Raw genomic sequence first — 72,089 nt, forward strand, 5'->3', positions numbered from 1 at the left:
CTCGTATCCAAACCGGCGGTACCAGCGAAGATTGGCAATATTTCACCAGAAGATGGGATGGTTACAAGGCAGCGACCCAGATAATCGGCAATGATGTTCGCGTTCAACTCCTTGAATGTTGTGATGATAACCTACGACGTGACCTCCACCGCAGCAACCCACGCATTGAAATCAAGGACGAGGCAGCTATACTACAAGCCATTCGGTCCCTTGCTGTCCGAGAGGAGAACACTATGGTGTCCCGCGTAAACCTCCACAACATGCGACAGGACCGAGAAGAACCAATTCGTACCTACGCAGCCCGTCTGGCTGGTCAAGCTGAGATCTGCAAGTTTTCTGTTGTATGCTCATGCAATCCCCCTACTGATGTCAACTACACCAAGGACATGGTTCGCGATGTCCTATGTCGGGGACTCGCCGATCAAGATATACAACAGGACATTCTCGGTGATCAAAATCAGAACATGAGCTTGGAGGAAGTTCTCATTTTCGTTGAGGCCAAGGAAGCAGGGAAACGTTCCCAGAATGCCTTGCTCGATAGTGAAGGCGCTCATGGCGCAAGCCAATACAAAAACTGGAAGAACAAAAGAGCCCTGATCACTACCGACAAGCAGGTGGCCATTTGTAGTTATTGCGGCAAAACTGGTCATGGCAAACAGCCGAACATCGACCAAAGGCGTCAATTCTGCAATGCCTACGGGAAAACATGCAGTAAATGCGCCACTCGCGGCCATTTTGCACATGTCTGCCGGGGAGGCACGAAAAAGGCGGACAACAAACCTACGGACAAATCAATGGATGCTCATGATGTGGATGAAAGCAGCCAGGTCCACGATCTCCTCTGCTCTGTCACGGAACGAGAAACGGCCATTTGGAAGCCGCAAATTAAAAGGGCCATGGCCACCTTGTCAACTCCACTACACCTCGACCACCATATATTTGACCACCTCTCTGGCTGGACCAAGAAGAAGTCTCAACCACAGCCGTACATAAAACTCATAGCACGGATCGATAAGGAATCTTATGACCATTTCGGCCAGCCACTGTCATCCCGACCAAAATCGGCCAGGCTCCAGGCCATGGCCGACACTGGCTGTCAAAGCTGCCTCACAGGACTTAATATTTTCCACAAACTCGGGCTGCGTAATGAAGACCTGTTACCTGTCAACCTGAAGATGAATGCTGTTAACAGTGGAAGGGTCCGGATTATCGGCGCCATGCTCCTACACCTGTCTGGTCGCACAGCCAATGGCGACATTATTGAAACCCGACAAATCTGCTACATCTCACCTGACACACGGAACATGTATCTCAGTCGTGAAGCATGCGTCGATCTAGGCCTCGTGTCTAGTAGCTTCCCAACCATTGGCGAATCCAACACAGTTGGTGCTGCAGTGGCAGCAGTTATCGATGCAAATTGTAACTGCCCGGTAAGATCGCTTCCCCCTACACTGCCTACATCTATCCCATTTCCGGCCACTGACGAGAACCGAGAGAGGCTGGAGAAATGGCTACTGGAGTACTACAAAAGCAGCACATTCAATGTCTGCGAACACCAGCCACTACCCCACATGGAAGGTCCGCCTCTCACACTGATGGTTGACCCCGAGGCAACACCAAAAGCGGTGCACACCCCAGTGCCTGTCCCCTTACACTGGCAGGCAGAAGTCAAGGCTGGTATCGATCGCGACATCAGGTTAGGGGTTCTGGAACCGGTGCCAATTGGTGAACCAGTGACATGGTGCAGCAGAATGGTCGTCTGTCCAAAGAAGGATGGGACCCCACGGAGGACAGTTGATCTGCAACCACTGAATGCGCACTGCACACGTGAGACCCACCACACCCAGTCACCCTTCCATCAAGCAATGGCGGTGCCACATAACACCAAAAAGACGGTAACAGACGCCTGGAATGGCTATCACAGCGTTCAAATCAGAGAATGTGACCGCCATCTGACAACGTTCATCACACCATGGGGCCGATACCGTTACTGCACCACTCCCCAAGGTTACATCGCTTCAGGTGATGGATACTCCAGACGATTTGACGAAATCGTATCGGACTTCAAAAACAAGTCCAAATGTATTGATGATACCATCATGTGGAGCGACACATTGGAAGAGAGCTTTTTTCAGACATGCAACTGGCTCGACCTGTGCGGCCGTAATGGGATTACGCAAAATCCGACGAAATTCCATTTTGGTCAGGACACGGTCGAATTCGCTGGATTCGAGATCACCATGGACAGTGTACGACCATGCCAAAGGTATCTCCAAGCGATACAGGACTTCCCCACACCAAAAACAATTACTGACATTCGCTCCTGGTTTGGGCTAGTCAATCAGGTAACATACTGCTTCAGCATGACCGAGAGGATGCGACCTTTTCGGGACCTCCTAAAACCATGCACCCCCTTCTACTGGGATGCAACACTACAATCCCTATTCGAAGAATCAAAACGACTCATCATATCTGAAGTCGCAAATGGGGTCCGGATCTTTGACAAGGAACGGACAACATGTCTCGCAACTGACTGGTCGAAGGATGGGATTGGCTTCTGGCTCCTCCAAAAACACTGCAGATGCCCTGGTGAAACCCCACAGTGCTGCCCCGATGGCTGGAAAATCACCCTTGCTGGAGGCCGCTTCACCCATGCAGCGGAGTCGCGCTATGCTCCGATAGAGGGTGAAGCTCTAGCAGTGGCGGACAGCCTGGAAAAAGTAAAGTATTTTGTGTTGGGATGCAAGAACCTGATTATTGCCGTCGATCACAAGCCCTTAATCAAGCTTCTTGGTGACAGACGATTAGAGGACATCCATAACACGCGGCTTGCCAACTTGAAAGAAAGGACCCTAGCATATCGTTTCCGAATTATCCACATCCCGGGAAAACGACACTGTGTACCAGATGCGATTTCACGACATCCGTCGGGTGCCAGACCATCGGAACGACTGCCACTGGTGGATGACATTTCCTCCATTATGGATGTGGCCACATCGACTACACTAAGACAGCACACCTTGACTGGGCTGTGGACCACAGATGACGACTCTGGCATGGAAATGGCTATTTCTATGGCAGCCATCAAGACACTCGATTCTGTGCGGTCCGTCACTTGGGACGATGTTCGGGACGAAACAGCAAGTGACACTCAGATGCTGCAGTTACTCAATTCTATTGAGCAGGGTCTACCTGCCAGTCGGGACGATTTCCCTGTGTCCATTTTGGAATACTTTCCCTTCCGTGAACACCTCTACACTATTGATGGCATAGTGGTCTACAAGGGGAGGATTATCATCCCACCGAAGCTACGGAAGCTTGTCCTTGAGAATCTTCATGCTGCTCACCAAGGAGTCACGGCTATGACCACCCGGGCCAGCAGCTCGATCTTTTGGCCTGGAATCACTCCCCAGATTCATGAGATGCGCAATCGCTGCTCACACTGCAATCGGATGGCCCCATCGCACCCAAGTGCTCCACCTACAGCCTCAGCTGAACCTGCCTACCCTTTCCAGTACGTTTGTTCAGATTACTTTCATCACAAGGGTCGGAGTTATTTGGTCACCGTTGATCGTTACTCTAATTGGCCAATCATTCAGCTAACTACTGGCGGGGCACAAGGCCTAGTGAAATGTCTGCGGTCGAACTTCGCCACTTATGGTATCCCCGACGAATTGGCATCTGACTGTGGGCCAGAATTCACGGCACATGACACCCAAGACTTCTTGCGTCGGTGGGGCGTTAACCATCGGTTGTCATCCACTGCCTTCCCACACAGCAACTGTCGTGCCGAGATCGCAGTCAAAACATCGAAAAGAATGATCACCGATAACACTGGTTCCAATGGTGAACTAGACACTGATCGGTTCCAACGTGCAATACTCCAGTACCGGAATGCACCGGATCAGGACACTAGGTTGTCTCCAGCCATGATCATCTTCAAGAGGCCAGTCAAGGACTTCATACCCATCATCCCAGGCAGATACTTGCCATCGGACACCTGGCGGGAAACACGCAACAATCGTGAGGAAGCTTTGCGCATTCGGCATGCCAGGGAGATCGAAAGACTCTCTGAACACACGACAAAACTACCTCCACTGGCCGTCGGGGACCATGTCCGGATCCAGAACCAGACCGGCCTGGAACCACGAAAATGGGACCGGACCGGAACCGTGATTGAGGTAAAACAATTCGATCAATACGTTGTCAAGGTGGATGGCTCCGGAAGAATCACTCTCCGGAATCGTAAGTTCCTGCGACGTTTTACGCCTTTCAGCATGACAACTCCCACTACGACTGGCAAAAGTGGCATGCTGCCAACCGTTATGCCAAGTGTTATGCCAATCGTACCGAAATACTTAATGTCTGGTACCCAACCCATCGCCGCTCCAAGAGTCTGTCTCAATCCTGTTACCACTCCCCAGAAGGGTGAACCCCAACATGTCATTGCGCCGGGCTTACCATCACAGACACTCCGCTCCACCACCGCGATGACACCACCCGCGAGAGTCGCTAACCAACCACATGTGCAGACCACCGCCACACCTCCACGGTCACTGCCTATTTCTGCCCCCTTGACGGTTCGGGTGATGATGGACCAGCTGGAGGGGACTCCGGCGTCGGACAGGGCGATAGTGAACCACCCACCGGAGACTCCCACAATGGACCAGGAAATTACGAACTGCCCTCAGAGGACTCCGACGATTGATCGGGTGGTGACGGGCCGCCCGAAGCGAATTATCAAACCACCAGCCCGATTCAATTCAGAAGAATATCAATTATAAACTCATGTGATCCTTTTTCTCGGTCTCCAGTTTCGTTCTATTCTGTGTCACAATTGAACGTTTTTGGGAAAGGGAGATAGACAACTCTTGTATGGTGCTGTTCTCTATTGCGTTCTCATCTTGTGTAATACTGCGCATTGTTATTTGCATATTCTGTATCTATTATCTTATTCTAATATCTACCATCGCTTTCTTTGTCTTGCAGATTGATTGTTCATCGTTGTTGCTAATAAACCTGCATTCAATTGATACATTCTTGTTTACATATCATAATGCATGATCTTCAGGCAGACATCATTTGTCTTATCTGATTCAACTTAAATGCAACTGATTACTATGCTTCTTCACATTAAAGGCACTGTACTATGGATTGAAAATATTTTCAAGTTTTTCCCACAGCAACTTGGAGGTGCTTGCACTTAATACTAATAGCAACATAAAACAACATCTAAAAACAATCGCACCTTAAAATGGGATGCGAAAATATTACATTTAAATGATTAATAAATAAATAGAGGTTGGAAAAGGTAAAAGGGATATAAATAACTAAATAAATAATGGTGGTATGTTGGCAGTGGTGATGGGAAAGTGTATATAAATAAATAAATAACCCGAAGTTGTGTGCTGGCAGTGGTGATGGGAAAGTGTATATAAATAAATAAATAACCCGAAGTTGTGTGCTGGTAGTGGTGATGGGAAAGTGTATATAAATAAATAAATAACCCGAAGTTGTGTGCTGGTGGTGGTGATGGGAAAGTGTATATAAATAAATAAATAACCCGAAGTTGTGTGCTGGCAGTGGTGATGGGAAAGTGTATATAAATAAATAAATAACCCGAAGTTGTGTGCTGGTAGTGGTGATGGGAACGTGTATATAAATAAATAAATAACCCGAAGTTGTGTGCTGGTGGTGGTGATGGGAAAGTGTATATAAATAAATAAATAACCCGAAGTTGTGTGCTGGTAGTGGTGATGGGAACGTGTATATAAATAAATAAATAACCCGAAGTTGTGTGCTGGTAGTGGTGATGGGAAAGTGTATTTAAATAAATAAATAACCCGAAGTTGTGTGCTGGTGGTGGTGATGGGAAAGTGTATATAAATAAATAAATAACCCGAAGTTGTGTGCTGGCAGTGGTGATGGGAAAGTGTATATAAATAAATAAATAACCCGAAGTTGTGTGCTGGTAGTGGTGATGGGAAAGTGTATATAAATAAATAAATAACCCGAAGTTGTGTGCTGGTAGTGGTGATGGGAAAGTGTATATAAATAAATAAATAACCCGAAGTTGTGTGCTGGCAGTGGTGATGGGAAAGTGTATATAAATAAATAAATAACCCGAAGTTGTGTGCTGGTAGTGGTGATGGGAACGTGTATATAAATAAATAAATAACCCGAAGTTGTGTGCTGGTAGTGGTGATGGGAAAGTGTATATAAATAAATAAATAACCCGAAGTTGTGTGCTGGTAGTGGTGATGGGAACGTGTATATAAATAAATAAATAACCCGAAGTTGTGTGCTGGTAGTGGTGATGGGAAAGTGTATATAAATAAATAAATAACCCGAAGTTGTGTGCTGGTAGTGGTGATGGGAACGTGTATATAAATAAATAAATAACCCGAAGTTGTGTGCTGGTAGTGGTGATGGGAACGTGTATATAAATAAATAAATAACCCGAAGTTGTGTGCTGGTAGTGGTGATGGGAACGTGTATATAAATAAATAAATAACCCGAAGTTGTGTGCTGGTAGTGGTGATGGGAAAGTGTATTTAAATAAATAATGGTTCCCAAAAGCACAAATACAATCCTGTACTATTTTCCCAATAACATATTATATAATCAGTATTTTTTTTTTTTTACTGATTATCACTGTTGTTAACCGCCACAAAGCATCAATGATGCCAATAGAAACAATAGGTGATTCTCCTAGAACGCTAATTAGCAACGTTTGTTTCAGTGAGATGTATAAAACAACACATTTGTTTCCTGATTGTGGCTTTCATTCACCATCAACGACACTTTCATTTTGCAATTTATTATTTATTTTCCCTTCAACGTCTGATCTCTGGGAACAAAACAATAATTTCATGAGATTAATTTTTGCCAATAAGTGTGCGGATGACTAGAATTAATACTGGGTTGTTAGCAGTAAACATAAACTTCTGGGAGCACGCGCTTTGTTGCCTATACACTTCCCAAACAAAGAGAGGGTCTTCCGTGGAACTCCGTTCCACGGGTCCCTGCAAGTGTCATTTAAATGATGTTCTCATAATCACAAATGCTGCTTATTAAACTTTTCCGTCCAGGAAGTAGGTAATGCTGATTCATCTATTTGAGCCTCATATTTTGTTCATTTGGAGTTTTGTTGTGGCTCCCTCCCCATCTCCACACAATAATCCCATACTATATTCGTCCACTCCCAACCAACTCCCAACCACTCCCAGTATTCACCCCAACACCAAATCACCATTTTCACATCACTTCTTATAGTAAGAGCATTTTATGAGATATTTCACAAATCTGTTAACTAAATTGTTACCAAAAAATTTCTTCACCAATATGTTTGTAAAGGTGTGTAATAACATGTGTTAAAATGTTGAAGTTCAACTCCCGTGGGAAACCCAGAAAAAAAGCTGTTGAATTCGGGTACCGAAAAATTATTTTCGAGAATTTTTATTTTTTTTAATCGGCCCTTAAGTAACTTATGAGGGGTCAAATAAGGGTTTTTCATGATTCTGAGTTGATTGTTAACATTTATATTTTCACTTTTACATTTACACACAAAGTAGCTTTTATTTCACATACATATATAATACTCAAGAGTTATTTCTCATTCACAATGTCAGAAGTTTCAACAGTCATTGTCTATGTCTTCTTCAGACTCAACAACATCATGACTGCAGTTTCTGCATGTAATGCCATTACAGACTCCACAGGCCGAGATGCACGTGACCCCATTCTGCAGCTGCATCGCCGGTTGCTGCAATCTCCATGACAATTACAGCTCGTGAACTGCAATAGCTCCTCAGGAGCCGTGGGGTCCATTGTTGGAACTGGCTCATACCCATGCACACCTATTGTCCATCCATAGTCACTGGGGTTCAGAGACATGCTCTGTAGAAGGATCCAGTCCCGGGTCTGCAGGTAGGCACGGAGTGAATGTTGTGCAGCTGCACCCTCTGTTGGAGGTAGAGTCTCTGGTTTGATCACTCCTGCCGCTGCCTTCCTTGAGAACATGTTGTACCGAATTTCACCCTTCTTCAATTCCTTCAATCTCCTTCTCCTGGGAGGAACTCGATCTGTGTGCTCTGCTTTGCATCATTAGCATGGATTCTCTTCATCCAGCCATTCCAGTTGGAGTGTGGGAACTCAGGATCGTTGGCTTTGATCACCCACCCCGCTGCCCAGAGTGTGTCACCTGGAGTGAGGAGTGGCTGATCATGAGCCAGGGAGGAGGAAAGCTCAGCGAGGGGGAGAAACATGATCGCGTTCGTTCCTATATGTTTCCTGTTCGTAAATGGAATAATCTTTACTTCAGTTCCTCTCAGGATCCTAGCTTTGTCGAGTGCCTTCAACTTCACCCGGGGGAAAGCTGCTGTTGTCTGTGGATCTCGCAAAGGTGGTGCCGGAGAGGTGACTTCGATCCAACCCATGGAGTGAAAGGGAGTGTTTCCGTGAATAGAGACAATGTTATTGTTTTTTTTTTGTTTTTGTTTTTGTTTTTTTTTTGTTTATTTTTTGTATACAAGATCGAGGCTCGTGAAAGAGCGAACATTAATCACACAGAAAGACAAACCGACACATAAAACATATAACATCGGGAGCGGTAGACAAGATGGGGAGAGAGGGGGAAGGACACAAACACAACATTTGAGAGCAGGGACCGAGAGACATGGAGACATCGAGAGATCTGAGAGAGGGCGAGGGCTTTGGGGGGGGGGGGGGCATGGGAAGGGGGCGGTGGGAGAGGTATAAAACATATGGACACTGCCAGGACTTCCAGGAAAGAAGTTGGAATTTCAAACAAGGTGGATCTGGGGTGAATTAGCGGGGGTAGAAAAGATCAAGGTTTTGGATGGGGGAAGATAAGAGATGGTGATGAACAGCTGTTTTAAAGACCTGGAGGGAGGAGTGGGATTGAAGGGAGTGAGGGAGTTTGTTCCAGAGGCGGGAGAAAAGAGGAATGAAAGAGTGAAGGTGAGCAGAGAGCCGAGATTTCGGCAGTTTAACCATCAGAGGGTTGCTGGCAGATCTTGTGCGACCTGTAGGAATATTTGGGGGACAGAGCACAGAGAGAGCTGGGGGTGCAAGGCCGGAGAGGAGTCGGTAGAAGACAGAAAGACCACCTACCTGCCTGCGGTGAGTGAGTGAAAGGCCCTCAGAGATAGCTTCATCGCGGGAGATTCCAATAGTTCTGAAAGCTTTGGTTTCAACAGCGTGAAGCCGACCTAGGTGTGAGGCAGGAGCACCGGCCCATAGGGGAGAACAGTATTCCATTGAGCTGCGGATGAAAGCCTTGTATGTGGTGAGGAGCTCAGGTGTGCCGAGGAAGGACTTCGCACGACGGAGGATGCCCAGTCGGCGACTGGCTTTGGAGGCCAGCTTGGAAATGTGGTTTTCCCAAGAAAGATCATGGCAGATAGTGAGACCCAAAATCTTGAGCGACAGAACTTCTTGGAGAGGATTGTTGAGAAAGTAGATGGGAGGGTTGTCCAGTCGATCTTTTCGGAGAGACATAGTAAGAGTGTGAGATTTGTCAGGATTGAAAGACATGTTCCACTTGTGTGACCAGTCTGTGATTTTGTCCAGGTCTTCAGAGAGTGAGGAGGCAGCAGACTGCCGATCTGAGGGAAGAGGAATGGAGCGGCAGAGAGTGGAGTCATCAGCAAAGAGATAGAGAGGATTTTCGAGAGGGTCAGAGAGATCATTGATGAAGACCAGAAAAAGCACGGGGCCCAGAACACTGCCTTGGGGAACTCCAGCCTGAACAGGAAGAGGAGATGAGAGAAACCCATTCAGGGCCACACGTTGACGACGACTAGAGAGGAAGTCCGCCAGCCATGCGTGGAGATTTCCATGGATACCAAAGGAGGAGAGTTTGGTGAGCAGAGCGGGGTGCCAGACCGTGTCGAAGGCACGTGATATGTCGAGGGAGACAGCTCTAATTTCCTGTTTGGCATTGAGGACCTCCATCCATTGTTGAGACAGCAGAAGCAGCATGTCCAGAGTAGAGTGACCTGGTCTGAAACCAAATTGATGATCAGAGATCAAGCCATTGGAGAAGAGGAAAGATTTCATATCCGAAGCAATGATGGATTCCATGACTTTGCTGATAATTGGGAGAAGGCTGATTGGTCTGTAGTTGCTAGGATCTGTTTTTGCACCTTTTTTGTGCAAAGCGGTGATGTTGGCTGATTTCCAAGCAGATGGCAGTTGACCTTGAGCAAAAGAGAGGGTGAAGAGAACAGAGAGAGGGTGAGATAGAGCAGCAGAGCAGGATTTTAGGACCCGTGGGCTGATGCCGTCGGGTCCAGTTGCAGAATCAGAGTCGAGGGTTGACAGAAACTTTTCCACCTTGTCAGGAGGAAAGGACACGGAGTCCAGGAGCAGCAGGGTATGACTGGGTATGGTGGGTACAGAGAGGGATGGGTTTGGGACACAAGATTTAGAGGCAAACACAGAGTTGAGGAATTCAGCTTTTTCACGTGCGGAGTCAGCTGTGTAGCCGTTTGAGGTAAGGGAGGGGATGGAGGGGGAACAAACACCAGAAACGGATTTGACCAGATGCCACCAAGATTTGGAAGAGGGAGACAGATAAGAGAGTTCGGTCTTGAGAACGGAGAGATATTGTTTCCTGGCTCTCCTGAGGGTGGACACACACTTGTTTCGGGCTTTGTGAAAGGAAATGAGATTTCCTTCCGTTGGATTTGCTTTCCAGGAGACGAAGGCAAGTTGTTTCTGGGCAACAGCCTCACCACAAGATTCCGTGTACCATGGACGGGAGGAAGGGTATGACAACTGAAGACGAGATGGGATAAATCTGTGCATGAGAGAGAGCAATTTACTTTGGAAGAATTCCCAGGATGAGTTGATGTCAGAGGTGGTAGAGATGGGAGACCAGTCCAGATGATTGATGGCTGCTTGAAGACCGTGCCAGTTGGCCTGAGTGAAATGCCAGACTCGTCGACGCTGAGCAGGCTCCCTGAGGATGGTCAGAGAGATGTCCACTTTAACAAGGACATGATCAGATGATCCGATCGGAGCAGAAGAAGAGCAGCAGACAATTTCAGGGAAGTTAGTCATAACCAAGTCCAGAAGAGAAGATGTTCCGTTGACTGAGATCCGGGTCGGGAAATTGACAGATTGTGTCAGTCCCAGTGAGTCGCAGAAGTCCTTTGCTGAAGAGCCATGGCTGGTGAGAGAGTTACCCACACCCAGCCAACTGGCATGGTGACAATTGAAATCACCACATATGAGGAAGAGAGAGTTGGGATGAGTAGATAGAAGTTGGTCCATATCATCAGACAGCGAGATGTAGATGGAGTCATCACTGTTTGGTGGACGGTACAACACACATATGAACAAGAGGTGGGAGCGAAGGGGAAGCCGTAGCCAGAGGTATTCCTGGGGGTGAGGTGGAGAGAGTGCAGTGCAGGGCGAGTGAGGAAGAGAGTTTTTGATAAAGATAGCAACCCCGCCTCCAGGACGAGGCTCAGGTCTATCATACCGGAGGAGGGAGTAGCCCGGGAGAGATACTATGGAATCAGAGACATCATAAAGGAGGAAAGTTTCTGTTAAGCAGATCACGTCTGGTTTGACAGAAGCAACCTGTATGGAGAGATCAGTTAAGTTTGAACGAAGGCCCCGGATGTTTGAGGTCCATACCGTTAATGAAGAGGAAGGGGGAGCATCAGATACAGAACAGGGGGGAGGAGGGGTAGGGTAAAATGTGGAAGAGGTGGAAGAGATAGGGAGAGCTGTTGAAGGTGTGTCAGAGATTTCAGAATAGCTCGGAGAAAGGGAAGGATGGGGCGGACAAAAGGTTTGATGGTGATTGGGTGAGCCACAATGAGGTGTAATTTGAGGAGGGGGAAGAGCGAGGCAGAAGGTTGGGGGAGATGGAGGTGAGAGTTTGAAGGGGGAAGAAGCGGGGATTACGCTTTGAGGAGGGGGAGTGAGAGGGGGGAAATTGAGAAGCAATGAGGGTGGGGAGATTTGAAGGGGAGGGGTGAGGGGGGAGTTTGGGAGGGAAGGGACAAGGGGAGGGATTTGAAAGGGATGGGATATGGGGGAGATTTGGAGGGGAGGGGTGAGGCAGGAGTCTAGGAGGGGAGGGGCGAGGGGGCGTCTTGGCGGGGAGGGGTGAGGGGGTAGTTTAGGAGGGAGGGGGCAAGGGGGGAGATTTGAAAGGGATGGGTGATGGGGAAGATTTGGAGGGGAGGGGTGATGGGGAAGATTTGGAGGGGAGGGGTTATGGGGAAGATCTGGAGGGGAGGGGTGAGATTGGATTTTTGAAAGTGTACGATTTATGGGAAACGAACATTTATTGCAAAATGAGTTTCTTGTGACCTTCGAGTTAAAAATACGTTTAAGGACGCTGGATGGAGGATGGAGTGCAGGAGAGTTTAGGGAATGTAGAAAAAAGGCACTATAGGAGATGGATATTTTTTTTGGGATGAATTGATTTGGTGAGCAAGTCGAAAGCAGCCTTTTAAAGAAGAAGAAGAAAAAGGTGTTATAAAATATGACGGAATACATAACTTGAGGGGAAAGTGTAAACATTGAAGGTTAATGAGTGAAAACTATCTGGGGGAAATGGGGGAGAAACACGTGGTCGAAGAACGAACGAACGAATAAGAATGAATAAACGAATGAGAACAGAGAAGGAAATGTTTTTTTTTTTTTTTTTTTTTTTGAGTTGAGATTTACACAAGGAAGTAGGCTATGGGTGAAAAGCCTGGGAATACAGAGAACGAAAGTTATTGGATCACAAACGACGGACCGCTGAGAGAAAAACAAAGCCTCAAGGTTGTACAGTGCACACTGTACAAGGCCTCAAGACACGACACGGCAAACAGACGATCAATTTATGAAAGATAAACACCGAGAAACAACCAAAGTTGCACACAATAACTTCACACACCGAAAGATAAATACAGTTTCGACAAAATACAATTGTGAACAGACTTAACTTCGAAAAACGTGGAGACCGTGTGGAGCTTCGAAAATCCCTCCCACCGTCTCCGAGATCTCGCGAGATCTCCAAACGAGATCTCCAGACAAACAATGCAGTCACTCAGTCATACTGTGTGTGGTGGGGTATGACTTTGGACCTAAATCAATCAATATAGATGTTTAAATCTATATTGTCTCCAACAAACTGAGTGACTGCATTGTTTGTTTCCCCAACCTCCATAAAGACCACCTGATCATTACTTGACAATTCACTTTCACTGGCTGGCACTTTGGCTGTCATCACTGATTGATCCTCAAGCGCAGCATCAACCGCAACCTCATCATTGATCTGTTCATCGGTTTCCTCCACAATGGTGTCAAGAGTGCCAGAAGTATCTGGAACATCATCTCCACTCCTACTATTAAGGAAGCAGTATTTGTAGTTTTGTGTCTCCGTGTAAGACTCAGTGTATCCCAGCGGGTGGAACTTGTTGAGCATCCATTTTGACCCAAATCTATGATCAAGTTGTATGGCAAGCCCCATTTGGTGTGGCAATACTCCAGACCGAGGTCGACAGGCCTTAATAAAATTCTGCCCCCAAACGGCAACTCTTTCGTCTGTCTTGACAATCGGTCTCAAGAACATCTGAAGGCTTGCAGGAACAAGTGTCAGCTGACTATCGATGTCAGTCATACTGTGTGTGGTGGGGTATGACTTTGGACCTAAATCAATCAAGGCAATATCATTGGATATGAACTTGAGTGCCGTCTTTATGATCTGAGTCTTCTCATCTCCATGGTCAAGATTAGCATGATGCTCTCGCAGAATATTGTCGGTGCCATCTTTGAGACAGAGTACATCTGCCCTTCTTTCCTGTGTTGTGAAATACAAGGTGTCTTCGTATTTCTCTAGAAGTTTTATCTTTAGCCAATGCTTTGAATAAGAAAGGCTCTTCTCTGGTGACTGATCAAACTCCTGCAGCTTTTCATGGACTTGGTCCATGTTCATTACCCCATGCTCTAATTCTGAGTCTAACCATTCGCAGAATTCAATAAAAACTGCCTCTCGCTCCTCATCAATACTCCTCTGTCCTCTCTTCCTTTTTCCTTCCTCATCAGTCTTGGACAAACTGTCACCTCTCGCAAACATAAGTTTGCATCGCAAATGGTACAGTGTTTCTTCTGCTACCAAGTCGTCGATCCCTTCCAGGCGTCCAGTGACTTCAGTGCCCCAGTCATCCCCGCGACTCCGTGCTGTCTTCAGCAAGCTTGCCTTCAGTGTATCTGCAGTCAAATTATCTGGCACTCTGTATTTCTTTCTAGCTTGTGCTGGATTATTTTTGTAGAGCTGGGCTGGTTGGTTGCAAAGAATGCATACATCCTTATACAGGAGGTCAACTGACTGTGATCTTCTAGAACTGGAGCCAGTTGATGAACTGAACTCACAAGTAGTGCGTCTTCTCTTCAACTTTGATGACTCTTTCTCTGCCTTTGATGCTTGAGCTGACTTCTTGGTGGTTGCAACAAAGTTGTTGTACAGATCATTTTTACACTTCTGGTGGTACCTCAGTTTTCCTTCCTTTTGAGCCTCCTTCATACGTTCCACAACAGTAACATTTTCGACAGTTTCTGCTTGTTTCAATAAAGTTGAGTATCCCTTTGGAGTTGCCTGTATGAGCCTTTCAGCTGGTGTATCCGAGCGTGCACAGATGAAGCAATTGAGCACAGGTGGAGTAACGTCTTCATCCATATTGCTAGACTGCATGTCCTGCAAAGTAGAAAATGAGATATATTTAGAAATTATTTTTCCACAAAGGAGTCTGTGGTGAAATATAAATGTTAACAATCAACTCAGAATCATGAAAAACCCTTATTTGACCCCTCATAAGTTACTTAAGGGCCGATTAAAAAAAATAAAAATTCTCGAAAATAATTTTTCGGTACCCGAATTCAACAGCTTTTTTTCTGGGTTTCCCACGGGAGTTGACCTTCAACATTTTAACACATGTTATTACACACCTTTACAAACATATTGGTGAAGAAATTTTTTGGTAACAATTTAGTTAACAGATTTTCATATGTTTCCCTTACTATTAATCTTTACCTCTTCCTTGTCAGACTCTTCAGATCCTTCTCTTGAGTTGCTAAGGGGCATATGGAGGGGGCTTTTCAGTACCAGCAGCTGGAGAAAGAGAGCTTAGATAGAGGGGTGGTGCATTGGGAATGATTGTAGTATTTGAATCCGAGTTAAGAGAGGGATTAGAAGAAGGACACCCTGGGAGAGGTGAAGTTATGAATGGACCAGAAGTCTATGGTGATGAAGCATAGCGGAAAGAGTGGGGGAATTGGAAAACGGGAAAAGGTGGAGAGAAGAAAGAGACAAAATCAAATTAGATGTAAATACAGTACATAGGTATATAGTTCTATGCACAAGTATGCTAACATTACTATATATATACATAATACATATATATTCTCTACTTACAAGCCTTTAGTTTAGATAAATGAAAACATCAATGATTTTATTCTTTATCAAACATTGGATGTGTCTTTGTCCTTGATGTTCCGCCAACAGCTCAAATGTAGGTAAAGACATTTCATCGATCAAGTCCTGCTAATTGTTATCAAGTAGCTCACAGGATAGTTTGAATTCTCCAATTAAAGGTTGTATGTGAATGTCTTAGGTCTGTTAGCAGTTTCTTCTGATGGCATCAAATGGTCATTTTTATCCGATATGCCAATCTACATATATGTTTATAACATAATAAGCATACAGCTATCAGCTGCCGACCAAGTTGTATTTTAGTGACTGATAAGCTTGCCACTGATTCACAAAATGGCTGAACATGGGGCACAGGCTTTCAAGTGCACACCGCCTTGCAATAGCAAACCCCGTATTCTTTCTATTCCTGCCAGGAAATGATAACAACGCATTATAACTCGAGAGACTCGTCAAAATGGTGACTCTTCGACCTCATAGAAAAGCATTCTCTGGGGGACAGGATACATTGTTGGACAAATGACACAGAGATGGTTGCCTTACCTTCAAGTGCTTGGCACAAACATATCTCATTGGCAATGAAACAGAGGCAAATTGGTCATAGTGAGTCCCCTATCTTGGCACAATCTCCTCATGGATGTGCATCATTCCAACTAGTCCAACAAGCCTTTTAAAGGTCATCACATAATACATTTGAAAGTAGTTAGCAAATTACTTTTCCCAAAAATTCATCAAGTCTTCTTTATCGCAATATCTTGTCCCATTCGCAACACCTCCTCCCCTCCACCACAGTGTAAAACCCCTCCTTCAAGTCCCTCATACCAGCTACTACTACTACTACTACTACTACTACTACTACTACTACTACTACTACTACTACTACTACTACTGTATTAACATACTTGACTGTCAATGGCAGGGTAGGATGTAGGGCAGAAGCTTGTGAAAGTGACCAGCTGTTGAGGCTGAAGCGCTGCAAATGAATTATCAGGAGGCCGACTTCGAAGAGTTTGCTAGAGCAGGAAAATAAGGTGATATGCGACAGTAGAGGAGGGAGGAAGAAGTAAAGAGAGCGAGAGTTAGATTAAAGCAAAAGACAGAAAATCAACAAGGATATTCCATATTATATGAAACTAGTAAAAAGCTCGTCAAAGTTACGGGTTGGAACAGTTTATTCGACGGTGCAGCCGCGTGAGGGTGCCAAAGTCTGAAGCCTCGGCCTAGTGTCAGGTGTGTGTATATCTTCTTTATTTATTAGACACCGTACGGATGTAAATGAACATTCGTTTTACTCTGAATGTGTTGCACATCATGTGCAGCGAATTTACCTCCCTGTGCCCTGTATTTATTGTTATAAAAAAAAAAAATGCTTCTGTATACCGCCCTTGAGGCTCGGTTTGCAAGCCACCATCTACAATTCCAATAGAAGACCCTACTCTTTTATGGAAAATGTTTTTCGAGTGTGTTATCCTCATAGATAGACTGTAGTGAACACACATTTGTGTTAAATGATTGGCCTTTAAACCCTACCCTTATGAAGGGGAGCTGACATCTGACATTGTGTATTATATGGTAGATTATATCCAAAATTTGTCAAAGTTACATTTAACATTTCACTTGAAATCAAGACAAACCTGGCTTTTTATTTTATGAGGAGTTTTAAAAGGGGGTGAGAGGTGGATTTGCACGACTGCTGCCCATTCATTTATTCTCCAGTGCCATTCCTGGTGCTCTATGATCCGCGTCCTTTTGGGGCAACGCGACATGACAAATATGACAAAAGAACGCAATCCGCGTCCTTTTGGTAATGTGACAATGTAAATGCGACTTTAGGCTCCAGTGGATTATGTATCCAGAAGTTGAGAAGTTTAAAAGTTGTTGGTACTTGTTCATTTTAGCTATTATAGAAGCACAAAAACATGAAAACATACCTTGAATTTCCAAACACGCTCAGGAATAATTTTATTATGGAGGTAATTTATTGAGTTACAATATACTACCCAAAAATAAACAATCAACCTGTGGTTACATTTTACAACTTTGAGCTGTTGGCAGTCGTCCCCGACTCTGTCATTATTAGTCCCATACTGGATTCACCGGCGGGGACTATATAGGTTTACTCTCCATCCGTCTGTCTGTCTCAACTGTGGTTTTCCAGACTTTTCCCCCATTCCCTTCAACATATTCAACTGAAACTTGGTACATGGCTTTATTATGACAAGTTACAGAACACGTTCGAGTTTCAGCGCGATTCGTCAATTTTTCAGTTATTCCCTTTTTGGACTTAGAAAATATCACACCTGTAGGGGACATGTATTGCAAAGCAATTCTCGCTCTTGTTCCCCTTCTTTCTCATTTGATTTATGGATTCAACGATTCAACAATAAATGTTTTACATATTTATGCAATTTCTGACTATGCTTTAAACAAAATTCACCTGTCTTATTCCACCATTACTAGTTCTATATAAACTTTCACTCCTTTTCTACATACCCCACGAATGTCTCCCAGGAGAGCTGCAGTAATGATCCCAAATAGCCCTCCAAGTATATTGAGAACTGTGGTAGCCCAAAGGAGGTGATGAATAGAGACAATGGACCAGCAGCCAGAAACTCCCTCGTACAGATAATATGATCCAGAAGTATGGGCCCTGGGCAAGGTGTGAGACATAAATGATGGAAATGAGCAAGAGAAAGAAAAAAGGAAGGGAGGGTGGATTAGGAGCAGTGATGAAGGCTGGAAGGAGCAGGAGGGATGAGGACGAGATGATATGAAGAATGGGAATTGAGGAGTGATGAAACATTGAAAGCAGTTGATCGAGAGAAACTTTATTACATTTTTTACTTTGACCGAAGGCTCTTGTGATTTATATTAAATTTCCTTCAACTATGAGAAATACAATTTGTACACATCAGTGTACTGTATACTCAACATGAATTAGAAAGACCTTACTTGGCAAAGGCCAAATGTAGTATAGTATATAGAATAAGAACCTGGGATTTAAACTTAATGAGACATTACATCAGAGGGGAACACAAACCAAGCTAACCTATAGAAACAGGAAACAGTGCTTCCTTGTGCAAATTTAAATATGTGAAATAAAATTTCCCTTATTCATTTATGATTCGTTTAGCCACAGGAATAATACAGAAATCATGTACAATGTCCTGCCAGAATTAAATGAACACCTCTGATATTAAACTATATTTTAATATGTGTAATATGAACACAAATAGATGGACTACACGTATTAGTATTTTTTATAATGTTCCTTAGCATATACAGGACTTGAACACAAGATGGCATTGAATCAATGATATTCTGTGTGAGAGTCTGATCCAGATTTTGACAAATGTGGAGTAGATTCTCTTGCAGCTGTTGTGTATTATTTGCCAAAGTTTGGCTTTTCTACAGCTTCCAATCCATGTGTTCCAAGACACGTCTTGTGACATTAATATGAGGACTCTGTGGTGCCCAGGGAAGAAGTTGCATCGCATTTCGTGTCATCCAGACAAAGGTGATGCTGGACATTTGGCATGTAGGGAATCACAAATTTTTCCTGGGCATCACGGTGTCCTCACGTGAACACCATTAGATGAGTCAGTCTTGGAACATATTCTTTCAAAAATACAAGAAAAAAATGGAAAATATTTTCTCATACAAATATTGTTTGACAGACAAAAAAATAATAATAAAAAAAAAAGCCACAAAATATTATTGTTTGTGCACAAAATACAGGGAGCTTTCAAAAATACAACTTCTGCCCCATAATATGCAAGTGCTGCAATAAATTATACTTAATATTTGGAAAAATCTGGATTTGGTCATCAGAAACAATATCCGTGATTTGATGCCTTCATATATTCAAGAACTATATGATGCCAATTGACATCCAAGCAGACACTAATATATGTAGTCAGTTTGATTGTAGTTGTATCACAGATTGTTAAAATAAACATGGTGTACAATCATGGATGTTCAGTATACGAGTATTCTGGCAAGGCACTGTCTAAGTGAAAGCTTTTTGTAGGAGTGGCATCAAGTATGACGTTTCAATGAGTAGGACACATGCAATGAGTGAATCCGTTTGACATCAACGACAATAAGTGAATGTGCAGCAGAATCGTGCAAATGAACAGGAAAATCTCACTTGCTGCAGGAGTATAAATCACAGCAGTAACAGCTCTGACTGGGCACCTGCAGTAAACATGACCCATCAGCCCTGATGCAGCGTACCTGCACATGCATACATTGTGAGAAAGAGGAAATTGGAATGAAAATGCTCATTATCGAAAAATCAAACATATCTTCCCTCACCCACTCCCAACACCGCCAAAAAAAATGTGAAAAAAGGGAACTTAGAGATTGAAGATGTGAATAGCAATAAGTGACGATAAGTTACAAGAAAGACAATTTAACAATGCAGAGATTCACTGGGCTAGATAGATTGTATTTTAAATGCAAAATTTATAACCCTATTACATTGCTGCACAAAGCTGCCTGGGTGCGACATAAATTTTTAAACGCCTTAGAATGAACGATAGAGATTAAAATATATGTAGGTATGGGCAAAAACACCCTCAGGAGGTGGTGTGCCTGAGTTGGACATAATAGGCATGCAAGGTATAAAATCAACCCATGGTTGAATTAGGTGTAATATGCATGTAAGGTTAAAATAGACCACTTTGTTAAAATGGTTAAACAGGCCAACTTCATTGAACTGTGTTTAAAGCCACCCACCTGAGCTAGTTGAGCCCATATGCCTTTTAGCGCATCACAGTCAGTGCAAAATGTGATTAAGTCCATTCAGGCACACTAGTTAAGCATTTGGTTTGAGGCAAGGCCGAAAAAGAAATGCAAAAATTTGATCTTGAAACACATTTTCTGTGGTTGTTGATGCTGCAAAAAATCTGTGCTTTCTTCACACATTACAGTTAACTGAGACAGGTTTGTTGCAATTTAATTGTTGAAAAATTATAGAACGAACCCATAATTTAAGTGCCCAGACCCAGGCACTAAAAACTGTCATAAAAATGATAATTCCTCCGGGTGCCATCTTTAAAAAATTGAGTTTACAAGTGCCGGCCCCTGGATATATATATATATATATATATATATATATATATATATATATATATATATATATATATATATATATATATATATATATATATATATATATATGTATATATATATGTATATATATATATGTATATATATATGTATATATATATATGTATATATATGTATATATATATATGTATATATATATATATATATATATATATATATATACACTACCAGTCAAAAGTTTTAGAACACCTCAGTTTTTCCAGTTTTTATTGAAATTTACGCAGTTTAATGTCTCAATGTACTCTGAAATTAAGCATAGAACGAATAAACAATTGGAGATAAAAAGAAATCATAGAATCATTTTGTTTAACAAAATTTAATCTCAATATTTGACTCAGCAAAGTAGCCACCTTTTGCAGATATAACCGCCGAACACACTCATGGCATTCTGTCTACCATGGAAATCAAATATTGTTCGGGAAGTTCTTCCCAACACTGTTGCAGAAGTTCCCACAAATGTGTTGCACTTGGAGGTTGATTTGCTTTCACCCTTCTGTCCAGTTCATCCCAAATCAGCACGATGGGGTTTAAGTCTGGAGACTGTGCTGGTAATTCCATGATTTGAAGCCTACCGTCTTGTTCTTTTCCTCGAAGGTAGTTTTGACATAGCCTGGAGGTGTGTTTAGGGTCATTATCTTGCTGTAGGATGAACCCCTGACCAACTAGGTGTATACCAGAGGGTATGGCATGGCGCTGCAAAATGCTGCGGTAGCCCTTTTGGTTCAGGGTGCCAGTCACTGTGCAAGTCGCCGACTCTGGATCCAGCAACAGAGCCGCAGACCATCATGCTTCCTCCTCCATGTTTGACAGTTGGTGTCACACACTTAGGAACCATCCTTTCGCCTACTCGATGGCGTATAAAAATCCTGCGTGATGAACCAAAGATTTCAAATTTTGATTCATCGGTCCACAAGACCTTCTTCCAGTCTTCAGTAATCCACTGGAGGTGCTCCATGGCCAAGGCAAGCCTCTTTTTCTTATTTTGCCATCTTCGCAATGGCTTTCTTACTGCCACTCGACCCGTCAAACCTGCTGCTCGAAGTCTTCTCTTCACAGTTGAAACTGAGACTTGCTTACTTCGACCAGTGTTAAGCTGTGCTTGAAGCTGTTGTCCTGTGAGCCGCCGATCACGCAAGCTGTTGACTCTCAGAAACTTGTCTTCTGATTCTGTTGTTGCTTTGGGTCTGCCAGACCTCTTCCTGTCAGAGTTTCCTCCAGTTTCCAAGTGCCTTTTGATGATGTAAGAAACTGTACTCACTGACACCTTGGCTTTGTTTGCAATTTCTCTAAAGGAAAGACCTACACTTTTAAGGGTTATAATGGTATATATATATATATATATATATGGATTATATGGTATATATACCTTTGTACCATTTCAGGTTATTCACTGGACTTGAATTGCTTAAATTTCAATGAAAACTGGAAAAATTGAGGCATTCTAAAACTTTTGACCAGTAGAGTGTTACTTGAAGAACGGGGTGGGGGGGGGGGGGGAGGTGGGGGGGGGGGGTGGGGGGTTGGAAGACATAGGGTGAAGAGAGAGCAAAATTGGAGACGAGGCAGCAAAAAGGTGCGAGACCACCGCCTGTGATGTTAAAGCAACAGATATTATGCTCCTGACTCATCATAGGAGATTCCAATAACTTTGAAAGCCTTAGATTTCACATCATCAAGGAGAAACAGATGTGATGCAAGGGATTCAGCTGATCATTGAGAGCAATACTACAATGGACTATGGACAAAAGCTCAGTGAGCAGCAGAAATGAAGAAGATATGTGAAAATAACCTTCTTCAAACGTGTATATGCAAGTTTTCTGTTACAAGTCACTATTTTAGGGCAGAAACGTCTGTGTTTCATCAAATAGTGCGTATTTACCTTGGACATAGCAAAACAACACATATAACACAACACATTTGATTCATGTAAAAATACTCTTATTTTCTTAATCAAAGCCTTTTCAAAGGCTTGTCGTTTCTGCACGTTTTCTGTTGCAAGTCACTATTCTAGTTCAGAAACTATTCCAGTTCACTATTCTAGTGTGTGTTTCATCAAATAATGTGCATTCAGCTTGTACACAGTGAAACAACACATATCACACAAGACACATTATTCGTGCAAAACCAGCCTTGTTTGCTAAATAGAAACGTTTTTGACAAAAAGGTGGTTGTTTGTGTATGCTCTCTGTTGAAAGTCACCACTCCAATTTAAAAATGCATAGGTGTCATTAAATAATGCTTATTTAGCTTGAACACAACAAAACAACGCATATTAAACAACTAATTTTGCCTTGATCATGCAAAACAGCCATGTTTTCTTAACGGAAACGTTTTTGAGAAAAAGATAGATTGTTTGCGCACGTTTTGTTTGTTGCAAGTCACTTTTGAACAAAACAGTGTGAGTCTCGACCTTGTTTATACACACTCCAAAGCCGCACATATTACACAACAAATCCTGCCTTGTTCATGTAACAACATCCATGTTTTCTTAACGGAAGCGTTAAAAAAACAAAAATTATTTGTGCACGTTTTTTTTTGTTGCAAGTCACTTTTGAACAGAAAAGTGTTTTGTCCACCTTGTACACAGCAACACAACACATATTACACAATAAACAATATTCGTGCAAAAACAGCCGTGCTTGCTAAATAAAAGCGTTTTTTGACACAAGGGTTTGTTGTTTATGCACGTTTTCTACTCCAAATCACGATTCTTGTGCAGAAACTTACGTTTGCAAAAAGTTTGTTAAAGCAAAGCAAAGCTTGTTAAAAGAGCAAAAATTAGATTGTTAAAAGATTAGATTAGTTAAAAGATTGTTAAAATTGTTAAAAGAGCAAGCAAAAAGCTTGTTAAAAGAAGCGTTTTTGACACAAAGGTTTGTTGTTTCTGCACATTTTCTGTTCAAAATCACTATTCTTGTGCAGAAACGAATGTTTTTCATAAAAGAATGTGCATTTATCTTGTGAACAGCAAAACAACACAAATTACACAAGAAACCATATTCGTGCAAAAATAGCTTGGATTGCTAAAGAGAAGCGTTTTTGATACGAAGGTTTGTTATTTCTGCACATTTTCTGTTCCAAATCACTATTCTTTTGCAGAAACGTATGTTTTTCCTAAAATAATGTGCATTTAGCTTGTGAACAGTGAAACAATACATATTGCACCACAAACCTTGTTCAGGCAAAAACAGCCTTGTTATCTTAACAGAAGCGTTTTTTGTCGAAAAGCTTGTTGTTTGTGCACATTTTCTGTTGCAAGACATTATTCTCGTTGTGTCTCTACTTTGTTTGTACACAGCAGAACTACACATATTACAAAAAGCATAACAACACATATTACACAACAAATCTTACCTTATTCATGCAAAAACAGCCTCCTTTTCTTAACAGAAGTGTTTCTGCCAAAAAGCTTGTTGTTTGTGCACATTTTCTGTTGCAAGACATTATTCTAGTTCATAAAAGAGCGTGTCATAAAATAATGCGAATTTAGCTTGAACACAACAAAACAACGCACAACAACAAATGTCCTTGTTCATGCAAAAACAGCCATGTTTTCTTAACGGAGGCGTTTTTGACAAAAAGCTCATTTTTTGTGCACGTTTTTTTTAATGCATGTTACTTTTGTGCAGAAAAGTGTGCATGTCCACATTGGACACCGCAAAACAACACATATTACACAACAAACCTGATTCATGTAAAAAAAAAATAGTCTTGTTTTCTCGTCAGAAGAGTTTTTGACAAAAATATAGCTTGTTTGCGCACGTTTTGTTTGTTGCAAGTCACTTTTGAACAAGACAGGGTATGTCTCTACCTTGTTTGATCACAGAAAAACTACACATTTTGCACACAGCACAACAACACATATTACACAATAAATCATTCCTTATTCATGCAAAAACAGCCATGTTTTCCTAATGGAAGCGTTTTTTGAGAAAATGATAGCTTGTTTGCACACGTTTTGTTTGTTGCAAGTCACTTTTGAACAAAACACTGTGTGTCTCTACCTTGTTTGTACACAGCACAACAACACATATTACACAACAAAACTTACCTTATTCATGCAAAAACAGCCTCCTTTTCTTAACAGAAGTGTTTTTGCCAAAAAGCTTGTTGTTTGTGCACACTTTCTGTTGCAAGACATTATTCTCGTTCATAAACGTGTGTCATAAAAGAATGCGTATTTAGCTTGAACACAACAAAACAACGCACAACAACAATTCTTGCCTTGTTCATGCAAAAACAGCCATGTTTTCTTCACGGAAGCGTTTTTGACAAAAAGCTCATTTTTGGTGCACGTTTTTTTTTTGATGCATGCTAGTTTTGTGCAGAAAAGTGTGTGTGTCTACCGTGTACACCGCAAAACAACACATATTATACAACAAACCTGATTCATGCAAAAATAGTCTTGTTTTCTCATCAGAAAAGTTTTTGACAAAAAGATAGTTGTTTGTGCACATTTTCTGTTGCAAGTCACTATTCTAGTTCAGAAACGTGTGTGTTTCATCAAATAATGTGCATTTAGCTTGTACACAGTGAAACAACACATATCACACAAGACACGTTATTCGTGCAAAACCAGCCTTGTTTGCTAAATAGAAACGTTTTTGACAAAAAGCTGGTTGTTTGGGTATGTTCTCTGTTGAAAGTCACCACTCCAGTGCAGATACGCATATGTGTCATTAAATAATGCGTACTTAGCTTGAACACAGCAAAACAACGCATATTAAACAACAAATCCTGCCTTGATCATGCAAAACAGCCATGTTTTCTTAACAGAAGTGTTTTTGAGAAAATGATAGATTGTTTGCACACATTTTGTTTGTTGCGTCACTTTTCAACAAAACAGTGTGTGTCTCGACCTTGTTTGTACACAGCAAAGCCACACATATTACACAACAAATCCTACTTTGTCCATGTAACAACAGCCATGTTTTCTAAACGGGAGCGTTAAAAAAAAAATTGTTTGTGCACGTTTTTTTTTGTTGCAAGTCACTTTTGAACAGAAAACAGTTTTGTCCACTTTGTACACAGCAACACAACACATATTACACAAGAAACAATATTCGTGCAAAAATAGCCATGCTTGCTAAATAGAAGCATTTTTTTGACACAAGGGTTTGTTGTTTATGCACGTTTTCTACTCAAAATCACGATTCTTGTGCAGAAACTTACGTTTTTCATAAAATAAAGTGCATTTAGCTTGTGAACAGTGAAACAACACATATAACACAACAAACCTTATTCAGGCAAAAACTGCATTATTTTCTCATCAGAAGCCTTTTTGATAAAAAGCTTGTAGTTTGTGCAAGTTTCTTTTTGTTGCAAGTCACTTTTTAACAGAGGAGCGTTTGTGTCCATCTTGTACACAGCAAAAAGACACATATTGCAAAACAAACCTGATTCATGTTAAAATAGTATTGTTTTATTCATCGAATTGTTCATGACACAAAGGCACAAAGGCACGTTTCTGCACGTTTTCTGTTGCAAGTCACTATTCTAGTTCAGAAACGTGTGTGTTTCATCAAATAGTGTGCATTTAGCTTGAACACAACAAAACAACGCATATTGCACAAGAAGCCTAATTCAAGCAAAAAGAGCTTTGTTTTCTTAAAAGAAGCGTTTTTGACACAAAGGTTTGTTGTTTCTGCACATTTTCTGTTCAAAATCACTATTCTTGTGCAGAAACGAATGTTTTTCATAAAAGAATGTGCATTTAGCTTGAAAACAGCAAAACAACACAAATTACACAAGAAACCATATTCGTGCAAAAATAGCCTTGTTTGCTAAATAGAAGCGTTTTTGACACTAAGGTTTGTTATTTCTGCACATTTTCTGTTCCAAATCACTATTCTTTTGCAGAAACGTATGTTTTTCATAAAATAATGTGCATTCAGCTTGTGAACAGTGAAACAATACATATTGCGCAACAAACCTTGTTCAGGCAAAAACAGCCTTGTTATCTTAACAAAAGCGTTTTTGTCGAAAAGCTTGTTGTTTGTGCACATTTTCTGTTGCAAGTCACTATTTAGTTCAGAAACGTGTGTGTTTCATCAGACAATGTGCATTTAGCTTGTGCACAGTGAAACGTCACATAATTCCACAACAAACCATATACGTGCAAAACCAACTTTGTTTGCTTTATAGAAACATTTTTGACAAAATGCTGGTTGTTTGTGTATGTTCTCTGTTGAAAGTCACTACTCCAGTGCAGAAACGCATATGTGTCATAAAATAATGCGTATTTAGCTTGAACACAACAAAACAACACACAACAACAAATCTTACCTTGTTTATGCAAAAACAGCCATGTTTTCTTCACGGAAGTGTTTTTGACAAAAAACTCATCTTTTGTGCACGTTCTTTTTGATGCATGTTACTTTTGTGCAGAAAAGTGTGTCTCTACCTTGTTTGTACACAGCAAGACAACACATATTACACAACAAATCTTACGCGAGCGAAAGGGGGACTATGGTTTTCCCCTCCGTCCGTGTGTGCGTCCGTCCGTCCGTCCATGCGTGCGTGCGTCCATGCGTGCGTGCGTGTGTAAGCGAAGGACCGAATTCTAATTTGGTGTTTGGGTGTATCTACGTATAAGGAAGAACGCCATTGAAAATTGGGTCGCCACGTCAAAATCCAAGATGGCTGCCGCCATGTATGTCTGAACCTTGTGAGCGGAATATCTTGAAAAATAAGCGAAGTACCAATTTCTAATCTGGTGTGTGGGTGTATCTAGGCATAAGGAAGAACGCTGTTGAAAATTGGGTCGCCACGTCAAAATGCAAGATGACCGCCACCATGTATGTCTGAACCTTGTGAGCGAAATATCTTGAAAAATAAGCGAAGTACTAACTTCTAATCTGGTGTGTGGGTGTATCTAGGCATAAAGAACAACGCTATTGAAAATTGGGTCGCCACGTCAAAATCCAAGATGGCCGCCGCCATGTATGTCTGAACCTTGTGAGTGGAATATCTTGAAAAATAAGCGAAGTACCAACTTATAATCTGGTGTGTGGCTGTATCTAGGCAGAAGGAAGAATGCTATTGCAAATTGGGTCGCCACGTCAAAATCCAAGATGGCCGCCACCATATATATGTCTGAACCTTGTGAGCGAAATATCTTGAAATATAAACAAACTACTAACTTCTAATCTCGTGTGTGGGTGTATCTACGCATAAGGAAGAACGCCATTGAAAATTGGGTCGCCACGTCAAAATCCAAGATGGCCGCATTGCGTCTTCCACTTTGTCAACTCACATCACTTCATCGGCGGGGGACCTAGGCGTAACGCTTGTTCATGTTAATATAGTCTTGTTTTATGAATCGAATTGTTTATGACACAAAGGCACATTTCTGCACGTTTTCTGTTGCAAGTCACTATTCTAGTTCAGAAACGTGTGTGTTTCATGAAATAGTGTGCATTTAGCTTGAGCACAACAAAACAACACATATTGCACAATAAACCTTATTCATGCAAAAACAGTCTTATTTGGTAAATTGAAGCATTTTTGACACAAAGGCTTGTCGTTTCTGTACACTTTCTGTTGCAAGTCACTATTCTAGTGCAGAAACGTGTGTGTTTCATCAATAGTGTGTATTTATCTTGTACACTGCAAAACAACACATATTACACATGAAACCTTATTCTGGGAGGGGAGAAAATGGGGCAGTCATACGAAAAGGGTTGGGAAAAGGGGGGAATGAACAATAATTCCATGGGTGTGACGAGGATTCATTGGTTTATTCCACCCCATATTGCAGATGTTACCATATTGCTTCAGAGGACGATGCACCACATGTTCCATATTTCAGATGAACCTCATATTGCCCATATTTTTTTTATTTGACCACATCTATTTATTGTCATAATCGTTTTAAGATTAAAGGTATGACAACTGATGGAGATGACTGTAGATGTATGTGGACCATATTGCAGATGTTATATATAATTGACCCCTCATTGATGTGTTGTCATTATAAATGTCATAATTGTCATTTGTCATACCATTAATGATATGACTACATTGAGTGTGAAGTTTAAAAAAATACCTGTTGCTGTCCATATCTGCCATCCTCAATTATGTAGTTGCAGCGACCTTCATAGACTGGTCGTGGGTCCTGGGTGAAATGAGAAGACGGCCTTGTAAAGAATGTAAATTTGGGTTAATGCTCTTAATGTTAGGCCTGTGACTTCATGATACAAGGAAGAAAGAAGTGCATTTGGAAGGACACCTGTATCATGTTTGTTCATGCAATGTGCTAGTTTGTGCAGAGATGGCACATTTTCAAAAAAGTGAAAGAAAGAGCCATTCTTGGTAGGAGTGATTGCTATTGGCTAGGTTTGATCATATAAGTGTACTGAATTTAAAAATGGTTGTTACCAGGCTGAATTTTAGTTATTTGGCATCTGTAACATAAAAAAAATAAGATGGCCACCAAAATATATCATTGTAGTTATAAATGTACATATTTTCTTCTTCTTTCCGCAAACTAGCAATATATATCCAGTCTAGGACCCCAGTGCACTTGTAAATGAAAAATAAATTAAATTTGCATTAGTTACGAAGGTCATGGGGTTAACAGGGCAAAGGTCAAGGTCACTTAGAACAAAATTGCACTATTAATATAGCTTGTGTTACGTGGTCCCCTCGGTGAATACCTGGTCTCGGTGACCCCCGGACCGTGAGAGGAACTCCGCCAGCAAGCTGTATTATATATGCGCTTTCGCCACGCAATCTATATGAATTTCACCCAGGAGACAACTGATGTTCAAGGATATATTTCCAAAGGTAATGATACCATACAATTTCAATGACACAACCACGGAGATTTTCCCCGAGCAATCAACAATACACAACCATCAACAATATTTCAATGACACAACCACGGAGATTTTCCCCGAGCAATCAACAATACACTACCATCAACAATTCCCCAGCCACAATCAATTCCCTATGAGTAAGATGGCCATCTTATATATGTGTGTCCCGGTGAGTACTCACACCCCCTTTCGGTCTCTGCTCCTCACAATGTCTCTGGGCCCCTCCTGACCAAGATACTGGTCGGCGTCTCCGCACTCGGGCGGTTGAACGAACCCCGGGTGGACGTTTCTCCACCGGGCAGGTATCGTACCAGGCACCGTGGCTGCAGCCCCTCGTGGCCACGCGGAGCGGGTACGGTAGAGCAAGCCAAACCCCACGCCGCTTGCAAGGCGCGTTAGGCCCCAACGTGCGACCCGCACGCGTCTGTTTAGACGGTGCCGCGAACGATACCAGACGCGGGGTCGATGCACGGCCCCACGTCAACTTGACGTCTCCACCGGGCAGGTACACGTCCCGGTGATTCCTCTCGCCAGACAGGCTTCGGAACGCCGCTTTTCCACGCAGCGCAAGGTCGATCCCACCTTTTGGTCGGAGCGGGGCGAGGAAGAATAATACTCGTCCTTTTTTCCTCGTGTCTTTTCCTCTTCCGTTTCTGGTCACTTCCGTTTCCGGCCACTCCCTCAGAAGGGCTCCTGACCCTCCAACCACAACAACTACACAACAACTTAATATACTACACACGGATAAGCAAAGACCTGAATGGTAATTCACATACATTCACATAAATATGTAACACTCCCCCCCTTCAAGAAAGAAAGTTTGAACCCAGCGAAAACTTTCTTTGCCGGCCAATTTGGAGAAACAAACCAGATAACTCAACCCCCCCCACATTATCCGTTCCCCCCGGGCACAGTTATCACTTAAAAATAAAGCAACCAAAATTTCACCACAACCCCTCCAGATTACTCCCTCTGGACTAAGTACCAACAACGACATTGTCCCTGCCAAATCAAACTCCATCTCATGACCCTCTGACTTTGACCGTCAGTTTCTTGGGAATGAAGGTTAAGGGGTTGATCAAAGATCCAAAGTTAAGCAACTCGATAGCACTTTTTCCGGGAGGCCAAGCCGAGTATTCACTACATGGATGCCTTTAGGAACGCGGAGTTCACGGTTAGTCCGTGCAGGAAAGTTCTCTACATGGGCGCCTTGAGGAACGTGGAGTTCACGGTTAGTCCATGCATGAAAGTTCACTACATGGACGCCTTTAGGAATGGCGTTCACGGTTAATTCGTGTAGGAATCTTGGCTCGGCGGCTCCGCCGCCTTCAGTGCTTCAACTTCTCAGAACTTCCCTAATAATTAGGGTGGGACCACTGGTCCCTGTAGTCCCATGAATAGCGGTCTCCTTCTCGGCCACTACCAAAACTACCGCCCAGTTGTCCTCTCCTGTAGACCTCTCGACGCCTACGAAATGCCTTCCCTACTGTTATGGTCCGACCCTCCAAATCCTTGCCATTCCAATTCTTCTCTGCCTCTCTGGCGTCTTTTGTGCTGGCAAACGTGACAAAGCCGAACCCTCTTGACTGTTGCGTTTCCCAGTCTCTTACCAACCGCACTTCCACCAGCGGCCCATATCTGTTGAAGACAGAGGTCAGAACTTCTTCCTCTGTTTTGAAGTTCAGTCCCCCTACAAATAACTTGGCACTTTGGTCGCCATCCCGAGCTGGTGTGGGGTTATTTTCCCTGCTGGGCTCTTTACCAACCCTCAGGTTACCATAAACTTGACCCCCGGCCAAATCATTCCCGATAACCACAGATACACCCTCTACAGGAAGCGTGGCTTGTAAACCGACGGTGACCGGTCCTGACACCAAATCGGACTCCAACTGGATGACCTGAAGGGGAGCACTAACACCGCCCCCGATCCCCTGTAAACGAACACTATCCCCCGTTGCCGTCTCCTCGGACCATGGCAAAATGCCTTCAAGCATTAAAGATTGATGGGCCCCTGTGTCCCTCAATATCCTAACCGGTCTCCGGTTAGTCGAGGCTCCATCCAGTGACACAAACCCCTCTGAAATAAATGGTTGGTAACCCTTTTGATGGCGATTTCTTACGCTAGCCATCGCATTCGGAGTTGTAATAGTCGGACTCCGCTCTGGGTTGTCCCTTTTCATGAGGTAACAACTGGACATCAAGTGTCCAGGTTTCTTGCAAAACGCGCAAGTAGGCCCGGAGGAAAAACTCGGGGTCTGCCTCGGGCCCCCCGAACTATAAGTTTGTCTTGGGCCCGCATCCCTCTGATTTCGAACCGGTGGGGTATCATAGTTGTCCCCATAATCATCTCGAGGCCGCCGCCATGTATGGTCGTTCTCCGCACCTGCTGTTCCCCACCTCCCCTGCGGAGATCTAGGCGAGGAGTTAGGTTCGTGGACCCCTATTCGGTGGGTTAAGGCATAATCATCTGCCATGGTGGCTGCGTCCCACAACTTTGGTACCTTCTTTTCCTGCAGGTACACTTTGATGTCCTCGTGGACACACTGCTGGAATTCCTCCACCAGGATCAAGTCCCGCAATGTTTCGAAGTCTTTCCCGACTCCTTTTGACTCACACCACCGATCAAACATGTTTTCTTTCACTCTGGCAAACTCCACATGGGTCTCACTCTCCCTCTTCCTGGCATTCCTGAATTTTTGCCTGTAAGCTTCCGGAACCAACTCATAGGCCTTGAGGATGTGCTTCTTCAGTACCTCATAATCTGCACATTGGTCCATTGGTAGCGCCGAATAAATTTCCTGAGCTTTCCCCACCAGCACACTTTGCACGAGTATGGTCCAGGCCTCCTCCGGCCAGTTTAATTGTCGAGCCACTTTCTCAAAGTGTGGGAAAAATTTCGCGACTTCCTTTTCACTGAACGGTGGAACCAGCCTCACATGTCTGCCCACATCCCAGGTTTTCTGGTTAGGTGTCGACCCCGTCAGCAAGGGTGGTGCCTCTCCCCGTTCTCTCATTAACTCCAGCTCCTTGAATTTGATTTCTTGCTGAAGCTCCATGTCACGTTCCTTTAATTCCCTTTCCGCTTTCCTCTCCTCTGCTTCGAGGTCCCTTGCAGCTCTCCTCTCCTCTGCTTTTCTCCCTTCTAACCTTTCCTGGAGTTCTCGTTCCACTCTCCTTTCCTCTGCTTCTGCTTTCCTTTCTTCTTCTTTTAACCTTTCCTGGAGTTCTCGTTCCACTCTCCTTTCCTCTGCTTGTTTCTCTTCTCTCCTCGCTTCTGCTTTCCTTTCTTCTTCTTTTAACCTTTCCTGGAGTTCTCGTTCCACTCTCCTTTCCTCCGCTTGTTTCTCTTCCCTCCTCTCTTCTGCTTTCCTTTCTTCTTCTGCTCTTTCCTTTTCTGCTTTCCTTTCTTCTTCTGCTCTTTCCTTTTCTGCTTTCCTTTCTTCTTCTGCTCTTTCCTTTTCTGCTTTCCTTTCTTCTTCTTTAATCCGTTCCTGGCTCCGTAACTGCAACTCCAGTTTCCGGAGCTCAACGTCTTCTGGTTCTTCGGGTAGCCACTCCCAGGCTAACTCGTCCCATGTTCCTAATCCCACCATAGATTGTATCACCGTGGCCTGCAACTCTGCCTTCCTCAAATTAGTTCGGACCTCCAAGTTAAAATGTTTGGCCAATTTCAAGAGGTCCGACTTTAGCAACGCTCGGAACTGTGCCTCACTCGGGGTTACCCCAAAGTTCTGTGCCACAAACGCCATGGTGCCTATCGTTAACACCTGTTAACCTTCACCCAAGACTTTACCCCAATTTCTCAAAAAAAATAATTACCAATTAATAATTAATTAATTAATTTTAATTAATAAAAAATTATTATTTTATTATTTTATACAATTTTAGATCCCGGACGTAGACCCAATTGCGAAACCGCAAATCGTAATTTGGACGAGCCCCCAATTCTGTTACGTGGTCCCCTCGGTGAATACCTGGTCTCGGTGACCCCCGGACCGTGAGAGGAACTCCGCCAGCAAGCTGTATTATATATGCGCTTTCGCCACGCAATCTATATGAATTTCACCCAGGAGACAACTGATGTTCAAGGATATATTTCCAATGGTAATGATACCATACAATTTCAATGACACAACCACGGAGATTTTCCCCGAGCAATCAACAATACACAACCATCAACAATATTTCAATGACACAACCACGGAGATTTTCCCCGAGCAATCAACAATACACTACCATCAACAATTCCCCAGCCACAATCAATTCCCTATGAGTAAGATGGCCATCTTATATATGTGTGTCCCGGTGAGTACTCACACCCCCTTTCGGTCTCTGCTCCTCACAATGTCTCTGGGCCCCTCCTGACCAAGATACTGGTCGGCGTCTCCGCACTCGGGCGGTTGAACGAACCCCGGGTGGACGTTTCTCCACCGGGCAGGTATCGTACCAGGCACCGTGGCTGCAGCCCCTCGTGGCCACGCGGAGCGGGTACGGTAGAGCAAGCCAAACCCCACGCCACTTGCAAGGCGCGTTAGGCCCCAACGTGCGACCCGCACGCGTCTGTTTAGACGGTGCCGCGAACGATACCAGACGCGGGGTCGATGCACGGCCCCACGTCAACTTGACGTCTCCACCGGGCAGGTACACGTCCCGGTGATTCCTCTCGCCAGACAGGCTTCGGAACGCCGCTTTTCCACGCAGCGCAAGGTCGATCCCACCTTTTGGTCGGAGCGGGGCGAGGAAGAATAATACTCGTCCTTTTTTCCTCGTGTCTTTTCCTCTTCCGTTTCCGGTCACTTCCGTTTCCGGCCACTCCCTCAGAAGGGCTCCTGACCCTCCAACCACAACAACTACACAACAACTTAATATACTACACACGGATAAGCAAAGACCTGAATGGTAATTCACATACATTCACATAAATATGTAACACTTGTCATATCATGGCTCCCATAAGTTCCTATAGATTTCTGGATATTTCCTTTCAATAAGCACGATGCTGCTGCTGTGTCAAATGTTGCTGTGTGTCATAAGAAAAATTGGATTTTTCATCAGATAAGGCAGATAAATTATACTTTACTTGTCGACCATTCATGCAATAGTGGATGGACAACATAGAGGTCCATTTGGTACTTGTTGTGATGCTTAGTCTCATAATCAGTGTCATTAAGAGTGTGTAAAATGATCACGCAAAGGGAAAGTGGATTTCCAATGCATCATCTCCATTTCAATTTCTATCTGTGTATGGTGGCCCCAAGGTGCCATTGCTTTACACTGCAATACGGTCCAGCTCAGAGGATAATGATTAAATTAATCATTACACTAATGCACAGCAAGAAATATTCTGAGCTGGCATGAAGTGAATGGCAGACAGTTGAGGCTTTGTGAACTATTTGTATTTATAAATAACATTGCCATAGTTCCCAGTGTAAATTATGGGTTTTTTTCCTTTCAGATTAACTTAAGATAAATCCTGTGGTATGTTTGAAGTGGTCCAAAACTGTGGACTTAGGGTTGGCATCCTCTGTCAGACAAAAAAAGGAGCCCAATGATGATGTGTGAGTAGCAGACAAACAAGGTCGAGATTCTCTCAGAAATGCAACAAATATAAGACAAATGTTAAGGGATGTAAAGAACAGGAAGGTGGTTGATTTTCCTGGACAATGGTATGAGCAAAAGGGATGGCATGTTCCTTGTATGTATGGCATGCTGAGAACTCCTGACCAGAACAGGATCTGATAGATATTTATAAGTTATTCCTAGTATACTGATACAGTGAAAATGCAGAGATTCCAGACTACCCAAGAACGAAAATCCATTGGTGAAACCAATGCACAACAAAGACCAAACTCATGTCACACTCCATGGTACAGTATATCAAGGAGTCACACAAAGTCAGTGGACTGGGCCTTCTGTATATTCTGTCAGCAGGTTCACAAAAGTGAGAAACTCAATGCAGTGAGGACTTTCAGAAACAGTGACCAAATCCTTGCCAAGCCAGCCGTTCCTTATCGATGGTTTTGAATTGAGTGCTTGCTCGAATGCTTGAACCATGGCGAGCTCTCCACAAGAAACTTGGTAAATGAACACACCCCTCTCCCAATGTTCTTGAGGACCAACCGTAGATCTACTGTAATCTATATATCCCAGAGAGGAATGACCTTTCCGGCCGCTCCCGTAGTGAGCAGGTGCATTAGTATATATAAAGCTGAGTTTGTGTCTGTGGTCATAAGCACCGCCAATTCTACAGGCCACGCCTTCCTTCCTCTCTCCCAGCGTCATAAGCACTGCCTTTTAGCTACGCCACGCCTTTCTCTCCAACAGCACAGAAACCCAACCACCAGTCACCACAAAAAGCTGCGTCATATTTTGGGACGTCAAGCTCAGTTACTTTCTGTCTGCTGAACGCAGAGACGTGTCGCTTACAAGTTATATCTCAATATTTTGAGATAGGCAACGCCATGGCGTTGCCAGGCAACGCCGGGTACCATTGCTCGTTCATAATAACATCGAACAAAATTGACTCAATAAAATATACATAAAATTGCAATACAATTGATATGAGAAAATAATCTATTTTACCTCCCCTTCTTCAATTACAGTACACTGCATGAGTCATAATGAATCATGATACATCTTATTGGTGGTCATAATGAAAAGACTAAATAAGGTACCAGCATGCAGTCTGAGCTCAACTTTATCGTGAGGCCAAAATTACTTATGAAGTATAACAAAAGTTGCAGAAAATAAATTTGCAAATGAAAGATGAACATGTTTCACTTCACCAAACAACATTCCTCACAGTTAAAAATTAATCAACTGTTAACTGAGTTGCGAGATTTACTTTGTTCCCTTCACCTTTCCCACCAATTGGTGCTCCTGATTGACTGAGACAGGGCTAGCAGAAAGCACGAATTGTTTGCCAACAAAAGCAATGTAAACAAGGATGGTCAACCAGTATAAAAATGAACGAGATAAAGACATAGAAATAGCAAAGATAGATGGGTATCTGTGGCTGGGAGGTCTGGACATGTGGTTTGCTGTGCTGTGTAACATGTGTTTTTGTTTCTCCGGCTTGTGTTGGGATGTGTGTCTCTACCACCTGCCTATTATGTTCTTAATAATCCATCTCTCCTCTGCTCACTCTGCCCCCACAACTAATCCCTTCGGTTCCTCCTCTTTTAATACCCATTTTCTCCTATTACCATCAGTTGGAGTGACTTTAAACACTTGTGACTACACACCTGACATACAGCCTTGTTTGTAATAATGGCTGCCTGACATGCAAAGTAGCAAGCATCTTGAAACACTTTGTTCTCAAGGGAGAAGGTGAATTGCTAATCCAATAAGAATAGCCAATTGTTCTCTGTCAAGGAACAATAAGAAAAAGACATAAAATGTCATAACCCCTGTGGTTTTAGTAATTTTGCTGTGCGGAGTTAAAGGATGTCAGTCAGCCATCTTTGGTCAAATTACAAAACAAAATCTTCTGTATATGTGTACTCTTGAAGGAGCTATGCTCCAACGCGAGTCGGAAGGATTGACGCGACCAAAGACGGAAATTCGTCCGAGTTGCTTTATTGCACGTATCAAACTCAGGTACTCTCAAAAGCCCGTTTATCGGGCAGCAATATATATACACATTATGCCGGAGCGTTTGCCCGAGAAAAGCGAGTCCGGGCATGCCCGGGAGAGGCGCGTCTGGGCCTGTCCGGGCGGCCTGGACGAGCCTGGCATGGTGATTGCTCCCTGGCCGCGTCCTTGGTAGGTGCAAGGCGATTGTGTACACCCAGCGGTAACTGCTACACACGCCCCTCCAGAATCGACTTGCACCGGCAGGGCCAATTTAAGGGGGGTCCTGATGACCCGGCTGAGGCGACCCCTGGAGGGTCGTGGGGGGGGGGGGGGTCCGATGTGGTGGTGGGTGGTCGAGCGGGGGGAACTGTGGACGGGGGGCGGCCTCGCCGCGGAGGAAGGGCCAACCGTGGTGGTTGGTCGACGTCCACGTGCGCCGGCTTGAGGCGGTCCACTGAAATCCGGTCCGCCCGGCCGCCGAAGTCGATGACGAATGACTTGTCGTCCCGTCACAGGACCCGGAAGGGCCCGTCGTATGGTGGCCTGAGTGGCCCCCGGTGTGCGTCATGACGCACAAAGACGTACTCCGCTGTGCGAAGCGCTGGGGGGACGTAGGACTGGGGGCCACCGTGGCGGGACGTTGGCACGGGGGCAAATCGTCGGGCGGCCTCCTGGAGGTCCGAGCGCTGGTGAGCTGCGGACCAGGGACTGGTAGCGTCGGGCACGAACTCGCCCGGGACGTGAAGCGGCTGGCTGTAGACGAGCTCGGCGGTGGATGCCTGGAGGTCCTCCTTGGGGGCCGTGTGGAGGCCCAAAAGGACCCATGGCAGCCAGTCGGCCCAACCGTCGTCCTGAAGGCCGGCCATGAGCGCGGCCTTCATGGAGCGGTGAAAACGCTCGCACAACCCATTGGCTTGGGGGGTGGTAGGCCGTGGTATGGTGGAGCTGGACTCCCAGGTTGCGGGCGACCGCGCCCCACAGCTCGGAGGTGAACTGCGGACCGTAGTCCGAAGAGATGTCTACCGGTGCGCCGAAACGGGCGACCCAGGTGGCGATGAAAGCCTGTGCCACGTCGGCGGTGGTGGTGGAAATGAGGGGAACGGCCTCCGGCCACCTGGTGGTCCTGTCCACCATGGTGAGCAGGTGTGTGAAACCCCGCGAAGGGGGAAGGGGGCCAACCAGGTCCACGTTGACGTGGTCGAAACGCCGTTCGGGCATGGTGAAAGGTGCCAGCGGGGCCTGGGTGTGGCGGTGGACCTTGGCCCGCTGGCAGGCCGTGCAGGCGTTGGCCCAGTCGCGGACGTCCCATCGAAGGCCGTGCCCGACGAAACGTGCCGACACCAGCTTCTGAGAAGCTTTCCGGCCCGGGTGAGAAAGGCCGTGGATGGAGGCGAAGATGCGGCGCTGCCAGGTAACGGGCACGATGGGGCGAGGCTGGCCTTGGGAGACGTCGCAGAGCAGGACAGTGTCTGCAAAGGGGATGTCGGCCAGCCAGAGGCCCGTGTCCACCGCCCGGAGGGCCTGCACCGCGGTGTCGGTAGTTTGGTCGGCCGCCATGAGCGCGAAGTCCACGCCGAGGTGGACCGCGTTCGTGCTGGCCCGAGAAAGACAGTCGGCCACGGCGTTGTCTTTGCCGGCGACGTGCCGGATATCTGTGGTAAATTCCGACACGGCGGAGAGGTGGCGCTGCTGGCGGGCCGACCACGGCTCCGTGAATTTGGCCATTGCGTAAACCAATGGCTTGTGGTCGACGAAAGCCGTGAACGGGCGGCCCTCCAGGAGGTGGCGGAAATGGCGAACGGCCAGGAATAGACCGAGGAGCTCGCGGTCAAACGTGCTGTATTTTAACTCGTTCGGCCGGAGTTGCCGGCTGAAAAAAGTGAGTGGCTGCCAAACCCCGTTCACCCATTGTTCATGGACGGCGCCCACCGTGTAGTTGGAGGCGTCCATAGTGAGGGCGATGGGAGCATTGAGCACCGGGTGAGCCAGCAGCGTTGCGTTGGCGAGGGCCCGCTTCGCGCTCGTGAATGCCGCGTCCATGGCCGCGGACCAGACGATGTCATGCTTGGCAGGCTTGCCCCGGAGGGCTTCGTAAAGGGGCCGCATGAGCTGAGCAGCGCGGGGCACGAATCGGTGATAAAAATTCACCATGCCGAGGAACTCTTGCAGGGCCTTGATGGAGCGGGGCCGCGGGAACTTGGTGATGGCCTCGACCTTGGTCGGCAGCAGCACGGCCCCGGTCTTGGTGATATGGTGGCCCAAAAAGTCAACGGTCGTCGTGCCGAAGTGGCATTTGGCCGGGTTGACAATTAAGCCGTGCTCGCTGAGGCGTCCGAACAGCGTTCGGAGGTGGAGGAGGTGCTCGGCTCGGGACGTGCTGGCGACGAGGATGTCGTCCAGATAGATGAAAAGAAATGGCAGGTCGCGCAGCACGCCGTCCATCAAGCATTGGAACGCCTGGGCCGCGTCCTTGAGGCCAAACGGCATCCTCAAAAATTCGAACAGGCCGAACGGCGTCATGATGGCCATCTTTGGGATGTCGGCCGGCCTGACAGGTACCTGGTGGTATCCCCGTATCAGGTCAATTTTTGAAAAAATAACCCGTCCCGCCAAACGGGCGGAAAAGTCTTGGATGTGCGGGATCGGATACCTGTTGGGGGTGGTAGCATCGTTGAGGCGGTGGTAGTCGCCACACGGGCGCCATCCGCCCCCCGGCTTTGGCACGATGTGCAGTGGTGAGGCCCACGCGCTATCGGAGCGCCGCACGATGCCGAGGCGCTCCAACGCGTCAAACTCGGCTTTGGCCACGGCGAGCTTGGCCAGGTCGAGGCAGCGGGCTCTGGCGTAGACCGGCGGGCCCGTAGTGGGTATGTGGTGCTTGATCCCATGTCGCACTGCGACGGCCGAAAACGTCGGCCGCATGAGGGCCGGGAATTCCGCGAGTAGGCGAGCGAACTCGTTCGCCGTCGGGAGGGCGCATGCCAGTTCGGTCGGCGCGGAGCTGCTCATCGTACATGCCAGGGAGCTGAAGGTCTCGGCGTTGACAAGGCGACGCCATTTGACGTCGACCAGCAGCCCATGCGCGCAGAGGAAGTCGGCGCCCAGCAAAGCCATGGGGACTCTTGCGGTCACAAAGGTCCACTGAAAGCGCTGGCTGCCGAAGCAGAGGGTGACGTTGCGCGGGCCGAAGGTGCGTATGGCCGATCCATTAGCAGCGACCAAGGAGGGGCCGCAAACGGCGTTCTGCCTGTCCTGCTCGGAGGCGGGTATGACGCTCAGTTGGGCGCCAGTGTCACAAAGGAAACGCCGCCCGGACGCTTTGTCCTTAATAAAAAGCAAGTTGCCCGAGTGGCCGGCGCTCATGGCTGGTAATGAACGCTGGCCCGGCCGTTTCCCGACTTGCCGAAAGTGCACGGGGGTCGGCATGTCCGAGCCTTGTGTCCGAACCTGGTGTGGTAATGACACCACGCCTGGTCAGGTGGAGGCACCGGCCGTTGTGTTGGAAGCGGTCGGCACGGCGTGGCGGCCACCAGTTGCACCGGCATTTCGGCCTCCAACCGCGCAGGGTGCTCGGGCGTCATGGGCGTCGCCTCGGACGGCGGCGGGCTCCAGGTAGCCGCTCCGATGTGCTGGCCTGCCGAGGAGATCTTGTCGGCTTCCCTGGCGAGGGCGAGGGGATCCGTGATCGACGTGCCTGCCAGGGCGAGGCGTACCTGGTTAGGCAGCTGGCGGAGGAACAGCTCTCAGAACAGAAAATCCGGAGAGTGCTCGCCGAGCAACGAGAGAATGTAGTCCATTCGCTCGGATGGGCACGTGTTGCCGAGCTCGGGCAGGTCGAGCAGGCGTCGTGCGCGTTCCGCCGGTGAGAGGGCAAAAGCGTCGAGGAGGAGTGTCTTGATCACGCCATACTTGTCAGCGGCTGGCGGGCGCTCGAGGAGGCTCAGGGCGTGGGCCGCGGTGGCGGAGCCGAGCGCTGCTACCACATGGTGGAAGCGGGTGTCGTCGGCGGTGATGCCTCGCAGGGCGAACTGGGAGTCCGCCTGGGCGAACCAAACAGCCGCGTGAGCCTCCCAGAAGGTAGGCAGTTTAAGGGCAACTGCCGTGTCCATGTTCGGGGTCACCAATGAAGGAGCTATGCTCCAACGCGAGTCGGAAGGATTGAAGCGACCAAAGACGGAAATTCGGCCGAGTTGCTTTATTGCACGTATCAAACTCGGGTACTCTCAAAAGCCCGTTTATCGGGCAGCAATATATATACACATTATGCCGGAGCGTTTGCCCGGGAAAGGCGAGACCGGGCATGCCCGGGCGTCAAGGGTGAGTCCTGGAAAGGCGAGTCTGGACCTGCCCGGGCATCCTGGGCGAGCCCTGGAAAGGCGAGGGCGGGCATGCCCGGGTGTCCTGGGCGAGCCCTGGAAAGGCGAGGGCGGGCATGCCCGGGCGTCCTGGGCGAGCCCTGGAAAGGCGAAAGCGGGCATGCCCGGGCGTCCTGGGCGAGCCCTGGAAAGGCGAGAGCGGGCATGCCCAGGTGTCCTGGGCGAGCCCTGGAAAGACGAGTCTGGGCATGCCCGGGAAAGACGAGACCGGGCGTGCCCGGGAGGCTCGGGCGAGCCCGGGAACAGCGAGTCCGGGCATGCCCGGGAGAGGCGCGTCTGGGCCTGTCCGGGCGGCCTGGACGAGCCAGGCATGGTGATTGCTCCCTGGCCGCGTCCTTGGTAGGTGCAAGGCGATTGTGTACACCCAGCGGTAACCGCTACACTCTCATGTATTGTCTTTGTGCAAAGTTTGAACAAAATCGGTCCATGCATGTCGAGAAGTAATTGGGGACACGTTTAACTAACAAAATGGCTGCCAGTCGCCCAACTTGGATATTATCTCGAAACAAAATGTCGTGCATATGTAACCCAAAATGCATTATGTGTGCCAAGTATGAACAAATTCGATCCATACATCTCCGAGATATGGTTGTGGACAGACAATCGGACGAGACTCAATCCATAAGCCCCCATTTCGGACAAAGTCCAACAGGGGCTGATAAAGCTACTTAGTCATAAGTGTTTAAAGTTATCCCACAGTCCGAACGCAATAATAATAATTATTATTATGATATAATGTAATATATTATAGAATTAATTAATTATAATAATTATATAACAATAATAATATAATAACAATAATAATAATTATTTTTTTATTATTATTATTCTCCACAATTTTTTGTCATGCCAAAAGGTAAATTATTGTTATATAATTATAATAATAATATAATAATATAACACTAGTGGGGTCACCCGTGAGAATCCCACGGGCATGGACGTGTGTAACATTTGGACATCTTGATTTAGATGCTGCACATTAAATTTTACAAAATGGTTACTGGCAATTCATCAGATCCAGAAATGGTGTAATGAACACAATTTATTTATTTCACATAATATGTGACCCCTCACTCCTCTCCACCTGACACTCTCCTCTCTCCACCCTCACGCCTCTCCAATCCCACTCCTCCTCACACTCCTCTCCAATACCTCCTCACATTTCTCCAATACCGCCTCACACTCCTCTCCAATACCTCCTCACACTCCTCTCCAATACCTCCTCGCACTCCTCTCCAATACCTCCTCGCACTCCTCTCCAATACCTCCTCACACTCCTCTCCAATACCTCCTCACACTCCTCTCCAATACCTCCTCACACTCCTCTCCAATACCTCCTCACACTCCTCTCCAATACCTCTTCACACTCCTCTCCAATACCTCCTCACACTCCTCTCCAATACCTCCTCACACTCCTCTCCAATACCTCCTCACACTCCTCTCCAATACCTCCTCACACTCCTCTCCAATACCTCCTCACACTCCTCTCCAATACCTCCTCACACTCCTCTCCAATCCCTCACACTCCTCTCCAATCCCTCACACTCCTCTCCAATCCCTCACACTCCTCTCCAATCCCTCACACTCCCCTCCAATCGCACCTCATTTTCCTCTCCAATCGCACCTCACTTTCCTCTCCAATCGCACCTCACTCTCTTCTCCAATCGGCCCTCACTCTCCAACCCCTCGCTCCTCACTCCGCTAGCAGTAACCCGTGAAAATCATGGGCATAGTGTTTATGTTCATACAAACTAACTTGCCCTTCCACTTCCTTTCAAAATAATTGTGTCAGTTGGCACCAACATTCATTCTGGCAGATCTCCTGAATATCACTTTGTATTCAACTGCAGTATTGTCTCTTATAGTGTGGTTACTGGTAAGTATCCCCTTTACATTTCTGATCGCATTTATATTTGTATTAAAAGGCGTAGCATGGCTCTTGAGTCGCTGCGCGTCCGGTACACATCGAGACATCTTCTTCTTCTCCTCGGTATCAAGTGCAGCATCTCACTATGCGTAAAACAAAATGGCGCGGGTTATTCAAAACTTTTCACTGATTTTCAGCTTTTATTCCACACTTATAGACATTTGGAGACATAGGTATGCTTATATGGAAGGGTTAGTCATAACTACATAGTATCACACATATCTTAGGGCGACAGGAGCAATAGCTGGAGAAAAGTTCCGATTACAAACTTCAGAAATAAGCGTTTTAATGATATAGATATTACGGTATATAATAATTAATACATTATAATATTATTAATTAATTATAATAATTATATAACAATAATTATATAATAATAATGAATTAATTAATTATAATATAAATATAATATAATATAATGTAATAATATTTTATAATATATTATTATAATATAATATAATTATAATTATAAAATAATAATGATCCACAATAATAATCATTATTTTTATTATTATTCTCCACAATTTTTTGTCACGCCAAAACGTAGAAAAATACCGTACCAAAAAAATACCAAATACATACAGTCGATGTGGTGGTTTGCTTGCCTGCTCCTCAGCAGGTACACAAATCACAGAGTTTGAATCTAGTGTTGAGTAGATATGAGTGTGACTTCGTGTTGTGGTGTCGGTACAACAATTTTGCCCTGATCCTTTTTGTCCAAAAGACAGTACCAGTATTGTACATGAAATGGTGCGGAGTCTACAACCATGTAAGTGAAAAGTAATGAAAGGGTCATTTACGATGTGTCGAGTTGCATAGACTCCATCTGCAACAGCGCAGGAGAAGGCAGTGACCACCCCCAGGCTCAGGAACACAATAGAAGCTGAAAGCTAGGTAAAGAAAAATAAAATTAGTGTGTAATTAATGAAAAAATAATATATATATAATATAGTAATTATATGTTATTGGTTGATCTTGGGTGGGGCGGGGGAAGATAGGCATAGGGGGCAGCTGGGATCAGTGGGGATGTGAGGTGTGTACAGTGTCAAATGCATTTCTTTGGTGTGCCTTTATGATGCTAGCAGCACAAAGAACATAAAGATAGTGTGCTGACAAAAACGTTTTGTTGAAAATGATACAACAAAAAGGTCTGGTCATTTCTTTGTTTTTACTAGCACAATGTGTAGGTCACTGTCAGCTCCAGCTGCTTTTTTCCCCTTTCTTCTCCTCCTCAAGCTGAAGACAAAGCATCAAATGGGCCGTAATGGTGCCCTGGTTGTTTGTGGGTTGCAAACACTACATAAGGATGTTTTATCTTTCACAAACTCTTGTAATAAAGCGCGGCGTTACGCGCGCTGCTTGTGAGCAAGGAGGAAGCGGACAAGCGGTAACATATAAACGTCTTTATTGTAAGAGCACACTGTAACACTGTACCGCTCCCGGCTGGGCGCCCGGTGTATATCATGAGGCCACGCCTACCCCTCGGGCGTGGCCACCGCCCACTTGGTGCGCGGAATGATGTCACCACGCCAGTGGGCTTTTGTGTCCGCCACACGCGCCCCCCCAGAATTCCCGCGCACCTGGAGGGCCAGTTTGCGGGGCAGACGAATGACCCGGCCGAAGCGCCCCCTGGCGATCGGCGGCGTCCGGGGTGCAGGGATGCCAGGTGGGATGCCCCTGGCTGCCCCTGGGATGGGTGCAGGACCGGGGGGCGGCGTGGCGGCGGGGCTGGGCGGTGCCGGGTGTCCGCCCGCAGGAGGGCGGCCCCGACGTGGGGGTCGGGCCACTGGCGGTGGATGGTTCACATCGAGGTGGGCCGGCAGAGTGGTGGGCAGAGGTCCCACCAGGTCCACGTGGACGTGGTCAAACCGGCGTTCCGGCACCGTGAACGGGGCCAACGGGGCCTGGGTGTGCCGGTGCACCTTGGCGCGCTGGCACGCGAGGCACGTCCTGGCCCAGCCGCGGACGGCCTTCCGGAGGCCATGCCAGACGAATTTGTCGGCGATCAGCCTTTGGGAGGCCCTCGCGCCCGGGTGGGACAGGCCGTGGATGGCGTCAAACACCTGGCGCTGCCAGCCCGCGGGCACGATGGGGCGAGGACGCCCGAGGGAGACGTCGCACAAGAGGGCCGCGCCCGCGCCGTCGAACGGCACCTTTCGGTAGCGGTCTACCGAAACGCGGTCAGGAGTACCGCCGATGTCCAGGGTGAAGTGCTTCGCCCCGGTCTCCAGCACGCGGAAAGGCCCGTCGTACGGGGGCCGCAGTGGTGTCCGATGGGCATCGTGGCGGACGAAGACGTACTCCGCCGTGCGAAGCTCCGGGGCGACGTGCGTCGGTGGGTGCCCGTGGCATGCCGTTGGCACCGGGGCGAACCTCTGGGCGGTCTCTTGCAGAGCGGAGCGCTGCTGTGCCGCGGACCATGGTGCCGTGGAGTCGGGGAGGAACTCGCCCGGCACCCGCAGCGGTTGCCCGAAGACCACCTCCGCCGCGGATGCGCGCAGGTCCTCCTTGGGCGCCGTCCGGAGGCCCAGCAGGACCCAGGGGAGCCTGTCGACCCAGCCGCCGTCGCAGAGGGTGGCCCGGAGCGCGGCCTTCAATGAGCGGTGAAATCGCTCACACAGGCCGTTAGCCTGGGGGTGGTAGGCCGTGGTTCGGTGCAGCCGGACCCCGAGCCCCTGCGCAACCGCCCCCCAGAGCTCCGAGGTGAACTGGGGGCCGCGGTCGGATGAGATGTCTGAGGGGGCGCCGAACCGGGCGACCCAGGTGGCGATGAAAGCCTGCGCGACATCGGCCGCCGTTGTCGACGCCAAGGGCATGGCCTCCGGCCACCGGGTGGTGCGGTCCACCATGGTGAGGACGTAGGTGAAACCCCGCGAGGGGGGCAGAGGTCCCACCAGGTCCACGTGGACGTGGTCAAACCGGCGTTCCGGCACCGTGAACGGGGCCAACGGGGCCTGGGTGTGCCGGTGCACCTTGGCGCGCTGGCACGCGAGGCACGTCCTGGCCCAGCCGCGGACGGCCTTCCGGAGGCCATGCCAGACGAATTTGTCGGCGATCAGCCTTTGGGAGGCCCTCGCGCCCGGGTGGGACAGGCCGTGGATGGCGTCAAACACCTGGCGCTGCCAGCCCGCGGGCACGATGGGGCGAGGACGCCCGAGGGAGACGTCGCACAAGAGGGCCGCGCCCGCGCCGTCGAACGGCACCTCGGTGACGCGGAGGCCCGTGACGGCGGTCCGCAAGGCCTGGACGTCGGGGTCAGCGGCCTGGTCCGCTGCCATCCGGGCATAGTCGATGCCGAGGTGGACTGCGTGGGCGACGGCCCGGGAAAGGCAATCCGCCACCGGGTTGTTCTTCCCCGCGACGTGCTGGATGTCCGTCGTGTACTCGGACACGGCCGAGAGGTGACGCTGCTGCCGGGCCGACCACGGCTCGGTGACCTTGCCCATCGCGAAGATCAGCGGCTTGTGGTCGACGAAGGCAGTGAACGCACGGCCCTCGAGCAGATGGCGGAAGTGCCTGACCGCCAAGTGAAGTCCGAGCAACTCGCGGTCGAAGGTACTGTAACGGCGTTCGGGCGGGCGAAGCTGCCGGCTAAAGAACGCCAGCGGTTGCCAAGCTCCACGCACCCATTGCTCGTGCACCGTGCCCACCGCGTAGTCCGAGGCATCGGTGGTGAGGGCGATCGGCACATCGGGCGCCGGGTGCGCGAGCATGGTGGCGTTAGCCAAGGCGAGCTTCGCGCCCGTGAACGCCGTGTCCATCTGCTCGGTCCAGGTAACGTCGCCTTTGCCCGGCTTACCTCGGAGAGCTTCGTGCAGGGGGCGCAGGAGCTGGGCGATACGGGGCAGGAACCGATGGTAAAAGTTCACCATGCCCAGGAACTCCTGCAGCCCTCTGATCGTGCGGGGGTGCGGAAACCCCTTCACCGCCTCCACCTTGGCCGGCAGGGGGACGGCTCCGTGCCTGGTGACACGGTGCCCCAGAAAATCGATTGTGGCGGCGCCGAACTGGCACTTTGCGGGGTTCACAATCAGGCCATGCTGGCCCAGGCGTTCGAAGAGCGTGCGGAGGTGGCGTAGGTGCTCTTCGCGGGACGTGCTGGTGACGAGGATATCGTCCAGGTAGACGTAGACAAAATCCAAGTCGCGCAGGACGCTGTCCATCAGTCGCTGGAACGCCTGAGCCGCATTCTTCAGACCGAAGGGCATGCGCAGGAACTCGAAGAGTCCGAATGGCGTGATGACCGCCGTCTTCGGGACGTCCTCCGGCCTGACGGGGACCTGATGGTAGCCGCGTATGAGGTCCACCTTCGAGAAGAAGGACCTGCCCGCCAAACGGGCGGAAAAGTCCTGAATGTGGGGGACGGGGTAGCGGTCGGGAGTCGTGGCGTCATTGAGACGGCGATAGTCCCCGCACGGTCGCCATCCCCCGCCGGGCTTCGGCACGATGTGCAGCGGCGTCGCCCAAGCGCTCTCTGAGCGCCGAACGATGCCGAGTCGCTCCAGGGTAGCGAACCCCGCTTTTGCCACCGCCAGCTTCGTCGGCTCGAGGCGGCGTGCCCGGGCGTAGACCGGTGGCCCGACGGTGGGGTTGTGATGGGCCACCCCGTGCTTGACGGCCCCCGCCGAGAAGGTGGGCCGCGTGAGGGCCGGGAAGTCGGCGAGGAGGCGGGTGAATGCGTCCGCTGCCGGAAGCGTACAGACCAACGTGGCCGGAACCGAATCGTTTGGCAAGCCGCTTGGCAAGCCGCTCGTTGAGCTGGGCAACGCACAAGCGAGCGAGCTGAACGTCTCGGCCTGGACAAGCCGTCTGCGCTTGACGTCGACCAGGAGCCCATTAGCGCACATGAAGTCCGCGCCAAGCAGTGCCATGGGCACGTCGGCGGTGACGAACGTCCATCGGAAAACCTGCCCTCCGAACCGCAGAGAGAGGCAGCGTTTTCCGTACGTACGGATGGGCGTCCCGTTCGCGGCAAGCAGCGCAGGGCCCCCACCCACGGCGTGCTTGTATGATGTGCCGGCGGGAATGACACTCACCTGCGCTCCCGTGTCGCACAGGTAACGGCGCCCAGAGAAGGTGTCCGTTATGAACAGCAGGCTGCTCGAACGGCCGGCGCTCATCGCCACTATTGAGTGCCGGCCCGGGCGTTTCCCGACCCTTTGAAGGAGCACGGCGGATGACACCGCCGAGCTTCGTGGCCGAACTTGGCGTGGAACCAGCACCAGGTGGTGGAGCTGGAGGAGCGCGGCTGGCTCCGCCAGGCCGGTGGAGTTGGCGGGTTTCCCCGCGGTGGCGGTTTTCGCCGCGGTGGTGGGCGGGGCGTGGCGGCGTTCACGAGGTGCGTATCAGCATGCTGCGTATGCTGTAGAAGCTGATGCTGTGGAACATGCTGCTGAACATCAGCGTCGAGGGCCGTGACGGCCACGCCGACTCTCGCCCGCGTGTCCGAAGCGGCGAAGTACCTGTCCGCCGCGGCTGCCAATGCTCGGGGTTCCATTAGCCCGGTCCCGGCCAACGCGAGGCGAACCTGCGCTGGAAGTTGGCGCTGGAAAAGCGCCCGGAATAGCGAACCGGGGGCTTCGTCGCCCAACAGTGACAGCATATGGTCCATTCGGACCGACGGGCGCATGTCGCCGAGCTCGGGGAGATCCAGGAGGCGGTCGGCCCATGCGTCGTCTGTGAGGCCGAACGTGGCTAGGAGTAGTCGCTTGAGTGCCTCGTACTTGTGGCCGTCCGGTGGGTGGCGAAGGACGGACACAACTCGAGCGGCCGTGCCGGGCCCGAGGGAGGCGACGACATGGCAGTAGCGCATGTCGTCGTTGGTGAGGCGCCGAAGCTGAAATTGGGCTTCGGCTTGCACGAACCAGACTTCGGCCTGGGCCTCCCAAAATTCGGGAAGTTTAATCGCCATTGCCTTGTCGTTGGCCATTGCAATGGCGTCGTGTTCGGAAGGATCGCTACGGCAGATCCAACGTCGAGGGTCACCAGTAAAGCGCGGCGTTACGCGCGCTGCTTGTGAGCAAGGAGGAAGCGGACAAGCGGTAACATATAAACGTCTTTATTGTAAGAGCACACTGTAACACTGTACCGCTCCGGGCTGGGCGCCCGGTGTATATCATGAGGCCACGCCTACCCCTCGGGCGTGGCCACCGCCCACTTGGTGCGCGGAATGATGTCACCACGCCAGTGGGCTTTTGTGTCCGCCACAGTAACACCTTAATAGTTGAGTAATTATGTCAAAGTAGCACATTACCGGCAGGGTGATTGAGTCACCCTCCTACAGTGATGCACACACAACCATTTGTTCTGTGAGTAAGCTTACACATGCAATTCTGACATCTCCTCAACCCCACCCACCGAAAGTCCTCACCTCCTCCAAAACCCACAACCTCATCCTCCCAGCTCTGTCCTATCTTTTCTCTCCATCCTTCTCCCAACCACAAGTCGTCACTCTTCCCCTACCAACCCTGAGGCCGATCTCCCCTCCCCACTTCAAGCCTTCACACCCACTCCCCACCTCACTGAAAGCGCTCAACTCCCCTACCCCCACCCAAAGCCCCAACCTCCCCCTTCCTCAGAAGATGTATTTGACTTTGCGTAGCAGTAAGTACCAACATGGCGGCCGTCGTATTAAAATTGTGGGTGGAGTCGGGCGAACTGTCCAACCAAATTGTGGAACTCGGATGGAAGCACGGACGGACGCATCCACGACTCCTTTTATAGTATCGAAGACCGTATGCATGGAAACAGTTCATTTTGTGACATATTGTGTAGTCATGTGTCAGTCGTGCAATCAGATTCGGAATCATTGAAGCACAGCCATGTTCTACTAATTGGGCCAAAAGCAAGCCTGCATTTTAAAATAGTTTGAAATACACCCTCTTCAACAACAATGATTAATGCTGTTTTGTTGCAATAACTACAAATTGCAACGTTCTTGCGACTAAACGCATGCGCAGCCGAGCTCACCATCTGTCTGCGATTTGATGTCAGGTGAAGGCTAATAACTGTAAGGAACACACCAAAGCCAAGCTGTAAGACAAAAAGCAAATGTATTCAACTGCAGGATATAACAATATTACGTCACAATTGAAAGTATTGATCAGCGAGGGCTAATAAAGATAATGAACTTTTAAAAGGTTTGTTTGAGGTTAATTAAGATACATTTTGAATGGAGCTTTGCTGATGGTCGGGCAAAAACAAATAATTAGTGAAACAAATCTCTTGGTAATGACCGATCAATTTTACGAAGTTTCGTTTAAACAGGAAAACACACAAAGCTTCTTTGATTTGTCCAAACACATCAAACTATAACTTACGATGATCCCAGGGTAATAACCTCCTGCGTTCATGTTATCTGCTTGTGAAACGGCAACGAGACCAGTTAAAGTCCCTCCAGTCGCTAGAATAATGAGAATAGTGAGGAGAAGAAGCAGGAAGTGGTGGACTATGATGAACGGGAGGGGGAAGATCGAAGAGATCGAAGTTTGGGAAGAGAGACATGAGGGTGGAGGGGGAAAGAGGGCACAAAGATGCCATGAATAAAATGAAATAAATAAAAGACATGATTACACAGTTCAGAACTTTTGTTTTGTAACAGAACCACAATATTTGTAATAAAAGAATCACGAGGCCATTAGCAGACAATGGACAAACAAAATGGTATTTGGGATTTCATTGAGGGTTCCCTGCGTGGGCCGAATGTACAAGGTTGGATCTGAAACATGGGCTGTTCCACGTGTAGGTGGAATTTGCGACTGTTACTTCCACCTCAATCAAAGCAAACTTTTCCGAACTGGATTTGTCGTGTTTTGTGTTACATGTTCGTCCCTGTTTTCATCCAATTTTCTGTATTAAATCGAACCTTATGATGCAGTGTTGTCAAATTTCTTTTCTTGTAGCTCAAGCCGCCTTAACTCCACTGAGAGCAAAATTTGTCTCGGTTTTGAGCTTGTGTTTCTCGTTAGTTACACTATTTTCCCTCCGCCGAAGATTTTGTTCTTTCTTCACCGTTATCCTATTCCCCCTCCTTGCTTCAAAAAACAAACAAAAAACTTTACTTTTAACTCCAAAACACAATCTCATTCACCTTCTACCTGTAATTTCTGTACCCAACCTACTCATCTGTCGCTTTCCTCAATATCTCCAAACTGAATCTTCATTGAAAGAAACATTTCTCCCTTCCTTTCCCACTCCCACTCAGCTGCTTCCACATTCAACACACCCTCCCATCTTCACCCATCCCATAGACTCCACCCCTCCACCATTGCACACTCTCCCAACTACCCCCCCCCGCCCCCCAAATCCTTCACCCTCCCAACCCCCTCCCTTGTAACCTCCCAACCCCCTTCCTACCTCTTGAAACAAATATGTAACTAGAAAGCATATGATAATGCATAGCCCGTCCGCGTCCGTTTCTATCCAGACGTCTTATTCTTCTTCCGTATGCTCAAAATAATAATAAAAAACAGTTTAAAAAAAAATCCAAAGTGAAAATTGATGATTTTATGCAGCTTCACCTTTGACCATTTGATCTAATAAAAACAATCGACTGCTACCTTTGATTAGTGAACCAATTCAGTGACCCGATATGCAAATCTTACTATAATTCACCAAACGTCTGTCTGTCTGTTCCCAGGTACCACAAAAACGGCTGAACCGATCGCAACGAAATTTTGGGTGGGTAATCCTGGGACCCCCTGGAGTAAAAGAGGCTAGATTGTTTTTCCAATTTTTTTTTCCAATTTTTCCAATTAGGATTTTTTTTTCAAATTTTCCACTTTTTCCAAACACGATGGAATAATATTTACCGACATGAACAGTGATGTGTCTTTTATTGAAATTCTACAAATACCGTTTAGATTTTGATGATTTGCGTGTGATATGATTTAACGGATGTTTATATAAATCGTTTAAAATAAAAAAAGCCTTCAATTTCTGATATTTTGCCTTTTCATTTGGGCCTCTCAATTGATGCCCCGCCCGTAGGGCAGGTACCGTTACTTGTTCTTAAGATTCCAGGTCAATCGGGTGAAAATTAATGATCTAAAGTAACCTTGACCTTTGACTTTTTGATCTAAAAAAAACAATCAGCTTCTAGCTTTTGATTGGTGAACCAAGTCAGTAACCCAATATGCAAATTTTTAAAATTTAAGGTCAATCAGTTGCAAATTGATGATTTTAGTTGTCGCTGACTTTTAACCTTTTTGACCTTTGTACAAAATTATTAACTTGTCTTCTTAATATTAACATAATAAAGCTTTGTTAAAAATTTGATGACAAAACCCATGTGGTAAATTTAAATTTCAGGTCAATTGGATGAAAAAGAATGATTTTATGTGATGCTGACCTTTAACCTTTTGACCTTTTGACAAAATTATTAATTTGCCTTCTCCTGTATTATCATAATAAAGCTGTTGTGAAAATTCGATGACAAAGTCAAATGGTAAAGAAGTTACGGCCCAGACACACACACACACACACACACACACACACACACACACACACACACACACACACACACACACACACACACACACACACACACACACACACAACAAAACCCCGTCTCCTGCTGTGCTAATTAAGAAGTCCATGTTTAGTTACACCTACTTCAGCTGACCAATATGAAATCATTCTAATGAGATCATGTGAATATTTCCCGGCATCCTAGAAAAGTAGAACACTCGGGAGTGCGTTCAAGTGAACAACAGAGAATCAAAAAAACCCAAAAAACAAAACAAAGCGAATCTGACCACAACACTACACACAATTTGTGTCTCCCTGTTCCATTCCAATCCGGGCAGTCTGCGAATCTGCTGCCCTCTGTCGTCGTTTAGTTCCTCCATGAGCCTAGATTTCTGTATACCAAAGAGTGAAAGAGCAATTAAAGAAATAGCAAAGCAAAGTAAACACAATTCATGTGGCACATGATGTCATGGTTGGGTAACTTTAAGAGCTGACCCAAGGAATATGAGACTGGCCCATTCAGTCTGAGACAATTCAACATGCCAGGGCAGGAAACCGGTTCGTATGCAATGTTTTGAAAACAAGAAGGTTGGGTCAGATGGCCAGCATCAACCGAGCGAACAGACAAGATCGATTTATATAAAGAGATTGCACAAAGGAATATGAGGGAATCCAACGAGCTTGTAGCCAGAGATAGTGGTCATTATAGTCCATATTTTGGATAATGTCATACGTGTGAGGGTTTATACAGGATATATATATATATATATATATATATATATATATATGTTGGAACCCATCTGTGGATCGGTCCCATCGGCCGATGGGTCTGACCCATCTGTGGATGCACGAGAAATGACAATGCAGACCCATCGGCCGATGGGTCTGCGCCATCTGCGGATGTGTTGTTCACCTTGAAGGAATGTGTTGACAGAATGGTGCTCTTCAATCAGGTACACAGTCATTGGAATTACATGTGGAGCGACATTATCTTATTTTTATCTTATCGACAAACGGTTATCGACAAACCACATGTCACGGACTGCTTTATAAACATTTATGACATCAATTGCTTATTTTTAGGTTCAAATAAACATACTCATCCACCATTGATGCATACACATTCCTTCAAGGTGAACAACACATCCGCAGATGGCGCAGACCCATCGGCCGATGGGTCTGCATTGTCATTTCTCGTGCATCCACAGATGGGTCAGACCCATCGGCCGATGGGACCGATCCACAGATGGGTTCCAACATATATATATCTGTGCAGTGTCTGTGTTGTGTTGTGTTGTGTTGTCACTGAACTACTTTCTCAAACTTTTGTGAAATCGTACCAAACTTCTGGTATGCACATATCTCTCCCGTCGGTATGTCCTAAGGGTATTTTTTTTTGAATTATTATTTATTTTTTGGGGGAATTTTTTCCCCAAAAGTGAAAGTGAAAATTTTTCAACCTAAGTTTTCAACTTCAATTGTTTATTAAATATGATATCACGTATATTACAAATACATTTGTGCAAAATAATTGTTTGAATTATGACAAAACAGCAACTCGGGTACAGTCATTTATCTATATATCTACACATCTGGGCATTGTCTGTGTTGTCACTTAACGACTCACTCAAACTTTTGTTTCTGTGGTTGTGAAGTGTTTTCAATAACGTTGTGGTGGTTTGGAATCACGTGGTGGTGAGGTATTTTGAATTACTTGGTGGTGAGGTGTTTTGAATTACTTGGTGGCGAGGTGTTTTTATTACGCGTTTTATGGCTGTGAGGTGTTTTCAATTTCGTGGTGGTGAGGTGTTTTTAATTTCGTGGTGGTGAGGTGTTTTTAATTTCGTGGTGGTGAGGTGCTTTGAATTACTTGGTGGTGAGGTGCTTTGAATTACGTGGTGGTGAGGTGTAATCGTCCCAAACTTCCAGTCTGCACCTACCCCTCCCCTATATATGTGCTGAGGGGTTCTTTCTTGAAAAAAAACATTTAACCTAAATCTTCAACCGAAATTGGCAATAAAAATGTAATATCACAAACACAACAAATACATTTGTGCAAAATAATTTTTTGTATTATGATTGGTGTAAATCATGACAACACAGCAACTCAGGTACAGTAATTATCCTCAGCTAAAATAAGCCCGTTCCTCAGTAACGATGCATGGTGAGGCGAGCGCAGCAAGCCGAGCCAAGCTAGTAAATATATATATATATATATACTGAAACGCAAAAGAAACTTACCACCTTTGAAACCTTTAAATATCAACAATAACACTGCGTGTAGTAAATGTGTGAACTTATTTGTGGACAATAGTGTCCTCACTGTCAGACAAAACGGTCACGGATGGTCACTTGAACCTTCAATGGTCACTTCATAGCACAGCTGTTGAACAGCCATTTTGACTGTCAGTGATTAGCCAAGGGGTACGGGATGATTTTAATGAGCTGCAGCTGCACGTGATGTCTTGATATTGGCTTTAAAAAGGCCAGTGCAAAAGGGGCATTTCAATCAACATGCCACGATTGTCAAGGGATCAACGGCAGCGTGCCCTGGGCATGCTGCAAGGCGGACTGAGCTACCTGCCACACACGCTATTGAAAGGGGACTGACATTGCACCCTGTGCTGTTCTGTACTGTAGAACAAACTGATGAGATGGTGTATCTTGGTCAAAAACTTGACATGTCATCAATAAAATGCCAATGTTTCAATTAGCAATTGTTGCTTTGTACGGTCCGTTGGGACAAGCAAAACACTTGGGGCCGACTCAGAAGAAGACCTTTGATGGTCGAAAGCTTGTCGACAATTTAAGATCGACGTCCTGAAGCTACGTCCACGTCTTATTTAATCTAACGATTATTTATTCAATGCAAATGAGATGCCCTGCTCGTACTGTGGAGTTTCTACTATTTCTTACAGTTATATATATATATATATATATATATATATATATATATATATATATATATATATATATATATATATATACACACAGACTTGGCATTTAATATGGAATATTTTTTTTGTGGGGGTGAACTTACTTTTCAAGATGACTTAGAACCGAAAGTTCATTGGAATGATGTTGAAATTATTCTAGATTTTGTTAATGTGACCTTATGTGTGTGTTAATTTGACATTTCGAAGCAAATAAATTGATCCTTGAAAGTGATGGAAACTGATATCGAACTCAATTCACGGACAGTACTGTGTTAAACTTCTGTACGTTTTCCAGAAGTATCTCTTTATTTTGCACATTAGCCAAAAAAAAATTCAACAAAAACAAAAGCTAAATTATGACTGGGATTACGGACAGTAAAATTACAGTTCAGTACTTCATGTAACCCCCACGAGCATGTAACCCCCACAACATAAATGTCACCGCTTGCAGATTTTATTATTCCAATAACAAACAACACGTCACTTTAACTTGAATTAGTTGTTCCTCATTAAATCTGCGACCAAACAGTAATAACATCGATTCCCTCGCCACAGAACTACAGGATTGCCACAGCTGACATACATCTCGCAGTGCCAGCGCGCGAAGTTAGGTATGCAACATGGCGCCAGTATTTCAGTTGGCCAGACCCTCAATGGTCAGTGCAAAAGGGGCATTTCAATCAACATGCCACGATTGTCAAGGGATCAACGGCAGCGTGCCCTGGGCATGCTGCAAGGCGGACTGAGCTTGTAATCGTACACATTATCCTCATCATTATCCTCACTGGAACTGCGTGTTCCAGTGAGCACGTACACATCGAGGCATGCTGTTCACGAGATTTGCCAAGGTTTGGACAGGAATCGCTTGCCATGCAGTGACAATAGTCTGCTGCAATTCACGCACAGAGGTCGGCTGCTGGTCCAAGTGGTCGATTTGACACGTTAATTCTGCCCACAAGTTCTCTATCGGATTCATATCCGGGGACATGGCAGACCACTCCATATGCTCGACACCACGGTCAGCAAGAAAGTGTTGGATCATCCGAGCACGATGAGGCCGTGCATTGTCATCTTGGAAGACAAAGTTTCCTCGAAAGGCTGCACGAGCAAATGGAAGCAATGTTTCTTCCAGAAAGACCCTGTACTTGAACTGGTTCAGGTTTCCATTAAGAACAACCAGGTCAGTTTTTCCCCCTGCATGAAAAGCAGCCCAAACGGTCACCCCACCACCTCCAGCTTGGACTCTTGGCACTATACAATCTTCGTTGTGGGCTTCATGCACTTGTCTGCACACTCGGACGCGGCCATCTTGACGATAGACCAGAAATCTAGTCTCATCACGGAAGATCACGTGATTCCAGTGTCCTGGCTGCCATTGACGGTGCTCTCTGGCCCACTGCAATCGGCGCTGGCTGTGTTGTCTGGTCAGGCATGGCTTTCTCAGGGGACGCCTGGCACGATAGCCTGCTTGAACCAGTCGTTGGTTGACTAGCCTTCTGGATACAGGCACATTTGTCAGTTGCTGCCACTCAGCCCTAAGCCGATTAGCTGACTTGGTACGGCCATTGCAGACTAACCGGTGCAGCTGGCGATCATCTCTCCTTGTGGTTCTGCGTGGACGTCCTGGCCTCGGTATTGGAGTAGGGACACCCCTCTGAGCATTTCGTTTCAGGATCTTTGACACCTGACCTTGAGTGATGCTATACTGCCGAGCAATAGCACGCTGTTTCATGCCAGAATTTCGTAAAGCCACCACTCCATGACAAACAGCATTGTCAAGTTGACGGACCATCTCCAGAGGAAGCGGCAATAACTTTTGTAGACGTGCAGCAGTTGTTTTCCACTAATACAGAACGCAACAACCCTTATATACCCGATTGTGAAGCCAATCGTCAAATGTACCTGTCCTTACATTTTGTCACGCCACCTGTGATATAATCCTGTTATTGACTTCTTGCTGTGAAAGACAATCAGTGACATGGTTCTTTCAACAAAGACATCACCGAAGGTTAAAATAAACTCACCAGATTGATATACTGAGTTCAGAAAGTAAACCCAAGTCAAGAAAAAAAAAAGATTCCATATTAAATGCCAAGTCTGTATGTATATATATGAAGACAGTCACGTGAAAAAGTAAGGACACCCCATGTAAAGTTTCGACTTTTTCAACACATTTCAACATACAGCTATTTGATCTTCATTTCAACAATATTGATAGATAAAGGTGATATAATATAACAAATAAGACGAAACATTTACATTTTGTAGTCCATTGTATAATTGAAATAAACATCAATGCAAATTTCGCATGTGGAAAAAGTAAGTACACCCTGGGCTCGAATTGGTGGTATTGCCCCCCCTTTGGCAGAAACAACCTCAAGTAGGCGTTTCTTATAACTGTCTACCAGTCTCTGACATCGACAGGGAGAAATTTTGCCCACTCCTCCATGCAGAATTCTTTCAGCTGTGTGATGTTTGAGGGGTTTCTTGCATGCACAGCTCGTTTCAAATCCCCCCACAACATCTCGATGAGATTTAGATCCGGGTTTTGACTTGGCCATTCCAGAACCCTCCATTTCTTTCTTTTCAGCCATTCCTTGGTGGATTTACTGGTATGTTTAGGGTCATTGTCATGTTGCAAGGTCCACCTTCGGCTGAGCTTCAATTTTCCGACAGATGGCCTCACATTATCCTCAAGCACCCTCTGGTACAATGAAGAATTCATAGTGGATTCTATGATGGTGAACTGCCCAGGCCCTGATGCAGCAAAGCTGCCACAAACCATAATATTTCCACCACCATGCTTTACAGTTGGTATCAGGTTCTTGTGGTGAAATGCTGTCTTTGGTTTTCGCCAAACATGTCTTCTGGAACTGTGGCCAAATAGCTCTACCTTTGACTCATCTGTCCAGAGCACATTGTTCCAGAAGTGCTTGTTTTTGCCCAGGTGTTCATTGGCAAACTTTAGTCTTGCCCTGATGTTCTTTCTGGACAGCAAAGGTTTCCTCCTGGCACACCTCCCATGCAGATCAAATTTGTGCAGCCTCTTTCTAATGGTCGACTCGTGCACTTTGACATCAACAGTGGCAAGAGATACCTGTAGGTCCCGTGATGACATTCTGGGGTTCTTAGAGACTTCTTTCAGCATCTTGCGGTCTGATCTCGGGCTGAACTTGCTGGTGCGGTCTGGCCTGAACAAGTTGGCAGTTGTTTGGAATCTTCTCCACTTGTAGATGATCTTCCGGACAGTCGAATGATTGATTTTAAATTGTTTGGAGATCTTTTTAAGTCCCTTCCCAGACTCGTAGGCATCTATAACCTTCTTTCTGAAGGCCTCAGAGAGCTCTTTTGATCGAGGCATGGTGACGCCACACACTTCAACAACAAAGAGCAAACCAAACTAAATGGATGAGGTTAAAATAAGACAGGTTCCTCCAAGATCCTCTCTGACGATGTTCTCATCATTTGCACCTGAGCTGGTGCACCTGATTCTAATTTTAGGTATTTGAAGTAGTGATAAATGTAGAGGTGTACTTACTTTTTCCACGTGTGAAATTTGCATTTATGTTTATTTAAATTATACAATGGACTACAAAATGTAAATGTTTCATGATATTTGTTATGATATATCACCTTTATCTATCAATATTGTTGAAATGAAGATCAAATAGCTGTATGTTGAAATATGTTGAAAAAGTCAAAACTTTACATGGGTGTACTTACTTTTTCACGTGACTGTATATAGTGGTTTGATTCAGTGCTGTTCTATGAAGATTTATAGCCTTCAAAGACTATTTTCTGTCTATTCCCAAATCCTAGTTCACCAATTAATGTGATATGATGTGATAAGCAGTAAAATAGTCTGGTATTATAAACCAAACACATGAAAGGACAAACTTTGATTGGTGAAACTGTTTTGCATACCATTCATTAAGAAAAAATGATTAGCTGAATAGAATTTGGATGAACGAATATTTGTGCATTCAGTTGAACACGTCGTGCCTTTGACGATTGCTTTCAAAATTGGTTGAAAAGCCTCCGACATTCATTAGCTCTGTCGGTTCAGTTGCGTCTAGTTTGGCTGTTGCTTTGAACTCTATGAATACATTTTCTGAATTGCCTTTACATTGGGATGTATAATAAATTTGTGTCTGAACGTACTTTTCATTATGTGCAATTCTTTTCATTGCAGGTTTCCAGACAATTTGTTTATGCCAATGACCACAATTCCTGCCTAGTTTGGGAAAATAATAAGGGGTTTTTAATGAAAGTTTACCTTGCTATTCAGGTAGCATGGCACAGCTGTCTGAATTCCAGATCCATTCATCTCAATACAGCAGTAATTATTTATTGTGACTTTTGAATCCACATCATTAAATTTTCTGCTCTGGCCAATTGTCCTAAGGGACCTTTCATTCAGTCATGTCATGAGAAATGAGCTGAGCAGTTTGATCACTGTTTTTTCTTTATACAACATATCCTCTTATAATATGCAGTATATGTGTACGGTACACACATTAAAGCAATTGTAAGTTTGCACAAATAAATCCATTTGTTCTAAAATACACATTGAAATTCACAAACATTTATGCCATAGCTGTTTTGACGATATTTCCTGATATATTCCATACATAATTTCCCATTACCAACATGTACTGCTTAACGCCGAAACCACCGCCAGGAAAAGTTCACCCAACCAGGCAGCGCTGGGAATCCCCTCTCGCATTCACCTCTCCCCAATCCCTTGGCAGTGCTGGATAGCCCCTGCTAGTATGCTGCTAATATTGTACTTTGCTGGAAATATCCTTTGACAGCATATAGTCACTCAGTGTTGAGACTGCTAAGGTTTTTCAGTGAAAGGAATCAATGAAAAGGTAATTATATGTTGGGCGGAATTGACTGAATAGTTTGTGGTTATATTATTTATTTATTTTCGTCGCACCGCGGAGCGAAAGTGGGACTATGCTTTTCCCCTCCGCCCGTGTGTGCGTCCGTGCGTGCACTGAAATATCTTTATAAAAGTAAGCGAAGGACCGAATTCTAATTTGGTGTGTGGGTGCAACTAGGCATATGGAAGAACCCTATTGAAAATTAGGTCGCCACGTAAAAATCCAAGATGGCTGTCACCATATCTAAACCTTGTGAGCGCGATATCTTGAAAAGTAAATGTCTGAACCTTGTGAGCGGAATATCTTGAAAAATAAATGAGCTTCTAACGTCTAATCCGGTGTGTGGGTGTATCGAGGCATAAGGAAGAACGCTATTGAAAATTGGGTCGCCACGTCAAAATCCAAGATGGCCGCCACCATATATATGTCTGAACCTTGTGAGCGAAATATCTTGAAAAATAAACGAACTACGAACTTCTAATCTGGTGTGTGGGTGTATCTACGCATAAGGAAGAACGCTATTGAAAATTGTGTGGCCACGTCAAAATACAAGATGGCCGCCTTGCGTCTTCCACTTTGTCAACTCACATCACTTCACCGACGGGGGACCTAGGCGTAACGCTTGTTTACTTCTGGTAGGTGTGCGGACCAGCGACACTAAGCCTATACACCACTCACATGTACAGCAATAATGCACTAAACTTGAAATTGCATAAATATCGATATTTGCAGACCTCGCATGCATTGTCCGGACACAGAGCTCTTAAATCGGGTATCACTCAGCATTATACATGCAGTCGTACAACATTTACCATATTCAGGCACAATCACACAACTTGCATTTACAAAGGTAATATAAACTGAACATCAAAATATACTTATCACTTTCATTTTTTGAAATGTGCAGCTTTACAAACACGTTTCTTCAATTGTAATGGCTGATTAAGTAACGAGAACTTCACTTCAATCACCTGGTTGATCAACAATGGCATGCTTGAGTGGTTCTTTATAGGGATCTTTCCCTTTAAATAATGACCCTCATAATGAAATCCTTCAGTTCTTGTGGTTAGACATTCATTTACTGCTGTCTATAGTCACTCTGGAGGCTTCTGACAGGGAAAACAACACGAAAATTCAGATGCCACGCCTGACATCTGAACAACGTTTAAGGGCAATTGGGATGCTTGAGGCTGGTGTAAGACAGCAATCAATTGCACAACGTCTTGGTTGCTCACAGACTGCAATCCCCAACCTGGCCAGGTGTTACAGTGAAACTGGAACTGTGAATGATGGTCCACGAAGAGGAAGACCACGAGTAACCACCCCAAACCAAGACCGCTGGATTGTGCTGCAGCATCTTTGTGATCGTTTCCGCCCTGCGACTGCAGTGACAAACAGCTGCAGTGACAAAAGGTTGCAACAACAACCGCAACAGTGTCTACTGTGCGGAGGGCACTTGAGAAGTCGGGGCCTGGTGGCAAGACATCCTTGCAGAGGTCCAGTGTTGAATGCAGTGCATCGGCGGAACAGACTAAGATGGTGCCTGCAGCATCGCCACTGGACACAGCAACAGTGGAGTGCAGTCTTGTTCAGCGATCAGTCCAGATTTTGCCTCCATGCTGCTGATGGGCGTCAACGGGTATGGCACAGAGGTGTGGAAAGGTATGCATCATGCTGTTTTCGCCAGATCAATCGTTGGGGAGGACCCAGTGTGATGGTATGGGCTGGCATTTCCACCCGTTTCAGGACACCTCTGGTCGTCATCGAAGGCAATCTCACTAGTCAGTGTTATGTCAATGAAGTTTTGAGACCTCATCTGCTGCCATTTCTCCAGGCTCATCCTGACATCGCAGTTTTCCAGCAGGACAATGCTCAACTCCATGCTGCTCGCCTGACCACCAACTTCCTCCAGGAACAGGGTGTTGAAGTGATGACTTGGATGCCTTATTCCCCTGACCTCAATCCCATTGAGCATTTATGGGCTGAGCTTGGTCGACGTCTTGCGTCGAGGAGATCAACAGCTGTCAATCGGCAAATGTTCATTCAAGGCTTGCAGGAGGAGTGGGACAGACTTCCCCAGGACCACATCAGACGCCTGTTACAGAGCATGTGTCGGAGGTGTACAACCTGCATCACAGCTCCGAGAGGACACATACGATATTGATGACTGGTGTCATTCTGTCCTTGACTGTTAGGAGTCTGGTGTCCATTCTTGTATCATTTTGTTTTGACTGTATTCCGGTGTGCGCCTTTGTGTTGCAGTGCTGTGACTTTTGTTGCACCACCCCTTGTGATGTTCATGCTTTTTAATTTTTGTGATTGAGGCAACCTCTTGTTTATTGACACGTGTTTAGTAAAGATAGCTGAACTTTACCTCTGTGTTCTAATATTTTTCATTTTTGCATGGAGGATTTCAATGAGTGTCCTTCTAAAGATTTGATAAGTTTCTTTTGATGTTGAGTATACAATAGATATAGTTTTAGTTTACCCATTTTTTCCAATGTTTTTCTTCCACATGGAAATGCCAATTTAAAAGTGTGCTTATTGTAGGTAATCCCCATCTTCATTATTGTAATTTATATTGGGTCAGTAATAACACATTTGGCAACATGAAAGAGAGACAGAGCTATATTGAAATGGTTCACTCAATGTGCTTCCGTTACAAAGAGAAAAAAAAGTAGCTCGGTATTGTATTGGTCGTGGGAGAAACATTTGACAAAGAAAAGTTGTTCATTACTGTGAAAGGCTACCAATAAGTAAAAATAATTTGTCACTGCAAAAGGCAGCAATACATTTTACATGTTACTTCACGGCGACAATTCAGCAATAAATTTTCGAAAGAAAAATATGAACTTCACCAGACTTATGGGAAGATGTTTTTACTTCTCCTGAACTGATTATTTACCAGATATATCAGTAAATATCATTGCCTTATAAATTGCATGCTTTCTGTCCACCTCAACTCATTACCTCCGCCACCGAAGTTGGGCTCAGGTTATGTTTTCACCCCTGTGTTTGTCTGTTTGTCTGTGAGCAGGATATCTCAAAACGATGTCGACGATTCAGTCGAAACTTGGTGGGCAGCTTGTGGGTGTGACAAGGACAAAATGATTTAACTTTGGTGAAGATCCGAATCCGGATACTGGGATTTCTTAATTTTTAAAGTGACAATTGTCACCAATGAGATGGGGCCAAAAAGATTATACAACATGTCATTTCAAAAAGGTTGTAGATGAGTTATGCCAAAACCAAATCCATGAGTTGGGTCGGTGACAAGAACAAGCCGGTTATATTTTGGTTGTTCCGAATCCAGATCCGGCCTATCAATGGGACACAAAACATAAATTGTTCCCCTGGCGGAGGTGTGCTCTCATCATGTGCCGTTCTAGTTTCCAGAGGCGGATTTAGAGGGGGGTGCAAGCGGCCCCCTTATTTTGATTTTAGAAAGTGCCGTTTTTACCTAGCTGCCTAAGCCTACCGACAACAGTTTCAGACACATTGAAACGCGTGGCTTCAGATGGGGTTAGGAATTTGTTCCCAAACGTAACTCGGGTGCTGAGTATTCTGCTGTGCGTGGCTGCAACAAGTGCTGCAGTTGAGAGAGCGAATTCTGCCCTCCGTTACGTCAAGACAGACTATCGGAGCATGATGTCGGAGGATCACTTTAACGCCCTTGTCCTGATCTACATCCATCGTGATATCCGACTTGACTCCAACAAAATCATTGACGCATACACCAATAGATATCCACGGAGGATGCTCTTCGTAAATCCACTCGGTGAAAAGTAAAATAAAACTAGACAGTTGCGACAAGGACGCATTTGATTTGATGAATCGGTGGTGATTTTAAAACTCGTCCGATTGTATTGTTCCATGGGTAGAGGGTTTCAGTGACTGTGAATGAATGATCGTTTTTTTTTTAAGCCCATTTTCCCCCACAAGAGCAGGGGTTAGCCTTGCAGGCCCCATGAGCTCATGGTTCCCTGTTTGAGGCAATGTTTTTATGGCCAGATGCCCTTCCTGACGCCAACCCTTAGTCGCCTCTTACGCAGGGATACGGTGTTCCTATTCTAAATCGGGGTACACACCGTGATCATTCATCCCAGAAAGCTAGTACTCAATTTGCCGACCTCGGAAGGATGACAGGCTGAGTTAATCCCCCTGGTGTTAATTCAACAATCGACTGGGATTCGAACCCAGGATCCTAGGATCCCAAGCCGGCACCCTAACCGCTAAGACAACACCAGGCTCCAGACTGTGGATTAAATATTTCCATAATGTGATGCTCTGGATAATCATTCATAAACCCTCATGACTGAGCACTTCTGCGAAATAAATCTTTCTGTTTTATCACTTACACAAGTACTTTTTCTGTCTGACTGTGTATGTTTTCCGTCTAATTTCGAATCCCGTTTTTCAAAATCAATCCCCAAAATCAAAAGATACGGGGATAAAATACCTAAAATTGAGGCATGAATATTTCTCCACAGATTGCAGGATAACGCATCCAGAGCAGTATAATTTTCAAATTTTCATGGGAGAGGACCCCCAGACCTCCCGCTACAGGCTTCGGGCCTTCGGCCCTCGCGTTGAAGCTCCGCCCTCATCAGTTGCGCCCACGCCTTATTGGAAATCCTAGATCCGCCCCTGGTTTCTTCCTCTTTTCTCCTATTTGTCGAACAGTCTTCCAGAAAATTTTAACCGCATTTTTGCCTCCAAGGCTTCAAAGCAAGTGTTGAACCACCTCTCATGCCATTCTTTACCCAGACCGACAATCTATTCTATTCCAATTAACCCCATCTCATCCAACCCTCTTACTTGCAAGTTACTTTGTTTCCTCCTATCCTCTTTCTCATATTTCCCTGTTTGTATTTTCTCTTGCTTGTTGTGTCCAACTGTGTACGTAGTGTATTATTAGTACGTTGCTAGTTTACCCTCTGTATCCTTTCTCTTCCATGAACCTAGGTTTTCTATACCAAATAACAGTTTAAAAAATCAGAAACAGATATACCAGACATATCAGAGACACAGCAAAGTCATCTGTGAAAATGATACTTCCGAAGGAATGCTTCTCTGTGGATATAAAAAGGTTGATTGACTGCTGGGTGAGGTATATTGAAGAGGGTGGAGTTTATATTACTAGTGGGGTCACCCGTGGGAATCCCACGGGCATGCAGGTGTATCGTTGCGATCGGTGCAGCCGTTTTTGCGGTACCCGGGACAATAACGTGAGGCGGGAGTCCAAACCTGAAAATGCTGGAGGCCAAAACTGGGATTGGAAAAACAATATAGCCTATTTTACTCCAGGACGTCCAGGGATTACCCACCCAAAATTTCGTTGCGATCGGTTCAGCCGTTTTTGCGGTACCTGGGAACGGACGGACGGACAGACAGACAGACAGATGGACGGACAGATGGACGGACATTTGGTGAATTATAGTAAGATGTCGAATAATGTAACAGACAAAGACTTTGTCAATGGTATTATGTTTAATATGTAGGTGGAGGGTCAGGCCTTTTGGAATGACCCTCATGTGTAGAGCTGTGACAAGGTAGGGGGGATTTGATATCTTGTGAGTTCTGATTAATTGATTTTGTAGTATGTAGGTGTATAAATTATACTTTATAAAATAGCATACTATTGGCTCATCTGTAATAACTTTTATCTGCATCTTACCATGCAGGGACGAAGAGGTAATCGAGTCTAAATGTGGGAAATTACAATCATTATTTTATAACAGCTGTGTGGATGGTTCCTTGGGGACGTCATGAGAGAAAAACATTTATAGTCAGGTTCACTATGTTAACAAATATAATTTCGTTCAAAATTTTGGTAGATTAGCAAAACGATACATTTTTGGAATATTCAGAGCACGAGGAATCCAAAAATTAATGTTTACATTTGCGTAGACACCTTTGCGAAGATGACACTCAGGACAGTGATGAAGATAGTCAGGTTCACTATGTTAACAAATATAATTTCGTTCAAAATTTTGGGATTAGCAAACCTGTACATTTTTGGAATCATCAGAGCATAGAGAATCTGAAAATCAATGTTGGCATTTGCACAGACACCTGCATGGCCGCCATTTTGGGTTTTGAAAATGGCCGCCATAAAATACATATTTTGCGCGATCTCGGCTTCTAGTCAACCTAGAGACTTAATTAAATATGCTAATCCTATGTTTTCTGGGTCAAGGAATCCAATAAAGGCTTCAAAATAGTGCTCAGGATTATAGAAAAGCAACAAACAAAGGTAATTGAAAACCATTGTCTTTATATTTGTGATATAACTGTATTACATAATACATGATATTGCAAGTCCTTTGAAGTTATAGGTAGTATCAGATTGAACTATAAGTCCTATACACAGGATCTACGAGGTCTATACCGTTCAGGACATAGTGAATCTGATTATTAGAACAAAACGCAGGAGGTGTCAATCTTTAATTCTTCTTCATCATTTTGGAAAATATGTTTACGGAGAAATCAACCTCATCACATTTATAACTCCAAGAGCATGTCATTTAGAATAACTACATTATTATACGGTATGGTTGGACACAAACTGTCTCGTCTCGAATAACTATTATTTAATTTTACTGATATTATTAGTTTGGTTACCTCAACGATTGCTATCATTGTTACTCTCCTCGTGTACTTCAAACAAATGCAATTAATCAAACTCCTTGAAATGTACGAGAAATTGAATGAAGAATATGATCTCTTGTGCTCTTTGTCTATACTTCTTTCGTTCTCCTTTTGTTGTCGTTCTCTATATATATTATGGCAATCAAATGTGATCAGAATGGTTCTGGGAATTCCAATATTGGACTTTCAAAATGATGTAATAAGCCCCATAATGCTAGGCGTCAATGTGCAGAACCCCCTAGAAACAGCAGTGTTCGGTTATATATCTACTAAAGTATATCGCCCATGTGAGAAAAGGCTTGTTCCCTAAAATGGCTCACAAAGATTCTAGAAGCGGCCAAAAATACGAGGAAAAGTACCAAAACATGGAAAAGAAAATTACTTGTGCCTCTGCACAGCAAAAGAGTTGGATAACATTCTTACCTCACCGAAAGGGCTGAGATCTTTCAGTAGAGTGAACTCCTGATGATGTGGACTGGTGCAAGGCCCAAGTTGAAGGGTGCGTGCTACCCAAACCCCTGACCATTGATGGAAGAGTGGACTTTTAACCTTGTGAAAGTTCCTCCAGTGAACATGGCAGGCTTGGTGATTTAATTAATGGACGTCTTTTTTTTTCTTTTTTCTTTTTTGGGGGATACTGAATCGAGGCTCGTGAAAGAGCTAACATTTACTTCACAAACAAATCAACCAGACAAACAAAATATATAAAAAGACGGAGCAGAAGACAAGAAGGGGAGAGAAGGGGAGGCACACAAACACAACATTTGAGAGCAGGGAGATGTGTGGGAGGGAGAGGGCTTGGGGAGAGGAGGCGTGGGAAGTGGGGGGGGGGGGGGGAGGGGAGGGGTGGGAGAAGTATAAAACACAAGGACACCAAGGACTTCCAGGACAGAAGTTGGTATTTCAAAAAAGTGGAATTGGGGTGAAATTAGCGAGGGTAGAAAAGATCAAGGTTTTGGATGGGGGAAGATATGAGATGGTGGTGAACAGCTGTTTTAAAGACCTGGAGGGTGGAGTGGGATTGAAGAGAGTGAGGGAGTTTGTTCCAGAGGCGGGAGAAAAGAGGAATGAAGGAGTGAAGGTGAGCAGAGAGTCTTGATTTTGGCAGTTTAAACATAAGAGGGTTGAAGGCAGATCTTGTGCGACCTGTAGGAATATTTGCGGGACAGAGCCCAGAGAGAGCTGGGGGGGGGGGGGCAAGGCCAGAGAGGAGTCGGTAGACGACGGAAAGACCACCAACCTGCCTGCGGTGAGTGAGTGAGAGGCCCTTGGAGTTAGCTTCATCGGGGGAGATTTCAATGATTCTGAAAGCTTTGGTTTCAACAGCGTGAAGCCGAGCGAGGTGTGAGGCAGGAGCACCAGCCCAGAGGGGAGAGCAGTATTCCATTGAGCTGCGGATGAAAGGCCTGTATGTGGTGAGGAGCTCAGGTGTGCCAAGGAAGGACTTCGCACGACAGAGGATGCTCAATCGGCAACTGGCTTTGGAGGCCAGTTTTGAAATGTGGTTTTCCCAGGAAAGACGATGGCAGATAGTGAGACCCAAAAGCTTGAGTGACAGAACTTCTTGGAGAGGATTATTCAGAAAGTGGATGGGAGGGTTGTCCAGTCGGTCTTTTCGGATAGACATCGTAAGAGTGTGAGATTTGTCAGGATTGAAAGACATGTTCCACTTGTTTGCCCAGTCTGTGATTTTGTCCAGGTCTGCAGAGAGTGAGGAGGCTGCAGACTGCCGATCTGAGGGATGAAGAATGGAGCGACACAGAGTAGAGTCATCAGCAAAGAGATAGAGAGGATTTTCAAGAGAGTCAGAGAGATCATTGATGAAGACCAGAAAAAGCACAGGGCACAGAACACTGCCTTGGGGAACTCCAGCCTGAACAGGAAGAGGAGATGAGAGAACCCCATTCAGGGCCACACGTTGACTACGACTAGAGAGGAAGTCCGCCAGCCATGCGTGGACATTTCCATGGATAACAAAAGAGGAGAGTTTGGTGAGCAGAGCGGGGTGCCAGACTGTATCGAAGGCACGTGATATGTCAAGGGAGACAGCTCTAATTTCCTGTTTGGCATTGAGGACCTCCATCCATTGTTGAGAAAGCAGAAGCAGCATGTCCAGAGTAGAGTGACGAGGTCTGAAACCAAATTGATGATCAGAGATCAAGCCATTGGAGAAGAGGAAAGATTTCATATCTGAAGCAATGATGGATTCCATGACTTTGCTGATAATTGGGAGAAGGCCGATTGGTCTGTAGTTGCTGGGATCTGTTGTTGCACCTTTTTTGTGCAAAGCGGTGATGTTGGCAGATTTCCAAGCAGATGGCAGATGACCTTGAGCAAAAGAGAGGGTGAAGAGAACGGAGAGAGGGAGTGAAAGAGCGGAAGAACAGGATTTTAGGACCCGTGGGCTGATGCCGTCAGGTCCAGTTGCAGAATCCGAGTCGAGGGTTGACAGAAACTTTTCCACCTTGTCAGGAGGAAAGGACACAGAGTCCAGGAGCAGCTGGGTACGACTGGGTACGGTGGGTACAGAGAGGGATGGGTTTGGGACACAAGATTTAGAGGCAAACACAGAGTTGAGGCATTCAGCTTTTTCACGTGCGGAGTCAGCCGTGTGGCCGTTTGAGGTGAGGGAGGGGATGGAGGGGGAACAAACACCTGAAACAGATTTGACCAGACGCCACCAGGATTTGGAAGAGGGAGACAGATAAGAGAGTTCGGTCCTGAGAACGGAGAGATATTGTTTCCTGGCTCTCCTGAGGGTGGACACACACTTGTTTTGGGCTTTGTGAAAGGAAATGAGATTTCCTTCCGTTGGATTTGCTTTCCAGGAGACGAAAGCAAGTTGTTTCTGGGCAATACCCGAGGCAAAGTCAAAGGCAAAGAAGATGATGATGATGCAAGATGATGATGCAAGATGATGCAAGGCAAAGAACATATTCATGAAGGGCGAATACAAAAAGTTTGTTGCAGCTATGTTTATGTGGAAGCAGGATGTACCAGGCAGAATTCCCTGAGGGAGACATTGTATTTGGATTGGGTTGTCCAGACAGAAATGGGAAGATCATATCTGGGGCTTGTCAATGTACAGGGTAAGTATAATGTCAACTTTTTAAATGATTATATTGTTACGGTCCACGGATTAGATGTTATTTTACCGAGCGGAGGTATAACCGCGGCCGAACAGTTCTTCCCCGATTCACCCGATTTACCCAAACGTTGGCCGTATCACGCCACAGCTACTCAATCTGGAAAACTCTAAAGCGACCGAATGCAAAGAGGAAGAAGACGTACAGAAGAGTAACTGGATTTATTACTATTTACACACATAAGCACAAAGAGCAGTCACAATTATTTACAGGGGACATGAGACGCAGGTGACACAGTGAAAATTACTAGCTTATACAGACTTAGTTACTACCCAGGACAGAACAAACAAAGACGACTCACACGGGGAATTGCAGAGTGGATTGGCTGGAAGGAGGTGTGTGGCTGGAGGGGGAGGACGGCACGGAGCTGGCTGGAGCTTGATCCCGCACGCGACGTCGGGCTGGACCTCGACGGCCGCTGATGCCACCGATCCTGTCGTGTGCGCGGGATCACGGGTCGGATCACGGGTCGGATCACGGTCGGAGCCGACGCGCTGGTGGGGGGTCTGGCGTGACGGGTTCTCTCCTCTCTCTTTCTTTTGTCCAACCACTCTTTCTCCAACGCAACCACTCAACGCAACCACTGACCACCCCTGATGACCAACTCAGCTCTTGTCATGGACCTCTCTTTTCAGACTCATCTCCTTGTCTCAGTAAAAGCACATCTCCTCCTGGGGGCGTCTCTCATGGGTTATATATAGCCCCACCCTTGAACCTTTGCGAACCTCCCCGATCGCTCTTCCTCCGCCCTCTCAAACCAAACCCCTCGTGCTCGGTTGGTTGTTCGGGGCTGGCTCACTCCTCCCCTCTATGACGAGGTGGAGACACGCCTTTCTTCCCCAACCCTGCCTCGTGGCCAATGGTGGTTGAAGAAAACCGCCCAAAATGCAGTTGGCCATTGAAATGAAATGAAAGGGGATCTACTCTTATTTCACTTGGTGCAATGGAGTATTTAAATTAATGGGAGAGACAGCCTTACCCTAAGACACATAATAAGATATAAGCTACTGAACAAGGGTTTTATCGGGTCCTGCAATGTGGTGTTTATGGAATAACTACCGAGACGCCCTTTGACCTTTACACTACGGAGGTATTTACAAGGATCATGACATTTACAAAGGGTGATCTTTACAACAATTTACACTACAACAACAACAAAAAAAAAACATTCTCCTATCCACAACACTGCACCCTCCTCCTCTTAGGCACGGCCCGGGCCTACAACTTAAATTTAGTGTGACACGTAGGTGTAGTTCCCTCTACTTTTAACCTGACCCTGAGTGCGACAGTTTTAAAACATAAATAAATGTGTCCCGCTGCTCCATTGCACCCTGCCTAACAGACTTACGCCCACAGTTAACCGAATTGCGGAATGGTTTTCAAACTACACACTGACGGTGGGGAGAATTATTTACAGTTGACACTACTTTTATTTACAAAACTAACCCAGGACCTGTGATTGTTCTTTCTGGGGGGGAGACAGTCTGCTCTGCATCGACGCACCATGAAAGCACTCAAAACGCACCAACACACCCTCAAGCACCAATCGGTGCAGTCCCCACAGTTCATCAGTGTTCATGAATAACCAAAATAAACCAACAACCCCTATCCCTGCAGGTGGTCTCTTGCTCTTCGGCTCCCTCTGCTGGCTATTATTATTTCTTCCAGTTGTTGTCATTTTCCTTTGCTGGCGGCCTATTTGCAATAAA

The 72,089-nt window shown here is 45.9% G+C and overlaps 1 long non-coding RNA gene across 1 annotated transcript; it reads right to left on the minus strand.

Moving 5' to 3' along the window:
• Positions 1–18,076: 18,076 nt before the first annotated feature.
• On the minus strand, positions 18,077–28,670 carry LOC137419293 (uncharacterized). The gene is made up of 3 exons (XR_010982820.1): positions 28,641–28,670; positions 19,611–19,696; positions 18,077–18,110 (listed from the first exon to the last, which is right to left on the minus strand). It is a non-coding gene; the product is annotated as an uncharacterized LOC137419293 (long non-coding RNA).
• Positions 28,671–72,089: the final 43,419 nt, after the last annotated feature.

Source organism: Myxine glutinosa, unplaced genomic scaffold, assembly GCF_964187855.1.
Source record: "Myxine glutinosa unplaced genomic scaffold, kmMyxGlut1.1 SCAFFOLD_732, whole genome shotgun sequence".
Lineage (NCBI taxonomy): Eukaryota > Metazoa > Chordata > Myxini > Myxiniformes > Myxinidae > Myxine > Myxine glutinosa.